The sequence below is a fragment of the Archocentrus centrarchus genome, chromosome 3, assembly GCF_007364275.1.
Source record: "Archocentrus centrarchus isolate MPI-CPG fArcCen1 chromosome 3, fArcCen1, whole genome shotgun sequence".
NCBI lineage: Eukaryota > Metazoa > Chordata > Actinopteri > Cichliformes > Cichlidae > Archocentrus > Archocentrus centrarchus.
This window is the reverse complement of record NC_044348.1, coordinates 8,852,854-8,922,043: the sequence shown is the minus strand read 5'-3', so window position 1 is coordinate 8,922,043 and position 69,190 is coordinate 8,852,854. Positions and strand designations below refer to the sequence as shown.

Below are 69,190 nucleotides of genomic sequence, written 5' to 3'. Positions count from 1 at the left end.
AAGAAACAGCTAGAGGAACATTTTGCATCCAGTTAGGTTAACTGACAACTGGTCAGTAACACAACTAAAACAGGCATCTTAGAGAGGCAGAGTGTCTCAGAAGTAAAGACCAATCTGCAAAAACCTGCATCTTTAAATTTCAGGCACAAATTGTGAAAACCTTGAATGTCTCTCCATGTGCAGTACGTAATATCATCAAACCGTTTGGAGAAATCTCTGCTCAAGTGACAAGGTCAGAAATCATTATTGGATGCCCGTGGGCCTTGGGCCTTCTAGTGGCACTGTATTAAACACACACATGACTCTGTCATGGAAATCACTACATGGAACACTTCCAGAAATCATTGTCTGCCATCCACAAATGCAGATTAAAGCTCTATCATTCAAAGAAGCCATATGTGAGCATGATCCAGAAACACAGCTGTCTTCTCTGGGTTAAAGCCCATTTAAAATGGACTGAGGCAAAGTGGAAAAATGTTCTGTGGTTAGACAAATCAAAATTTGAAATTATGACTTGGTGTCAGTTCTCTCTGAACCTATGGGGGTTCATTAGTGCCTAGAGCATTGGTAGCTTGTACATCAGGTACATTCAGGTTTTAGAGCCACATATGCTCTCAGGCCTTGCATATTTCAGCAACACAATACTAAACTGCATACTGCAGCTACTACAGCACGGCTTCATAGGAGAAGACTCCAGGTGCTGAACTGGCCTGCCTGCAGTCCTTTCACCAACTGAAAACATTTGGAGCATCGTGAAACAAAAAAAAATGACAAAGAAGACCCAGGACTGTTGAGCAGCTAGAATCCTATAGCAGACATTCCTCTCCCAAAAGTTCAGCAGCTGCACTCCTCAGTTCCCAGATGTTTACAGACTGCTGTTAAAAGAAGAGGGGATGCTACATGGTGCTAAATGTGGCCCTGTCCCAACTTTTTTGAGATGTGTTGCTGCCATCAAATTCAAAATGACCTAATATTTTTCATGAAACAGTAAAAATGTCTCATTTTAAACATTTGACATGTTTTCTGTGTTCTGTTGTGATTATAATTTGGATTTATGAGATTTGCAAATCACTGCATTCTGTTTTTATTTGCATTTTACGCAGCCTCCCAGCTGGTTTGGAACTGGGGTTGTAATACTTGAACATACCGGTAAATTAGGGCATTATTTCCCTGTCATGGGGAAATAGACAAACACCATTCCATTTGTCTGTTGCTCAAAACCACATATTTGAACCTAATAATGCAACTATTAGAAAAGAGAGGAACATGTTTTGCACATGCACCTGGTGTACTGGAAGGATAAGGTATGCATCTTTCAGCTGAACAATCCCAAATGAATCCACTGGCACACAGTCTCCTGGAGTCCTCTGCCTGTGACAGCTGGCCTATCAGGGCACAGCTGCCAACAAACAAAAATAATTTAACAAAAGATTAAACCAAATTCAACTGGAAAATAAGACCAGGGTTTGGGACTCACCCATTGCCCCTGTGAGGTTGAGCGTTACGTCGTATTATTGCAGGCTCCATACACTTGCATTCTGTATGATTTGCAACTTTTATTAGCACAGGTTCTGGTACAAATTTGAATGGAATTACACTGAGGACCTAAAACACACATAAACACACACACACATACAGGTTTCACTGTTTGACCGATGCAACCTAGTGGTGCTATTAAAGGATAATTGAAAAAGATGTCCATTTATCCTCTGAGATGTGGTCACTTACAGTTTTATTGACATATTCAGTAGTTGTGTTTCTGCAGGTGACACCCTCTTGATTGCAGCAGCCACTACACCTGTCAGTAGCAAAAGAAATTCCGATGTGAAAAGTGCATCATAACTCTTATTTTAAGTAAACTTTGGCATTAATTTATAAAATGTGATATAAGTTTCTAATTTGTATTTTGTATTAATCCCCTGTTACATTGGTACCCTTCTGTTAAAGAAAGAAAAAAACACAGCGCTCACTGAAATAACCTGAAACTGACAAAAGTAATAATAAATAAAAATTTAATGAAAATTAACTCATAAAAATCAGACTTTGCTTTTGAATTGTGGTTCAACAGAATTATTTTAAAAAAACAAACTAATGAAACTGGGCTGGACAAAAATGATGGTGCCCTAGAAAACACTGAAAATAGACTGTCCTGTAATTAGCATCACAGGTGTCTTCCAACTTGTAATTAGTCAGTCTGTTTATTTAAAGGGTGAAAAGTAGTCAGTGTGTTGTTTGGTATCATGGTGTGTGCCACACTGAACATGGACCACAGAAAGCTAAGGAGAGAGCTGTCTAAAGAGATGAGAGAGACAATTATTGACAAGCATGTTAAAGGTAAAGACTGTAAAAGACCATCTCCAAGCAGCTTGATGTTCCTGTGACTACAGCTGAACATCTTATTCAGAAGTTTAAGATCCATGAGACTGCAGCCAGCCTCCCTGGACGTGGCTGCAAGAGGAACATTTATGACAAATTGAAGTGACGGATAATACAAATGGTAACCAAAGAGTCCAGAACAACTTCCAAAGAGATCAGAGGTGAACGCCAAGGTCAAGGTACATCAGTGTCAGATTGCATCATCCATCCTGGTTTGAGTCAAAGTGGATTTCATGGAAGATGACCAAGGAGGACACCACTGTTGAAAGCAAATCATAAATGATCTAGACTGGCATATTGACAAGCCACAAAGCTTCTGTGAGAATGTCCTTTGAATAGAGAAAACTGAACAGACTGAAAATATGACCCAAAAAGAATATAAAGATATCTACGCAGCACCGCGAAAGAATAAATTTAAAATTTCTGCACTCCTAGACACTTAAATACACCAAAAAAAAATTATTTAAGTGCTAAAAAAAGGGATTTTGCACAATATGTCCCCTTTAAGTTAAGGGTACCATCATTTTTGTCCAGGCCAGTTTCATTAGTTTGTTTTTTAACATAATTCTATTGAACCATAATTCAAAAGCAATGTCTGAAATTGTTGTGCCCATCATTCTGGGAATTATTATAAGGCCATTTCCAAACAACTCCATCATTCAACAGTGAGAAAGACTATTCACAAGTGGAAAACATTCAAGATGCCTGTCAGTCTTCCCAGGTGTGGGTGTCCCAATAAATTCACCCCAAGGTCAGACCAGGCAGTGCTCAGAGAAGCTGCAACAATACCAGTGAGCTACATCTCAGACGCTACAGGCCTCAGTTAGCATGTTAATTGTTAAAGTTCATGACAGCACAATTAAAAAAAGACTGAACAAGTATGGCTTGTTTAGAAGGGTTTCTAAGAGAAAGCCTCTTCTCTCTAAAAAGAACATTACAGAACAGCTTAGGTTTGCAAAGTTGCATCTGAACAAACTGCGAGACTTCTGGAACAATGTCGTTTGGACAGATGAGACCAAAGTGGAGATGTTTGGCCATAATGCACAGAACCATGTTTGGAGACAACCAAACACAGCATATCAGCGCAAACACCTCATACCAGATGTCAAACACAGTGGTGGAGGGGTGATGATTTGGGCTACTTTTGCAGCCACAGCCACTGGGCACCTCGCAGCTGTCGAACATGAACTCCTTTTCTGTATACCAAGGTATTTTAGAGTCAAATGTGAGGACATCTGTCTGACAGCTAAAGCTTGGCCGAAACTGGAACATGCAACATGACAAAGATCCCAAGCAAAGAAAAAAATCAAGGTGTTGCAATGGCCCAATAAAACTCCAGACCTCAACCTGATAGAAATACTGTGCCAAGAGCTTAATTCAGCTGTGCATAAACAAAAGCCTGCAAACCTCAATGAACTGAAGCAGCACTGTAAGGAAGAGTGGGCTAAAATTCCTCCACAATGATGTGAGAGATGCAGAAAAGGTTATTGCTTCTAAAGGTGGTTTATCAAGCTATTGAATCATAATACATACATAATACTTAGTTTTTCACAGGACTGCATAGGATCCTATGAAAACTTTCTTTGAATTTTCTCAGTGTGTACAGTAATGGTGTTTTTGTTGTTGGTGTAAGTTCTGGATTTGGGCTAAAACAAACAAACCTGTGGACAGACACACAGGGTGGCTTGAAGAACATTGAGGGGTCAGTGCCCAGCTCCTTAGCCACGTCAACACACGTTTCCCTCGGCATGCACTGAGTACGCTGCCACTCTTCATCTATGGCTTTAATGGGAAAAAAATGCAATGTTTAAATGCACATAAAACACAAGGACTTGCACATTACATGCACTGTATCATTTATCCAACCCTTAAGAATCTCCAGGCTGTAAGATTCAGCAGCATAGCGTGTGGAACGGTGTGATCCCACAGAGAGAGGAGAAGTGAGGGTCTCTGTCTGGGTCTCTGGCTCCTGCAGTCGAAGTCGACACTTCCACAATTTCCAGTCAGGAAAGTCTGCGAGTCTCAGCAGCTCATCCAGGCTCGAGGAAGACCGCACCTTCCTTTCCCATTGTTTGATTCCTCGCTGCAATGACAGCCAGACATTATTTTATTAAGATTATTATTAAGTCTTTCATTTTCATAAAAATGATCCTAATTTTATTCAGGGTCATGTGATTTGAGATAGAGGTTTTGCATCTATCCATTATTAGGCAATTATGTAACTTAATTAGCTACACTGGTTCTATCAAGAGGAGCTCTCATTTGGAGATTTTAAGACTGATTGCCCATCTATCCTCAGAGGGCACGCTTTAAAGATAAAATATGGTTAGGTCCTTAATTTGTTGGATAAAGACACAATTTTTAATTTTTATAGTTTTGCCTCTTAGTGCCATCACAGCAGATTTTAAATCAAACGGCTCACACTATCTTACAAAAGTTTTGCATAACTGTTTACAGCCATTTTTATATGTAGTCACCAATTTCAGAGGTTAAAAGTTAATTGGACAAACTAAGATAATTTTAAATATGAGAATTGGTTTTAATAGTTGGATGAAAATCCTTTGCAGTCACTGACTGTCTTAAGTCTAGAAGCCATGAACACTAACGCCACATGCTGTGTTAAGCTCCTCTGCCTTTACTGCAGCCACCTTCAGCTGTTACTTGTTTGTGGGTCTCTCTGCCTTCAGTTGTGTCTCCAGTAACTGCAAAGCATGCTCTGTTGTGTCCAGATCAGGTGACAGAGTTGACCGTTGAAGAAAAACTTTGCAGTTTGCTTTGGGTCATTATTCATTTGCACTGTGAAGCTCTGTCCACTATGTTTGACAGATACTGTGATATGCTTCAGATCGTGAGCTGTTTCTTTCCTCCTCTATGCTTTTCTCTTCCCATCATTCTGGTAAAAGTTCATCTTGGTTTCCTCTGTCCAAAGATTTTTTCCAGATCTGTGCAGACTCTAGTAGATGTTTTTGGGCAAAGGCTAATCTGGACGTAATGTTCTTGAATGTAACCAGTGGTCTGCACATTGCTGTAAATCCTCTGTATATAGGTTCAGACGTCTCTTGATTGTAGACTTTTATAATATGACTACTTTGTCGTCAGTGTTCTTGACTTAACGCCTGTGCTATGAAGCAAGATTTTGTCTTATCCAGGTAACATCAAGGTTAACCTTATACTACAAAGGTGGATCACTTCTTACAGAAATATGACACCATGGTAACTTGTGCTGCAAAATTTGATTGGACATCAACAGGTGTAAAATCCCCACCTACTGACCAACCAATTCTCCAGAAAATAGCATCACCAGACCTGGAAGATCCCTTGGACCTCTGTGTAGTAGAGCCTATTTCAATAGTTTCTAATGCCTTTGCATTTTCCCAGTGATCAGTAAGAAATATCGATTCTTAGACGCAACTTTATTACTTGCTTTTTCCCTGCTGGCTCCAAACAATTTTACAAAAATATTAATTTTCTAGATCACCGAGGCTGCAGCTAAAAAAATGTAAACTTTAACTGTCTTTAAAAAATTCATCAAATACTTGATTATAATCCATCAGATTCTTTTTTTGTCTTGTGATATTGATAAGTCTTTTAACTTACACAGCCGGCTTCTGATAGGCGAACCTTAATAATATAGCAGCTCTTTTCCAGTCTTATTGACCAAGTCCCCACACATTCATTTAGCGCTTTTAATACTAAACTTTTGTACAGTCCTTTTCCTCACATACCACTGCTTTGTCTGCCGCAGTTGTGCTGCTTTCAGTCTTTATTGTGTGTTTAACCTCTTCATATTTTTCTCATTGTATATTTTTGTCTTCCTTTGTAAAATCAGTTGCTCTGTTGCCTGTGTACTCATCCTTGCCAGCACCATCATGTTGAACATGCAGCGGAAACCCTGGATTAACTTAGTGAGTTGATAACCAGCTTTATGGGACTATCCATCCTGACTGCCAATGTTAGGGTAAGTGAATCCAGACACAGCAACAGAAAGATACCCAGGGTACGTTGAACCTGCTTTGTAACACAAGGCTTTGGTTAGATGTCATCAAGTTGTTTTTCCTAATCAAGGAAAAAATTCTGTCCTCATGTATGTTCGTTGTATTCTGTGGTCTTTCAGGCTTTTTGGTTCTGCTGAGCGGCCCAGTGCATTCATTCTTTTTATGCTTGTACCAGATTGATGATTTGGCCACTCCTAAAGTTTTTGATAGGCTCTCTCTGATAGGCTTGGTTTGTTTTTTGAGTCTTATAGCCTCCAGCACTTGCACTCATGTCTCTTTGGCTCTCATGTTTAAAATTACAGTGAAAAACTACTTAAAAAAAATTAAACACTTCAGATATTGGGCCAGCTTAATTGTCATGAAAAAACAAAAGAACAGGCCTCACCTCCATGAAACTGCTTGTCAATCAATTATTCAATTATTTTTTGAAAATGGAGGATTATGTACAGCAAGATCACTGCTGAGCAGATACCAACAGTGAGGAGGACAGGCTGTGGGGCTTAATGTGTCTAGCTTGAACAGTATGCATCTATGGCGTGAAATTTAACATCCTCACATTGGTCTCAAGTTATGGCCAACCTTAAAGTTTTTGTGGAGCAGCCAAGGCTACGACAATACCTCGACTTTTTCTTCACAACAGCCAAGCTAACGATGGCTGCGGTTACTAAATAGTTAATGCAAAACTTCTGTAAAACTCCTTAAATTAAAGGTGAAAGTCTGCAATTTAATCCCATTAATTTTCTGATTTAAATCCCTCTGTGGTGGTGCTCAGAAGCCAAACTGCAAATGCTGTGTATTTGCCAAAAACTTATGGGGGTAACTAATTCTTTTTAGTAAACAGGGAGTGATGCCCTGGAAATCCTATGCTAATTATTAGCATGTTAGCAGTTTTACTGTTAGTCCTCACAGCACCACATTAATGGCTTCAGACTCACAGTCTTGGAATCTGTTATACATCCTTGTCTCAGAAGAGCTCTCATAAGGAAGCTTCATAGCTGTGCTTCCTGCATTAATTTTACATACCACAACAAGGTTGACATTTAGTAGCATTTAAACCCATGGGAGCTAAACCTTAGCCAGCTAGTTACAGTGTCATTTATTTATTTTAAGAGAAAATACATATGCTATTTTCATATAGACATGTGCTAACACAGTTTTTCTTTGGCACCTTTCCAGAAAGAGTTGAAGAGTTGTGACTCAAAGCTAAAATGTCATAAGTCATGGCACCAGCCAAGTGATGATATTAACAGAACAAAATGGAAACAAGACACATGTGAATAACATGTTACATAATGAAGGCAATCTTTTTCTCTCTCTCTTTCTTGCACAAAATCCAAAATGTTAAAACTGTTAAGTGTGAAAGAGTCACGATTTTCAGTGCTCTGTTTTTGTTTTAACACATTAAAATATAATAAAACCCAGAGGAGCTAAGGACGTGAACTATCTTGAGTTGAGTAATCATTTTAGACTTCCCAGTGTCATTTTTGAGGGGGTTAAGTCAAAGCGCGACACCAGATGGTAGGTCTACCAACAGGGGAGGAGGCACAGCAGGAAGGATGTTCATGGACTGCACAGCTTGGTTTATGTCCTCTGGATAGCTGTAAGGCTTAAACCCCTGTGATGTGATCAGAGTCTTACAAAATGGAGGGTGCGGCAGGTTTGTTTCCACTTAAATCAGAGAGACAGTAACAATAAATGGGGAGAAAAGGGAAATAGAAGAAAGATGGGAACTGCAAGGAGGGTAAAATCCAGTGTCAGTAACTGTGGCAGTATAGGTTTACAAGATAAGGATAAAAGAAGGAAAGAGGCAGCAAAAAAATGCACTGGCTCAGTTTAGTTAGCTGAAGTTGTACTTAGTGTCAAAGACAGAAAATCTGTCCTTTACAGATCAACTTACAGCTCTTCTCACAGACTACTTAAATGTCTTTTATAACTTAAATAGAAGCAACACTTAAGAATATGAAGCTTCATGCCACACTTACCCTATTTGCTCCCTCCCTGGGTGTGCTGTGGCCCACATGTATCCAGCTGAGCTCCACCACCAGGGTCACCAAGCACGAAATTCTCCACAGACTCTGTTTCATCTTCGTTGTCATACTTTGTCTCACCTTGGTCTTTCTGACCAAGCCGTATGAACCCGGTTCTTTTTACTGCTGGCACAGAGTACTTAGAGCTGGCCGCCTCTCTGACTCAGTTCCCAGACCAGCTAAGTCCCTCAGACCACACACAAGCACACACAGTCTTCTCAGAGCAGGTATGTCCAAAACAAACTCTTGGTCTTACAGCTGCAAACTAGTGTGTGTGTGTGTGTGTGTGTGTGTGTGTGTGTGTGAGCCAGACGTAACCTGTCACAGCAACGCAGACACCCTCAAGCCAAATGGAGGCAGGGGGGGGCTTTAAAACAAGCACGCCTTCCTGCTAAAGCTTTGAGGATAAGCTGAGATGTCCAGTTAAATAATGAGCCTACTAAAAGTTCAAAGCTGCAAACTGTCTCAGAAAAAAGAGAGCGAAGCTTCTCCTGAAGACGTCTTATCAACAAACTGTTTTGTTCCAAATGGATTGAAGGCCAATGAGATGTTTCAAGCCTGTAGCTGAATGGACAGAACAAAAGCCTCTGTGCTCAGACTTGTAGGTTCCTTGTAATTGCAATGTTACAGTATCTGTATTGTAAATTCCCTGCTGTCTGTCTTCCTTTCTTCCTACTGGGGTTTTTCTGTATGCCTGTCTTTCTTCCAGTGCTGCTGTTCCTGCAGCCTTAAAGTGCAGCTTTTTATTTTCCTTGTGTTCCTGTTTTCCCTTTTTAATGTCCATCTGTCAAGTGATCGAGTCCCCCTGCCAGTGTCCTTTCTTCTGAAGCTGCCAAACTGCACACAGCCAAAGAATAACATGTGTTTTAAATGTGATCCAGACCTCTGTAACATGTAAGGGGAAACAAGATGCTGGCACCACCCCTGTCTTACACACACCACACCACACCCACACACCCAACCCTTTTCTCTAAATGTAAATCTGCTAACACATGTACTGTGAGAACATGTGAACAGTAGTTATTATTTGTATGAAGACGTGTGTATGTTTATTAGGTTTTAACTGGAGTCATGTCAGATCTGTGCACACTACTGCATTTCTGTTGAATTATTCCCTAACGTGGGCTCTGCTCTTAAGACCAGAGTGTGCGCTAAGCCTCCCCGCAAATGATCATGACAATATTATACTAAAACTTTTGATTTGTAATGTTGAGAGAGAGGAGAAGGTGGAACAAATGAGAAATACAGAAGGTGCAAGCTGGACATTTATGTGGAGTTCTCTGTGTTTGTGGAAAATGAGCCTCAGACACTGGCTGAGAAGAGACGGGGAGAAGGGGAAAGAAGTATGAACACAAGGTTTTCAGTTATGCACATTTTAATCAGCGCAGAAACTTTTAGGGTGGTTAAATTTGGTGGTAAATTAACACAGATGATCCTTGTAGCATTTATTGACGACAGCTTAAACTTAAGCGAAATCTCTGTCTTTCATTGCAGCCACTGAACATAGCAAGAGGACGTTTGAGAAGTGCAGTTACACACAGCACCTGCTGTTTTAACCTACAATACTGTGCAAAAGTTTGGAAGCATTCCTCATTTCTTCATGTTTTGCCTGGAAAATGGGAAATAGGTGCAGCGATTTCTTTGAAACGTGCAAACATAAATGGAAATATAGCATATAAGGCAAAAACAGAGTTTGTACAATTCTAATGAGCTTAAAAGTCAATATTTGGTGCGACCAACTTTATTCTTCAACACAGTCTGAACTCTGAGGCAGCTTTCTTCTCATTTCTTTAAGTAGTCTTCAGGAATAGTTCTCCAGGCTTCTTGAAGGACATTCAAAGCTCTTCTTTGGATGTTGGCTGCCTTTTGTTTCATTCTCTGTCAGTATGCTCCCACACTACTTTGTACTTCATAATTCTGTTCATAATTCCTATTCATAATTACATCGATTTTGATAAGCTCTCCAACACCACTGGCTGAAATGCAGCGCCAAACCATGACAGAGCCTCCACTGCTTCTTCTTTTGTTCTCCACTTGTCCAGTTTCCTCAAATCTTTTAAGGACACACTGCACACCATGCTGAGATATGCCGAGTTTTTGTCTAATGGCTCTTTGGGAATCACCTCATTCATGCAAAAATACTATTTTATGCCTGTCAATCTGTGTTATCTTTGGCTTTTTTTTTTTTCTTCTATAAATTCAACCAAAGAAATGGCTAAGGTGTCTGTTATGTGTAGACACAACACTGGTTCATCCCCTGAGTTAGGTGCCTTTATTATGTGAAATGATTCATAGGTCATAGGTCTACTATAATTACAATTTTAACAAATTCCTTACAAACACACTGCACAGTTTCCAGCTCTGTTAAACCAACAGAAGAAACTGCCATAAAATTTAAATATAACAAGGGAATGCTGTGCCATAATGGAGCTATATCACAGAACAGGTTGAATTTAATCATACAGAAATCATATCTTAAATAATAAGAACAAGTTCTTAAAAAAAAAAACTTTTGCCATGTTTACATGATTATAACAAAAGGAAAACCACCCTAATTTTTTTTTTTCTCTAGTAACAAATGTTTTCCAGCAGGCAAAAAAGTGAAAGACATGGCAGTCAAAAAGAATCTCTGATTGTGGAGCTCCAGTTTGAGGCCCTCTCAAAGCCATTTCTGCAGTTCTGGTAATCTTTGATGGCGTCTTTGATCTCGTCCTTGGTGGTCATGACAAATGGACCTGAAGAGCAGACACAACATGAGCGTTAAATCACAGCTGTTGATTGAGGTTGGGTTGTGACGTCTTTTTCATGGAGAGAATAACAAAATGATGTACCTTGTTGTACCACTGGCTCGTTGATTGGTTCTCCAGCGATCAGCACAAAATGAGAAACCTCAGAGCCCTGAGGAAAAACAAATGAGAGGCGGTTAAATCATCTTTGTTTGAATGCAAACTACAGTTTTTCATGAAGAATTCAAAGTCAGTAACACCCAACTCAGGGAATATGGACTTCCTTATTGCATCCCAATATAAATGAGTCGCGTCATAAGATGTTTATTCTTTATTCGACTCCTGTAAGTGCTTTCTACCAATCACACTGCAACAAGGAAAATCTGGGGTTCAGCATCTTGCTCAAGGTCTCTCTGACATTCAGACCACACGAGACAGCAACTGAACCACCAACCTCCTGATCTGAGGATAACCCATGCTATTTTTTGAGCCATAGCTGCCTCACAAGAGGCCTTTTATATGAGACAATGTGAGAAGGAAACTTTCCTTTTTGGTCTAAAACCAAAGAGGCTTTTTGAATGGTGACCTTAGTCCACACTAGATACAAGAGAAGGCATGTGGCATATCTTAACCCTAATGACACTAAAACCTTGTATCTGAAAACACAAAAGCAGGAAAATCGTTGTTAAAATATGGCAGAAGTGACATCAGATGGACTTCTCCAGGCAAAAGAAACTCGCTCTAGCAGATCACGGGTCATAGATATGTTTCTCACCTTGTTTTCAAACCTGACACAGTCTCCATCCCCAAACACCACAGTGTGATGAGCCTCCACCTGCTGCTGCTCCTCATCTGGGCCTTGAAAAAAGGGAAGTCCAAGATTTAAGACATGATACTTGTGAGAAAGTCAAAAAAAAGGATGATTTCGGCTGTCTCCGCCTGATATTTGCATCTTTTACCACACTGCAATACAATAATAATAATTTAAAATGTGTTCATTTGCATTTATTTTCCAACTGTGACAGTTTCCCACCATTGTGGCATATTTACCATGTTTATTCTAATGACAAATTAGAGTAAACACACATTTAATTCTGGTAGAGTGGCACTACATCATAAATCTTATAAAGAGCAACACAAAATACAAGTCATTAAAGATAATTGATTAGGTTTGTAGTAAAGGAATTTTCTTATTGAGGGAAAAAAGAACATTGCAATGTTGGTCAGAGTAACTGTGAGAAACATGAAATGACTTTTGTTCCTTGATTGGTGTTTCCAGCTGCCACGCTGTTCATTTGTAATCATTTGTTCCACAAATCAGACCTTTGTGGTGTAACACAACAAGTGGGAGGACATTTCCCACCTGCGTGTTTCAGCCATTTCAACCTTCAGCCTCTGTGAGCAGTTTGTTTGCAACATTAACACTAAATGCTGAGAAACACGGACAATCCCACTTGTGTTATATTTGTTCATCAAAGCCAGCTGGTCCTGATTTGGCCAGACTGCATGCAGAGTTAGAGACGTCAAAATCAAATAACTTCTTTAATCTTAGGAGCCATTTTCATGCTTTCATGTCAGCAAACATCTGCTAGAAGTTACAGCCAGTCTGAGAGATCCTGCAGTGTAACAATGGAGTGTAACCGGATCACAATGCAGAATATTAAAAGGGAAATTCTGACTGAAAACAAGTTTCAACAAACCAACAAAACCCCTGAAAATTAGTTCACTGTCCAAGAGAGTTTGTTCTCATGCAAGGGGAATTCCCTGATCACGTTATGCCGCTCAGTAAGCATGAAATGATGTAGTTCACAGACCACGGTCAAACAGGAACACTGAAGCAGCATGGTGCAGTTATTACATGAACATAAGCTCACCGATATGAAGCCAAGCAGTGAGATGGTTGTATTTTATATGCAGGTGCAGAATTATATTTTCTGGGATGCCGGGCCATTTTCAGATTGCGATCGCACGCATTTTTGTAACGTTGATAAGGCAGCAGGACGAGCAAGGAGGGAAACCAGACAGAGTGCTACCCGATGCATTAGTGATTCCTCCACCAAGGCTAAAAGGATGTCTGCCTGCCAGCAAGCTTGCACATAAACTACCAGGTCAAATTTCATGAAATTCAGGTGGAGCATGGGGAAATGTACAACCAAACAAATTTTGGAGCAATTTTGGTAGATGATTATATGAAAAAAATGGGAGCTAATGTAGGTCTACCTTCTCAGAGTCCCCTTGTTTCTTTTCTCCTTACATTAATCTCATTTGTTGAACAATATGAAACATTTACGTAGGTATTAGGAAGGTAATGATGGGGAAAAAAGAACTACTTTGCTGCAAAGTGAAATTAAAAAAAAAAACATCAGATGAAACTTACCAACATGAATGGATCCTGATAGTGTATAGATGAATGTGGTCCAACCTGTCAAGCACAGATACGTCACTTCTATACGTTAACTATATAGTCACAATAAAAAATTTTTAAAAATTCTCTCCTCTTAATGTTTTTGGCCATTCGCAGACATCAGAAAAAATGTAATCACTGACATACAAAATTTTAATTCACTAAACCTTTTTTAAACATGTTTCTTCAAATTCAAAATTAACAATTTACAACAATCAATATACTAAAAAAAAAAAAAAACATTTCCCAGTTTCGACATTTGATATGTTTATTTATTTTTTTAAATGAATGAAACACAGACTTTAAATTATTTGCAGATGTATTTGTTATTTATGTTTTGGGGACAGGAGACTGAAGATTCAAACACGCAAATTCTCAAAGTAACTAAACATCTTTCTTATCCACCATGGATAGAAACCAGAAGCTTTACTAATCATGGATGCAACCTAATTTAATTTCTACATCGTCTTACTTTAAAAGTCAAACATTTTGTTATGAGTTTGTTTCTCTGTTGCTCTTTAACAAAAAAAGTAAGTCGAACCACTTTTTTATTTCCACGTTATGTTTTGAGAGTTACTCATTGTTGTGTCTCTTTCAATAACAGGCCAATATTCAGTACAGTCAGTGGTAAAGACAGTATTCTCGTGGCAACAATACTTCAGAACCAGTAGTTCAGTAACAGAGGCTGCGAGTCCCAACGCAACCACAAGATGTTTGTGTAAGCATGTTTAAAGACTTTAAAGATTAGGACTTTTGTTATTATCAATCCATGTTCCACATTTATACATTTTTCTTACCTTTTGGCACAGGCTGCACGTGCACGGCCCCTGCCTGCAATTTGAAGTCCAGGTACAAGGTTGGTGTCCTTGTGTAGATCTTGGACTAAACAAAAAAAAAAAAAAGAGCGAGTGAGTGAGAGACAAAGAGAGTTACAGAATTACAATTATTTTTTGTTCAAATATGTTAAATACAGGGTGTTATTCACCAGTATAGTTCCATGAATCTATTCATCATTACATATTTCTTATTGCCAAAGTGACTACTTGAGGAACTGTTAAACAGCAAAAGTTATTTAAAAGGTTGTGGTCAGCCCAAAACACCAACAGCTAGCTTGAATTTACCACCACTGACTGCAAGCGCCCGCCACAAGCTCGATTACCTTTGTAGCATTTACTGGAGCAACACTCGGACTGATAAATGTAACCTTCACATTGCAACACATTACTAAAAACACACCCATTTGCAGAAATTTTGTTAGATTTAAGTGCATTTAATTAGCTGCATGGACAACTGCTGAAGCTTCCTTTCTCTGTTGTTGTTAGCTTAACAGGCAGCTGCTTTCAGCAGGAAAGACCTACCTACTGCACACCTGCTCAGCATCAGACAGCAAGTAGACATTTTTAGCAAACTGACTGTTGAAGCATGTAAAAGCTTAAAAGTCACATATTTTCCCTCAGGAGTTGGTAGAGACCAAAAACATTGCTAAAAATGTGGAAATACATACATGTTAACCAGAAACACAACTTAAAACGAATAATTATGTTTGTCTGTTGTTTCAAGACATATTTAGCTCCGACCAATAAATGTCCCGAGTCCCGAAATGGCTATACATATATATACATATATATATATATATATATATATATATATATATATATATATATATATATATATATATATATATATATATGTATATATAGTATATATATATATATATATATATATATATATATATATATATATATATATATATATATATATATATATATATATAATATAGTGTTTTTGCAAATACAACAAATAATGAGAAACAGAAGAACAGCTCGCTGTATCTCCTGACCTGCAGTAACCTTGTTCATCGTACACACATGCATATATATTTGTACTTGTGTGTTTACAAAGGCCACTGACCTTCATCCATACTCGATTATACTCGACTTTAATAAAGTAAGTTCAAACCAGGAGTTGCATCATCTTCCTTCACTGTCAGCCTCGCATTTGGAATAAGTTTGTCATCAGTGCCCACTTCCTTAAACATTCTCCACATTAACTTCCAGTGATGTTCACAAAAGTAATAAAACACGTACAAAGACAGACCGCAACACTAACAAGTCATCCCTCACAGCCCCAGACAATCTGCTTCTTGTTTGTGGTTTTCTCTTTTCAGACACTCCCTACACTCATTCTGGTCAAACAGCGCAGTTAACAGGCACCTCACAGGCATCCCTAAATGCGCACATACATTTATGATGATGAACTTACGTCAAATATGAGGCTGAAAGTGAAGGAAAATGATGCAGCCCGTGGTTTGAATTATGTGTACATCTGTCTTGTTTGTAGGTTTTTCCTTTTGCCTCAAGCATCCAGCAAATCTGCAATTATCATAAGATCAGCAGCTAGCAGGAAACTAAACATCATGCTCAGTTTTCAAGTGCTAGTCTGATGGACAAATGTTTTAGTGATATCAGATCCCTGTAGATGAATTATAAAGACAAACACACATACACACACCTTTGCTCCTAACGCTTCCCCAGATATCACAGTGACTGCAACTCCTCCCTGGCTGGGTTTGGGGATATCCGAGCCTTTAAGCTCCTGGTACGCAGGTTCCACCATTTTTTCTCGCCTCGACAGGTTAACCCACAGCTGTAACCCCACCACCGGCTCCTCTGACATGGGCATCTCAGCATGGACCACCCCCCGTCCTGCAGTCATCCACTGGTAGACAGGGAGACATAATTCACATGTACAAAAGACACGATCACAAATGGCATGAAAACATTTGTATGATAAGAGCAATCAAATAAGTTACCATTTGTTTTTGTCTGAATTTGTGCTTGGATTTGATGTGGGCTAGACACTATTAGCATTGCAGTGGTCTGATGTAAGGACTGACACCTGTGGATGGTGGTGATCAGCAACTAGTCATGTCGGTCACGTCAATCTCAGGAGAAGTAATTTTGAAAAACCACTAGTGGATGTTGAAATTTTGTACAGGCATAAATCTTCCTGAGTTGATGTGTTGTAACTTTGGTGATCCCCTCATTTTTTTTTGACCTGGTGTCACTAGTATGCCAGGGCCACTGAATTATTTCAACATTTACAATGTAGACTGGCACAAAATTTGTGCATACACATTCAGTTGATAATAGATTCCAACAAAGGTGACAGAAATCTCTTGATTTATATTGCATCACCATTTTGACATGGTGAACTCTTGATAAACTAAATTTGCGAATCACAAATGGATCATATATGAATCAAATATGGATAGATTTGTCTGCTATGGTAGTGCAGGAGCACAGTAAAACAGCCATTAGTGATTCAAAACACTTGATATATGACATAAAGGAACCAGCACTGGCTTCTGCTTTAGCTGGAAATTTCCACTCTCAGGCTTTGCTTAAATACATCTGCTCACTGATCGTTAGTCTGTGAGCGTTCATCATGCAGGTTTTTATTTATCACTTACTTGATGTCAACTGAAACATAAAACATGCAGAATAATAATGAAAAATTAGTACAGGACCCTCAGAATGCAGACAGAATAAAGTCTGAAATAATTTTAAAATATCTAATATCATTAAATAGATGTGGGATATCTGTAATTTAGAACAAAGCTGCTGTTTGGATGTAAAATCCAAATAAAGAAGTACATTGTATATGAAAATAAGTCATCATCTAAACATTTGATACAACGTGAAATATCATTAAGACTGCACCAACCGAGAACATTGTTGAACATTTTCTCTGCTGATCGCTGCCTTCACTGCTTCCTCTAATGAAACACTGCTTTTATCTGGCCTCATCTTAGTTTTTCCTTAAGGACAGGCAGGCGTCTGTACGAGTGTCTGCAGCTGCCGCAAGAGACAACTGAGGGTGCACGTGGTGGGTTCGAGCAAATTCAGCTGAACTGACTGAACCTCTTCTGCAGACTGAAGCTGAGTCAGCCAGCTATGTTAGTGTGAATGTAACTTTACTACTTTAAAACACAGGAAACATCCCACAGGGCATGGTATCCAATTAGTGTGAGTGCACAACATTGTAATGCATATGTAATGAGTTTTGTGGGGATTAATTTGCCAGTAAGTCTTGTTCTACTGCTGAAGCTTCACTGCATACATGGCAAATATGAGGCTATCGGTAACAGCTGTTTAGCACATTCACTGGTTACACTGAGAACAGCTGGGCTTAGTTCAAAATTCACATGTCAACGCTGGGTGGGAGCCTCAGGGGCTGGAAAATGAAGCAAAAAAACAGCTACCTGAATGACCACTTGAGGCTGTCTCGAAAAGCGAGTCAACCCCATAGACCACCATGTTAAAATCCCCAACTTTACAGCAGAAATAACCATGTTTAGTTCCTTGTAAAGAAAATGGTTTTGCTCTCTTTATGACATGTTTCTGGTTAAATTGTATTAAGGCTTAAAAATATGCATTATTAGCACCGCAGCCACATGGACTCACGCAGGCAGCTGTAGCCGCTAGTTGTCTGCTAGGCTTTAGCTATGCTAATTCAAGTCATTGATCTATACCTCTCAGCAATGCTTGTGGCATTGGTGGAGCCGTTTAAGTTGAATCTGACAAAACTACATGGCTTGCTGTGTGGCACAGCCCATCCTGACAGTGGTGTCTCCTAGCTGGTGTCTCCTATATGGATGCATTTTGCTAACCAATCTCAGTGGATAACATAGCGATTTACCCTATCACCTAAATATCACATATGTCACATAAAATAGTGGCAGGGGAAGTTCCAAAACTGAAGCTACAAAAACACGGCTCACAAATTAGAAGGTGACATCATGGTGGCTACGTTCATCTTTAATATGCAGTGTATGCTTTGTTCAACAAGGCCTGTGGTTTTAGCCCATGGGGAATACTTGTACCAACCCTGATCTCATTGTTTAAACAATTTGTAACAATATATGCATGAGAGAATAGGTAAGAGGATTATAGGTCCCCTTTTATAATGCCATACCTGCAGATCTCCAGGTTTCAGTCGTCCAGAATGGCCACAAAAGTCTTCATGGGCTATGGTCCCCTCTAAAAGATATGTTACCTGAAAGACACATACAAACAGCATAATCAGCCATATTCTAATCAATATTTAGGAAGGATTGCCCTTTATTACATTACCTTCAGTAAACACTGTTTGGGCAACTCTTGTATAAAGTACATGGAAGACTTTGCATTAACTCTAAGTGCTTCCTCAACAATGAAAGTCATGTGTGCACTCATTTCTAAGCTGCAACTTTCAAAATTATGATTTTTTTTTTTTTCCAGAAGAGAAGGCCAGAAAGAGAAGTGCTGAGAGTGAGGTCAAGTTCAAAGGTGAACATCTGCGTAAGAGAGGAAAGCTCGGGCTCCCACAGTGAACGGCATGCGATCTGTCTCCACAGCTGCGTGATTTCAAAAGTCGTGTGAGTACACGCAAACACACCTGCTGAAACGCATGCTGGGAGTGAAGCCTAGTCCTGTCCACCCACACCAGGAGCTTTAAAGTTACATCTGCCAAATCAAATACAGTTGGGGGGAAATCTGGCAACCTAAGGACAGTGTCTGGGTTTTTAAAGACAAGTCCATCCTGCCACAGTTCATCCATTCATCACTGTGGTAGCAGCTTTACTGCACAGATGTTTTGTGTAAAATTTTGATAATCATTCTAGATAGAGTTGCAGCTTATTCATTACTCATTTATTTGATCCATAAACTGTTTAATGAATAAAGTGCAAAAGCTGAAGTAAAAAAGTCATCCTTTTGTTAATTACTCACATTTAGAAGCCGCAACCTGCAAAGGTATTTTTTAGTGTATCAAAAACTCATTCAAAACTAACCAACAGATATTTGTATTAATTTCAAATGCTCATAACATATAATATAACCCCCCCCCCCCCCCCGCCCCCCCCCCCCCCCCCCAAAAGAAAAAAAGAAATTAAGGATGTTTCCACTAACAGTTGGGCATTTCCTCTCTTTCAAAATAGGGGATTTTTTTTTCTTTGCACATTTCATTGCAAAGCATTCTGGGTTAAAGCTTAATTTTAGGCAAACTTCACAGTGCCAGGAAACACAAATTTTCAACCTCTGGCTTTAATATGGTTAAAAGGTCAACCTGAATTGACGTTTGTGGAAAGCCAAATGGTACCCTTCTCTTCTGGGCACTGTCCTGTTGTCGCCATCTAGTGATGAAAAAAGGGATTTCACCTTTCACTGCTGCACGAGTTAAATTCTGTGACAATGTTTCGTTGAAAGGCTAAAAATTGCAGTATATTTACTTTGTACATTCCTACACTGTTTTGCAACATTATAGAGTTTGGTTTTTAATGTAACTTTGAAATGATTAAATGCTGTCATTTTTGTTACTGATTAAAGCCTCAATCTGAGGTGAGAAAAACATTTAATGACTAATCTACAGAGTATTTTATTTATTGTTTTGCCCATTATTAATTAATTGTTGTGATCATTAATTGTTGTGTTGAGAAGCTGGAACTGGTAAATTGTTGGTTTCTTTGTTCACATTGAGCGAACCGTTAAGTGAATTAGAACTTTAAAATCTGTGCAGCATAGGTCATCCTTCCATAGGGAAATCCATGCCTCAGTGACTGAATAGCTTGTGACAGCTAATCACACAGTCTCACCGTCTCGAATCCCCTGTGAGGATGGTCTGGAAATCCTGCTGGCTTGCTCACTCTAAACTCATCCAGCATCAAGAAAGGATCCAGGTTCCTGAGCTGGAAAACAAATATACAACATACATTTAAAAGTTGCTTTTTGAGTGGATTTTTAGCAAACAGCAGGACAGTTACCTCCTTTCTACCAATGCTCCTGCGAACTCGAGCCCCGACCCCCTCTGCCTGCTCCACGCTCAGGACCGTCTTTTGCACTTTCCGCACATTCATCATTCTGGGGAAGATTTCAGTAGTCACTACAGAGCATAAAATATACCTCAGCACTCAGCAAAAATTAATGATAATAAACAAATCTCTCTTTTTTGCTTTGGCATGGCTGTTTTTTGTTTTTTTTTAATCTGTTGATGTAGCTACTTGTGATAAGTTTTGAAAACTCTGATCCACCCTGGGTCATAAATAATGATCATTTTGAATACAGTTATTCAGCTTTTAACTTCCCATTTTCATCTGTTCACCTGTTCTTATTCAATGCCATTTCCCAGCATGCAAATGAGGGAAACCCTCGAAAACAGCACTGTCAGAAGTTTCAGTTCACCTGTTGTTTGTTTGTTTGTATTTTCCCTATGCATTTTTAGAGTAATTATGAATATTTATAGTAGTAATACTATAATATAATTACTCTAAATATTTATAATGTCTCAAAATAACTTATAGGATAGAGTTCTATTTTAGTTGCTTTTGCAATTTAATCTAAATGCAAAAGTCTGAACTGGCCTGAGGAAGAACAAAGCTGTTAGGTGAGTATTCCTAAATAAAATACTGTAAAATATCATAATATGACAAAATAACCGACGTGGAAACGCAATAGTGGGCGTTCCCCGGTTTAAAGAACAGCCTGCAGCTGCTTTGATGCCACTGCGAAACGTTCACGCGGTCCGACAGCAGTGATCAGCTGATCATTAGCTGCTGCGGGCGGCTCGGTCCCTTAACTCGCTGTATTCGTCTCCTTCTTCAAACCTTCTCAGGTTTACACTCTTTGTTCGCTCCCTTCCCTGCTCTGCAGGTCTTGTGTTCTGAATTTGACGTTGAAGCCGGTCTGCAGGCGGCCTGGCGATCACGTGACGAGTAGTCCCTCCTTGTTTTTGTTTTGGTTTTCAAGTTAACGCTTTAGCCGCACAGTAGCGCTTCATATGTTTGGAAATAAAGGCGCACCGTATTGATTTACCTGCTATGAACGCTTTCAGCGATGTATAAATACAACTCGCGATGCAATAAAAATGTCACAATAAAGAAAAGACAACATTTTCCAGTCTGTAAAGAAACACATAAAAAAAAATACTACCGTTCTACTCGCCACCTTTGCCCAAACCAGCTTGTTACACTGTAGTTACACCCACCTGACTGACAGCAGTACCTGATTATTCCGTTGTTCTGCAGCAACTCCACCTGCTCAGGTGCTATTATACTGAGACGGAGACGGAAGTATGTGTGTTTGTGCTTTGGAGGGGTGACTAAGCATTTTTTCCTCCACTGTGTGACACGAACGCCTCGTAATTCATTTATGCTGCGTCACTATGTCTACCAGTGCCGTGCAGCACTGACTCGTCTGGAGTCGGATGTTCACATATATGAACCCAAAATAGAAGCTTATATTAAATAATAAGCTTTAATCAACTCCATACTGTACTTGCCATCATTCAACAATGATGGCAAGAAAAACAAAATATTTAATGTAAGGTCAAACTATTTCTTTTTTTTTTTTGGGGGGGGGGGGGGGGGGGGGGGGGGGTGTCTCTCTTTTTTTCTTTTAAATGTATCATCTTACCTTTATGTGAAGATGAAGTCCATGCCCCTATCCTTCTCCCTATGGGGGCAGCACTGCCCCCTATCGGTGAGGAACGATACTTTCTGCCTCACCGTGTGTATTTTCACCGTGTATTTATGACCGGTCACCAGAGGTGACCATTTTAGGTATCTGTACATTACTTTAGTATTTATTTTTCTGAGTAGTTTTTACTTTTACTCCCTACATTTTTACACAAGTATCTGTACTTTCTACTTCTTACATTTTCAAAACAGACTCGTTACTTTTTAACACGTCAGGGTGAATTTTGCACTTCCGGTCAGTGCGCCGTCAAACATCAAACGATCTGAGCTTAAACGGAGGAATAAAAACACATAACAAACAATCATACTGGCGTATCCTCCATCACCGGGGCTGATCTTATCGGGTACAAAGGGATTAAATACGCAAACCCATATAATTTCTGTATCACTTATAGCGCTATAATCAGGGGTTACAGCGGGCCGGACCGAGTCCGTAAGTTGTGCTCGCGGTACATAAACAGCTTAGCTAGCGCTACTGAAGAAGAGCGAGCATAAAGGGAGTGGCAGGTAAATGCAACGTTTCTAAATGCTCAACAAATATCAGCAAACACACAAAGTGTGTGCAGTTTGTCACACAGTGTGTCTGCTAGCTAAAAGAAGAGCTGCTGTATTTCAGGGAGAGCAAAGAGAGAGAAGTTCACTCAGAGATGTAAGATAGAGGACAGCAGAGGAAGAAGAGAGGTTAGATTTAAAGGTAAGGAGTGCAAAACAAACTGAAGTATGCTGACTTTGTGTAATTCAAAGATTCTATGAAAATACTGCAGTTTAGTGTGTAATAAACAGGTCAGCTTGCTCTACTGTATTTACAGTAAAGCTCTGTGTTGGTGCACAGAGGCTGTGTTCATGGTCAGAGTTACAGGTTACATCAGTGCAGCAGAGATGAGTCTGAATCAAAGCTGCTGATGCTGAGATTCATTAACTGAAACCAACATTTCTACAGCCTGTATGCTGTCAGTGTAGGGGATGGAGATCAGCTCAGATAGCTGTGAAATACTGGGTTACATCTTTGTGAATTCAGTTCATCCACACAGAGCAGTAAACCTCAGAGCAGCAGCAGGTCAGCTGATCACAGCCTGCACACCAACATCATTTACTGCAGCTCACAACAGAAAGCAGTGATTCTTCTCCCCATGCAGAGCCACTACAGCTGATCTTAGGGTTCCTCCACCTTCTGAATCCCACTGTAACCCCTGAGTATCCTCATGTTTGTGTTTTGGTGGAGGCACAGTCACCCTCTACTATGGAGGACACAGAGAACAGAGCTGTGTTTAAATTCCCTTTCACAGTTTGTGTCCTACATAACAGATTCAAGCTGAGTGCATTCATTAGAATTAAAATTTAGATTGGAATAATGTTTGTATTCTCATGTATTATTTTATATTATTACAATATATTAGGTGTGGGACTCGATTAAAAAAAATAATCGAATTAATTAGGAGCTTTGTAATTAATTAATCGAAATTAATTGCACTTTAATCACATTTCAGTATTTAACATGATAAATATTAATTTAAGTTTGGCTGATGAGTGAATCAATATACATAAGCTTAAACTTCAAAATTTTGTTTATTTTCCCACCAGTCTACTACACAGACCAACGAAGGGTGGAAGTGCTCCTGTGATAAGCAAACTCCTGAAATTAAAGTTAAGCATCATAACTGGATAGTTTAATTCAACATTAATGTCTCACTTAATATAGTTGGAAATTAATCATTAGCTCAGCTGTATTCCTTGATGTTGAAATGTGTTATGCTTGTTTTAACAGCTTATTTTGAATAAAATAATTAAAATTAAACCACAAAAAGGAGAAAAAGTTCATTCTCCGTTTAATCAGCTGCTTTTACATAGCTGTGCTTTGCACTCACGGTTGCTAGGCAACATGAGCTACGCTGAGGTGAGGGCAGGTGACGCTGATATGAAGGCTAGCCGCTCACTTCCGGCCTTTGCAGCCTTCGTGGGCTGCGAAGGGGTCGGGGCCGGGTCCTTCGAAGGATGCGGCCCCTGAATTTGGACATTGTACGTCGATATAATCTGTATGCCTGGAACGCGTGCACTGAGAAACGTTCCACGGTGCAAAGTGTGATTAAAATGCGTTAAAAATGTTTAATTCGTGATTTTACCCATAATTAATTAATCGAAATTAACGCGTTAAAGTCCCACCCCTAAATAATATATAATGAGGTTCAGTAAAAATAGCAGGTAGAAACGTCCTCCAAAGAACTACTTTTACTTTCTTACTTTGAGTAAATTTCAGAGCCTGTACTATTTTACTTTTACTTAAGTAAAGAAGTTGAACCAGTACTTCGACTTTTACCAAAGTATTTTTTAACACAAGTACTTGCACTTCTACTTAAGTATAGAATGTCAGTACTTTTGCCACCGCTGCCGGTCACAAAGCATAAACATGTCACAAACATTCATCCAGTATATTAGACAGACTGTGGAACATCAGAATGTGTGCACATGCGTAATCAAACATGTATATTGGCTATATAAAGAGAGACAGCAATGGGCATGCGCCAACCACCTGCTTCATTTGTTGTATGTGACACAGCACTGCACTGCCTCATCCCGCATTTTTTCCATGTGTTTGAACTGGCAATGCATACAGTAAATTCCGTGAGATTGACCGTTAAAGTGTTGAAATAATTCAGAAAACAGTTTTATAGAACAGTCAAGTAGTCAAATGTATTTTCTCTTATTATTGTTAGTATTTTACTTGTCATGATGACAGGAGAGGCACTGCCTCACCCGACTGCACGTCACTGATGTTTACGTATTTGTCTATGGAGGACATACAGTACCGGGCGGTGTTTTCAAACTTGTGCATGCTCACCTGCAAGTCCCCCAAAAATCCCAACTGCAGCGCACGTAAGAGAAGCTGATCAAGTATTTTTGACACTTTTTCCATGTGGCAAGTAGAGCTGCCCAGGGACTACCCACTCTACCACTGCTGCTCTTTAAATGTTTATAAATGTAAATATAAATAAATATGTTTATTCATTTTTTTTATACCAGCTGGTTAAAGAATCTATATGGTATTTAGCTTCTAGACTTCTTATTGGTAACACTGAGCATGTTTGAGCTGCTTTGTGTTTTTCCAGTATTGCTGGTTAATTTACAGACTGGCACCTTGTTGCCTGCAGCTTTTTCTTTTCTTTCCTTTTCTTTTTTTGAGATCCAGTTTCTAATGCTTTGACAGGGTGTGGGTTTGGAGATTTAACTCTGAAACAGACACATAAGCTCTAACAAATACTATATCTACATGATACTCTACACAATTGTCCTAACTCCTTGCCCAAGAAAGTTGAAGCTTTTTTTTTTTTTGAGGAGAGCAGGCGGCAAATGCAAATTGGGAAGCAATAGTTATCAAAATGCCTTCAGGATTGTTGTACAGGCTGCACAATGCTACTGAAAAATAGACACATGTAAAAATACAAAAAACAAAAAGTACTACACCCCTGATATCAATAAAGGAAATTTGAAATAAAATGCAGAACTCAAACAAAAAAAATTGTAGAAAAATACTAAATGACCCATAAAAAACTGCAGCCCATTGAATGGGGCATCACAATGCTGCAGATACTCTGTGGGCATGTATATCTGTTCATTATACTCACTTACTCAGCTCACTGCTACTGCTTTTCTGTGGTTACTCAACAGCTTAATACAGCTCACAGATAATAATAACGATAATTATTATTACAATAATATTCAGTTATGGTCGGAAGTTTGCATCCACTCATCATAGGCATGAATGTCATGGTAATTTGGGGTTTTAACGATTTCTTTGAACTGTTCTTTTACCAGGGTGCAATGATTGTACAGCATACATCTGTAACAACTAAAAACAGGAATTGGGTGCACGCATTTGAATTTATTTTGGATTTTCTCTAATCCAAACAGGTTCAAAAGTATACACAGAGGCTCAAATATATGCATACTCCCCCATTAGTATTTGGTTAAATGTCCCTTAAGAAGTTGCTCTGCGACCACACACTTTTGGTAGCCATCAACAAGCGTCAACAGGCACAATTCTGGCTGGATAGTTGACCATTCTTAGCAGAGTTGGTAGATTTTGTCAAGGTGAGTGGTGTGGCAGGCAGTTAGGATCAAAATGCAGGACTTGGTGGACAGACACAAACCTAAAGTGGCTTTATTACCGAGTTCTCAGGCTGCATGCAAAAATCCTCCAAGGAGCAGAACTTGGGCAAAACCAAAAACCAAGAATCTTTATGCTAAACAAGGAACAGACAAACACACCACCACGATGGGATGACGGCGGCAAAGATCCGAACCACTGGAAGGCCATTCTAGCAGCTATGTGTTAGCCTTCTTTATCTGTTCCAAAAACAGTCCTGATGTGTGTTTGGGATCATTGTCCTGCTGGATCACCAAACTGTGTTCAAGTTTCAACTGTAGCTGTTGATTTGAGGTGAAGCTGAAGAATTTGGAGGTAGGCCTCCTCCATACTTATTCCATCCACTGTACCAGTACCAGCCCCAGAGCATGATGCTATCACCACCATGCTTGACAGCTGGTTCAGTGTTCTCAGGTTTGAAACTCTTACCTTTACTCCTTCAAACATAACTCTTGTCACTGTGGCCAAACAGCTCAATCTTTGTCTCGTCTGACCATAAAATTTTTCTCCAGAAAGCATTTAGCTTGTCTGTGTGGGCAGCTGCAAATTCCAGCTGAGAAAATCCAAAATAAATTCAAACTTGGGTTCCCAAGTCATGTACAATCATTCCACCCTGGAAAAAGAACAGCTTAAAGAAATCATTATAAGCCTTCTGTCCCTTCTAGGGGAACGTCAGGTCTTGTTTGGTCACAGAATGATGTGATGATATGATATTGTTGCCATTTTTATGCATCTTTCCAGTAAAAAAATATTACTAAAACATCATTTTAACAAACATCTTCTCATAGTCTTGCTTTGTCATTGGACTCCATTTTGTTGACTTAATAGTCACCTAAACCTCAGTCATTGGTTCGTAGCACCCATGACTAATGGATCGAAGGGCACTCAGCGGACTGCATACCTCGCCCACCCCTTCTTTGTGTTCTCTCTTGAAAGTCAATAATGAAGAAATACAGAAAACATAAACACCCACCCAGCCCAAATTTCATTGACCACTCTGTGGTAGAGGGGGAGGGGCCAAGTTGCACATCTTAGGTACCTTCAACTCACCTAGGGCACCAAAATGGTGAGAGCTGGCTCTGTTATTAAGCATCATTATGTGATTGAAGTATTTAACCAACCTGATGAAATGGAGCATTTATCCTTTATAAAAGAACAAAGCTTTGTAAATGAACTACAGCTGTTTTCGTCGATAATTGACTGTCACGGTCCTGGGCTGGTGGTCCAGTGTTTTGTGTAGTTCTGTTTTGCTGTATCTTTTTGGCTTGTGTGTGTTCTTAGTGTTTCTCACTGTTTAGGTTCTCTGTTGGTTTAGGTTTTGTATTCAGTTCTAGGGTTTGCGTTATTGCTTTCATTCGGTTTTCCTGGGTCCTTGTCTTCCTGTGTCTGTGTTCCTGTCAGACTGTCAGTTCCTCTGAAACATTTACTGTAGCATCACAATGATCTGTATGAAGCTTTAGACACAGAACACACTTTGGATGGAAAAATGTCTGGATCAGAAGATGTGAATGAGTGAAGATGAGGCTGAAACAATTCTAAGACTTGAAAACTGAACTAAATTGATTTAAAGGGACTTAAATCAACAGTTTGAAAGTTATGATGTCTGTAATTCATTGAAAATCACCTTAATCGGTGATCATAGGCTGTATAACCGATTCGCAATCCGTGCCAGAGTCCACCTGAATTCTCCATTAAAAAAAAATAAATAAATAAAAAACAAGTAGGGCGCCTGGCTGGCGGCCACATGAATATTCCGCGTTGCGGTGCGGGCGGCGAGGGCTGGAGTCCCGGTCCGTCGCCAATATGCCCGCATGTCTTCCCCTGGATCTTTTCCTGTCTCTCTACACTGCCCATAAAAGCCGCTGTGGCCAAAAATGAAAAAAAAAAATGAACTGCATAAAGTGCAGCAAAATGAGTTTTTAATTAAATAAAAACTGACCGGAGGTCAGCTTCGGCCCCGGGTCTGCTGCTGTCTCAGTCACGAACACACAGGTCGGTCAGTAAACTCAGAGCTGTTTCTCCACATTTTTATCTTCACTTTCTGTCTCCTGCATTTTGTCCGTCAGGCCGCAGCTGAATAATTAACTTTTATGAATTAAATGTGAAACTAGGATTCAGCTTCATCTGATGGAGATTCAAGTTGTGTAAATGATGAGAGCAGATATTATAAAAGAAATGATAATATCTTATAACAAACTTTTATTCAGTCTATAATGATGACAGAGTGGATCAGGCTGATTAAAGTGACTCGTCATGTTCCACACTAACACGTGCGATCCTCCATCCGTACGATTAAAATGGAGGCTCCGCTCTTTATTTTCCCGTTGCCATGGTGAATACTGATACACGCGCTAAATCAGGGTGATCATACTTGTTGATTGAACTAACTCTGATCAGCTGTTCTGGAAGGAAACTCAACAACAGAAAACAGCAGGGTTTTTTAAATAAATAAATTGCTCCAAACAGAAACAAAAATGAGGATTTCTGAGGACTGTTTTGTGTCTGTGCTTATAATTTGGTTTCTAAGGGAATAAGGATTCTGATATGTACTGTGGGCTCAGTGGGGGCCCACCAACTCCTGGAGTCCCTGAGGACCTTGATCTAGCCATAAAGAAAGATTATAGACGAGGAGCTGCTGGAAACAGGCAGGAGTGGAATGGAATGTTCAGAAGTGATGTCACAATGTAGCTCCTCTGCAGTGTTCTATAGAACCCGAGACATCAAACACATCTTGTCTTTAGGTCTCGGGACATCAAAGCCAAAATGTTTTTGATATCTCGGGTTTAGACTGAAATGATTCACTTCATCGTTGAACTTCGGCGTGTGAACACCTGCTTTTCAGCGCTCCAAAAACAAAGATTTTAAAAGAACAAATCCGTTTCTGATTATCATTTGTAAGTACTCACACAGATCCTTTTAAGGTTATTTAGGTTTATGCAATGAAACTTCTCAATAATACACTTTTAAGCCACATATTTTTTGCTTTTGTAACTTTAATCTGCAGAGTATTGTGTTACTACAATACTTACTATATTTCCCTCTCTGCAATATAGTTCATTTTAATCAGTTATCAAATTATAGATGTCAGTATTTTAATGTTGTAACTGGTGGAGCTGAAGTTGAGCTAAGAATAGAGGAAATTTGTTGAATCGAATCAAATTATAAATACTCATCTGCCTTGTTGGTATTATTAAATATTTCTCGTCCGATAATTAATGCAGCTTATATATTTAATAAAGGTGGCTTGGTTTCAGTTAGTTCATAAATACAACACTTTTAAAGGTATTTGACTTCTTTATTTAATGTTAAATACTTCACTTAAAGTTTTTGTTAAATACTCTAAAACTAACTGATTTAGCTGGAAAGTACATCTTGTTCCCACATAATACTTGTCCTTAGTTCAGTTCTGTATAATGTATAATATAAAAAGTCAGTCCCATTCTGAGAGGATCATCAGTACCTCCTATGAATGTGTGCTACAGGATCCCAGACAGACTTTGTCATTCTTCTGTTCAGACTAACTAACATAAACCCTCTCTCTGTCACTAAGATGGACATTAACGAAAAACTCGAGTGTATCATGGAGGGGATGGATTGTGAAGCATCCATTCTTACGGATGCTGTACCTGACCAGTTGAGGGAAACACCAAATCCTCCACCTCCAGCTTCTGTCCCTGCTGGCACACCCGCCGCACCCCAGCCAGCAGCACCAACCACCCTAACCCCAATGACTGCTCCCCCCACCTTGATGCCAGCTTACCTGTACAGTCAGCCAGGGACAGGTAGCCAGGGACAGATGCAGAACCTGCGTCCTGCTGGAGTACTGTAAGTAAAACACACAAACACACAAGTCAACACAGCTGCTGAACAGCTGATGTGCAGGTATCTGTCATTTAGCTGTAGATGCCTGCATGAATTATTGTACTCAGCCTCTTAACTCACTTAACTCACAGCTGCACACAGTGGTAACATGCACTCTTACTCTGTGTTTTCCTCCTGTAGAAAGAGGAAGCGTCATGAGCAGCAGGATGAGGATCGGCCGTACATCAAGAAGCCGCCAAATGCCTTCATGCTCTTTTTGAAGGAGCAGAGGGCAAAGGTGAAGGCGGAATTAAATATAAATAGGAATGAGGCTGTGAATGCAGCCGTAGGAGAGAGGGTAAGTGTGAAACTCTGTGTAGATTTATGCATCTGTTAATGTTTTATGCTCATGTTTGTGCATGTGTACCAGCTGTCCTGTAGTTATGTGTAGTAGCAGTGTATATGCTGACAGTGTGTTCCTCTGCCCACAGTGGAAGTCGCTCTCAGAGGATCAACAGGCCAAATATTATAAGCAGGCTGAGGAGGAAAGAATGCTCCATGCACAACAGCATCCAGAGTGGTCTCCTAAAGACAACTACGTATGTCCAAAGTGAAAACACACAAGTCATACATGTCCACATTACTGCACTGAAACTGATAAAACACTCACTGCATGGCTCGTATCAGCTCATAAAAAGTCTGATGTGTTTGTTTTTTAGGGCAAAAAGAAGAGAGTTCAGCGTTCCACCTGCAGCACAGGTAAGAGGACATTTCTGGGACTCACAGTGATTTTTTTTCATGTTAAATGTGATGAAAACCAGACAAAAAATGAATCTTACTGGATCAGACCAAAGATTGTAAATTCTGTACATTTCAACAAATGAAAATTTATTTGGGAAAAATTTTTAAGCTTTACTGAGACATGTTTAGCACTTGGAGTGATACTGAACCTGTTTTTAAAAGTCTCTGAAGACTCACTGCATTTTTGTTTGTGTTGCAGCATCTGCATCCAAACCTGTAAAGGAAGCTCAAGAGGCCAAGTGGACAAGTTTCAATGTCCCTGTGTGTGGCACGTTCCAGTTGCCTCAAGTAAATCAGGTCCTCCCTGCTTCTGATGCAAACTCCCATGCATCCACATCATTGGCTTCCTACGCTGGACCAAGTCAACCCCAGACAGAAGCAATCTTCTCTGACGACACTGGAGAGGATCTACTATCAATACCTGAACACCGTGATCCCCTCCTTCCTGCGCCACAGCCGCTGGAGCCCGTCTGTCATTACTCAGACCCCCACACTGGGCCTCAAGGGGATCAGATCAGCCCTGATTCCCCTCCATCCACTGATGTGGTAAGAAACGCAGAGTTAGTGACAAATGTCATTAGAGTTTTATTGATACAGGTACTTAAACCTGTTGAATGCTTCATGCCAAATGAAGGAGAAAAGGCCCTTTCTTTCTCTTTTACCCGTGTATAACTGTGGTGTGAAGCTTTGCTGATCAGTAAATGAATCATTGCCAAAGTGAAGCTGTCAAAAACAATGAAAACTATGAATGAATGCAGATTTATGCAGATGTGCTCCTCACACTGATCACTGCACTCTGTGGTGCTCATCATGTGGTCTTTGAAATGCTGTACTGTGTCAGTATTATGGATTTTAAACCTTCTCTATCCCTCCACAGAACCTGTTGTATCAGAGGCCTGTAAACGGCGTCCCCACAGCAGCGGCAGCAGCAGCCACTGTACCTCTTGCTGCTCCTTCAAACACAGTAAGCTCCTGTTCGCACACTGTGGTCTCCCACATATTACTGACCTCTGTGAGCCTCAGCAGAAACATTCAGGCATATTACGATTATTCACGTGCATATTTTTTTCATCTCACAGATGTAGCATGTTCAGTTTCAGTGTTTTTGTCTAAAAAAAAGAGGGTAAATTCTGCCACTTGGTGGATAGATGACACTATTGCAGCTTGTGTGACCACCTGTTCTGTGGTTTTTGTGTTTCCAGAGTAGCAACGTGCTCAGGATTCCTGATCGCATGATGCAGAACCTGCGTCCTGCTGGAGTACTGTAAGTAAAACACACAAACACACAAGTCAACACAGCTGCTGAACAGCTGATGTGCAGGTATCTGTCATTTAGCTGTAGATGCCTGCATGAATTATTGTACTCAGCCTCTTAACTCACTTAACTCACAGCTGCACACAGTGGTAACATGCACTCTTACTCTGTGTTTTCCTCCTGTAGAAAGAGGAAGCGTGATGAGCAGCAGGATGAGGATCGGCCGTACATCAAGAAGCCGCCAAATGCCTTCATGCTCTTTTTGAAGGAGCAGAGGGCAAAGGTGAAGGCAGAATTAAATATAAATAGGAATGAGGCTGTGAATGCAGCCGTAGGAGAGAGGGTAAGTGTGAAACTCTGTGTAGATTTATGCATCTGTTAATGTTTTATGCTCATGTTTGTGCATGTGTACCAGCTGTCCTGTAGTTATGTGTAGTAGCAGTGTATATGCTGACAGTGTGTTCCTCTGCCCACAGTGGAAGTCGCTCTCAGAGGATCAACAGGCCAAATATTATAAGCAGGCTGAGGAGGAAAGAATGCTCCATGCACAACAGCATCCAGAGTGGTCTCCTAAAGACAACTACGTATGTCCAAAGTGAAAACACACAAGTCATACATGTCCACATTACTGCACTGAAACTGATAAAACACTCACTGCATGGCTCGTATCAGCTCATAAAAAGTCTGATGTGTTTGTTTTTTAGGGCAAAAAGAAGAGAGTTCAGCGTTCCACCTGCAGCACAGGTAAGAGGACATTTCTGGGACTCACAGTGATTTTTTTTCATGTTAAATGTGATGAAAACCAGACAAAAAATGAATCTTACTGGATCAGACCAAAGATTGTAAATTCTGTACATTTCAACAAATGAAAATTTATTTGGGAAAAATTTTTAAGCTTTACTGAGACATGTTTAGCACTTGGAGTGATACTGAACCTGTTTTTAAAAGTCTCTGAAGACTCACTGCATTTTTGTTTGTGTTGCAGCATCTGCATCCAAACCTGTAAAGGAAGCTCAAGAGGCCAAGTGGACAAGTTTCAATGTCCCTGTGTGTGGCACGTTCCAGTTGCCTCAAGTAAATCAGGTCCTCCCTGCTTCTGATGCAAACTCCCATGCATCCACATCATTGGCTTCCTACGCTGGACCAAGTCAACCCCAGACAGAAGCAATCTTCTCTGACGACACTGGAGAGGATCTACTATCAATACCTGAACACCGTGATCCCCTCCTTCCTGCGCCACAGCCGCTGGAGCCCGTCTGTCATTACTCAGACCCCCACACTGGTCCTCAAGGGGATCAGATCAGCCCTGATTCCCCTCCATCCACTGATGTGGTAAGAAACACAGAGTTAGTGACAAATGTCATTAGAGTTTTATTGATACAGGTACTTAAACCTGTTGAATGCTTCATGCCAAATGAAAGAGAAAAGGCCCCTTCTTTCTCTTTTACCCGTGTATAACTGTGGTGTGAAGCTTTGCTGATCAGTAAATGAATCATTGCCAAAGTGAAGCTGTCAAAAACAATGAAAACTATGAATGAATGCAGATTTATGCAGATGTGCTCCTCACATTGATCACTGCACTCTGTGGTGCTCATCATGTGATCTTTGAAATGCTGTACTGTGTCAGTATTATGGATTTTAAACCTTCTCTATCCCTCCACAGAACCTGTTGTATCAGAGGCCTGTAAACGGCGTCCCCACAGCAGCAGCAGCAGCAGCCACTGTACCTCTTGCTGCTCCTTCAAACACAGTAAGCTCCTGTTCGCACACTGTGGTCTCCCACATATTACTGACCTCTGTGAGCCTCAGCAGAAACATTCAGGCATATTACGATTATTCACGTGCATATTTTTTTCATCTCACAGATGTAGCATGTTCAGTTTCAGTGTTTTTGTCTAAAAAAAAGAGGGTAAATTCTGCCACTTGGTGGATAGATGACACTATTGCAGCTTGTGTGACCACCTGTTCTGTGGTTTTTGTGTTTCCAGAGTAGCAACGTGCTCAGGATTCCTGATCGCATGATGCAGAACCTGCGTCCTGCTGGAGTACTGTAAGTAAAACACACAAACACACAAGTCAACACAGCTGCTGAACAGCTGATGTGCAGGTATCTGTCATTTAGCTGTAGATGCCTGCATGAATTATTGTACTCAGCCTCTTAACTCACTTAACTCACAGCTGCACACAGTGGTAACATGCACTCTTACTCTGTGTTTTCCTCCTGTAGAAAGAGGAAGCGTGATGAGCAGCAGGATGAGGATCGGCCGTACATCAAGAAGCCGCCAAATGCCTTCATGCTCTTTTTGAAGGAGCAGAGGGCAAAGGTGAAGGCGGAATTAAATATAAATAGGAATGAGGCTGTGAATGCAGCCGTAGGAGAGAGGGTAAGTGTGAAACTCTGTGTAGATTTATGCATCTGTTAATGTTTTATGCTCATGTTTGTGCATGTGTACCAGCTGTCCTGTAGTTATGTGTAGTAGCAGTGTATATGCTGACAGTGTGTTCCTCTGCCCACAGTGGAAGTCGCTCTCAGAGGATCAACAGGCCAAATATTATAAGCAGGCTGAGGAGGAAAGAATGCTCCATGCACAACAGCATCCAGAGTGGTCTCCTAAAGACAACTACGTATGTCCAAAGTGAAAACACACAAGTCATACATGTCCACATTACTGCACTGAAACTGATAAAACACTCACTGCATGGCTCGTATCAGCTCATAAAAAGTCTGATGTGTTTGTTTTTTAGGGCAAAAAGAAGAGAGTTCAGCGTTCCACCTGCAGCACAGGTAAGAGGACATTTCTGGGACTCACAGTGATTTTTTTTCATGTTAAATGTGATGAAAACCAGACAAAAAATGAATCTTACTGGATCAGACCAAAGATTGTAAATTCTGTACATTTCAACAAATGAAAACTTATTTGGGAAAAATTTTTAAGCTTTACTGAGACCTGTTTAGCACTTGGAGTGATACTGAACCTGTTTTTAAAAGTCTCTGAAGACTCACTGCATTTTTGTTTGTGTTGCAGCATCTGCATCCAAACCTGTAAAGGAAGCTGAAGAGGCCAAGTGGACAAGTTTCAATGTCCCTGTGTGTGGCACGTTCCAGTTGCCTCAAGTAAATCAGGTCCTCCCTGCTTCTGATGCAAACTCCCATGCATCCACATCATTGGCTTCCTACGCTGGACCAAGTCAACCCCAGACAGAAGCAATCTTCTCTGACGACACTGGAGAGGATCTACTATCAATACCTGAACACCGTGATCCCCTCCTTCCTGCGCCACAGCCGCTGGAGCCCGTCTGTCATTACTCAGACCCCCACACTGGTCCTCAAGGGGATCAGATCAGCCCTGATTCCCCTCCATCCACTGATGTGGTAAGAAACACAGAGTTAGTGACAAATGTCATTAGAGTTTTATTGATACAGGTACTTAAACCTGTTGAATGCTTCATGCCAAATGAAGGAGAAAAGGCCCTTTCTTTCTCTTTTACCCGTGTATAACTGTGGTGTGAAGCTTTGCTGATCAGTAAATGAATCATTGCCAAAGTGAAGCTGTAAAAAACAATGAAAACTATGAATGAATGCAGATTTATGCAGATGTGCTCCTCACATTGATCACTGCACTCTGTGGTGCTCATCATGTGATCTTTGAAATGCTGTACTGTGTCAGTATTATGGATTTTAAACCTTCTCTATCCCTCCACAGAACCTGTTGTATCAGAGGCCTGTAAACGGCGTCCCCACAGCAGCGGCAGCAGCAGCCACTGTACCTCTTGCTGCTCCTTCAAACACAGTAAGCTCCTGTTCGCACACTGTGGTCTCCCACATATTACTGACCTCTGTGAGCCTCAGCAGAAACATTCAGGCATATTACGATTATTCACGTGCATATTTTTTTCATCTCACAGATGTAGCATGTTCAGTTTCAGTGTTTTTGTCTAAAAAAAAGAGGGTAAATTCTGCCACTTGGTGGATAGATGACACTATTGCAGCTTGTGTGACCACCTGTTCTGTGGTTTTTGTGTTTCCAGAGTAGCAACGTGCTCAGGATTCCTGATCGCATGATGCAGAACCTGCGTCCTGCTGGAGTACTGTAAGTAAAACACACAAACACACAAGTCAACACAGCTGCTGAACAGCTGATGTGCAGGTATCTGTCATTTAGCTGTAGATGCCTGCATGAATTATTGTACTCAGCCTCTTAACTCACTTAACTCACAGCTGCACACAGTGGTAACATGCACTCTTACTCTGTGTTTTCCTCCTGTAGAAAGAGGAAGCGTCATGAGCAGCAGGATGAGGCTCAGCTGTACATCAAGAAGCCGCCAAATGCCTTCATGCTCTTTTTGAAGGAGCAGAGGGCAAAGGTGAAGGCAGAATTAAATATAAATAGGAATGCGGCTGTGAATGCAGCCGTAGGAGAGAGGGTAAGTGTGAAACTCTGTGTAGATTTATGCATCTGTTAATGTTTTATGCTCATGTTTGTGCATGTGTACCAGCTGTCCTGTAGTTATGTGTAGTAGCAGTGTATATGCTGACAGTGTGTTCCTCTGCCCACAGTGGAAGTCGCTCTCAGAGGATCAACAGGCCAAATATTATAAGCAGGCTGAGGAGGAAAGAATGCTCCATGCACAACAGCATCCAGAGTGGTCTCCTAAAGACAACTACGTATGTCCAAAGTGAAAACACACAAGTCATACATGTCCACATTACTGCACTGAAACTGATAAAACACTCACTGCATGGCTTGTATCAGCTCATAAAAAGTCTGATGTGTTTGTTTTTTAGGGCAAAAAGAAGAGAGTTCAGCGTTCCACCTGCAGCACATGTAAGAGGAGATTTTGACTGTTGGGTTTTAACTTTTTCATTTCCAGCCCCAACCGGTCGCGGCAGATGACCGCCCCTCCCTGAGCCTGGTTCTGCTGGAGGTTTCTTCCTGTTAAAAGGGAGTTTTTCCTTCCCACTGTCGCCACGTGCTTGCTCATAGGGGGTCGTTTTGACTGTTGGGTTTTAACTTTTTCACTTTCAAACTCTTTAACTTTGTTTTAACTGAGTCTTTTAGCACTACAGTATATGAAGTAGTGCAGTTGTACTGTATTGTTATTTTTGTTTTCTTCATATGGATAAATAAATACAAACTAAACAAAAGAGGTAGCTTTCTGTCAGTTTGTACAGTAGGATGAGATGGTATAGGAAGAACTAACTTGTGTTTTTGCTTGTCTGGCCTCATCGCTTCATGAATGTGATAAACTCATTTTATGTTTAGTTTTTTATCACAGTATTTTACTGATCCTATGATGTCTCCCCACAAAAATTGCTTTCAATTTGCATTTTTTAAACACTGCAGACCTTCAAACATTCATCATATGCCACATATCTTCTGTCAGTCTCCACTAGGTGTCAGGGAAAAGCTAGATAAAAACACACACATGCTTATCAGATTTAACCATAGTTATCAAAATTAGCTGTTCTATAATCAAAACATGCATGACTGTATTAAATGACTGATTACAAAGCTCAGCATGTCCCGTTGACTCTACAGTAGGACTCACATAGATTACACAAATGGTACATGACATCTCAGACTCATGTCCCCCAAATGAACTGCTGGGCCTGAGGAGGATGGTATTGTAGACATGAGCAATTTTAGCTCTCTACGTTTAAAAGTAATGTAGTTACTTTGCTATCAGTACTAGAGGTCATATTTTTAACAAAAGTGTGAGTTTTCTTCTGCCAGCCGAGACAGATGACTGCCTCTACCTGAGCCTGGTTCTGCTGGAGGTTTCTTCCTGTTAAAAGTTTTTCCTTCCCACTGTCTCCAAGTGCTTGCTCATAGGGGGTTGTTTTGACTGTTGGATTTTCTCTATTATTATCATAGGGTCTTTCCCTTACAATGTGAAGTGCATTGAGGTGACTGTTGCAATTTGGCGCTATATAAATAAAATTCAATTCAATTCAACACGGTAACCATGGATGAACAGTTGAGAGGCTAAGTCATGAAAGCTGTGGGCAGTTTTAACATTTACTATAACTTTACCTGCATTTTTGTGTATGTTGTAGCGTTAGCAGCAAAATTAGCCAGTTTGGCTAAACTAGCTTAACTACTTTTTCTGTGAGAAAACATTCTGGTAATTGTGGACATTTGCCTGAAATTATTTGTTAAAGTAGTCACATTTAGACATTAAAAACTGAAAAAGATTATGTTTCATGTTTTGCTAATACATAAGAGGCTAATATTAACCAAAGCCTTTCTATATCTAAAGTGATTAGCTCTGGCAGGGCCGGCTCAAGCCTGAAAGAGGCCCTATCCATTGCTGTTTCATGGTTTGTTTTTCAACAGGCTGTTACACAAGCCTGTTGAAAAACAATGTATTTCAGTATGATAAACATTGTAAAATTGTGTCATGGCAGTGACGCTGAGGAGGTTGGGACAAGAATCAGTAATGCCACATCTGATGTAGAGAACACAGGCCTTTTAGGAAATATGTCATTTTGGATGTCTGACCTGCTTTTGGACATGTTGGACATGCTGGTTTTTTTGTTTTTGTTTTTTTGTTTGTTTTGTTAACTTTTATTAGAACAAATCCTTGACATGGTCGAAAAAAGGCGACTGGACTTCTTTTTGTTTCTTGAAGACGTTTCACCTCTCATCCGAAAGGCTTCTTCAGTTCTCAACTAAATGGTGGAGAGACCCAGGTATTTAAACCCCTGTGGGCATAGTCCCCTGGAGGTGGTTATGACCCTCTATTGATCATGTGCTTGAACACATGTGCCCAGGTGTGAAGGGGGCGTGGGTCATATTTAATCAGTGGTTTCAGTTGAAACCAACTTAGGACTCCGCTCCATTGTTTCCTGTGGCCTATTGAGGTCACTGGAACAAAGGTGTGAATGGGGGTTGAGACGTCTGGGAAGGGAGCTCAGGACAGCACTGTAAGCGGGGGAAAGTTGGTGACGTAATCCACCTCCTCTGTTCAATGATGGTTGTTCACAGTGGACATAGATGGCTTCTTTCACTCCTCTTTCAAACCATCTGTTTTCCCTGTCCAAAATGTGGACATTGGCATCCTCAAAAGAGTGCCCTTTTTCCTTCAGATGCAGATGTACTGCTGAATCTTGTCCTGTCGAAGTGGCTCTTCTATGTTGTGCCATTCGTTTGTGAAGAGGCTGTTTGGTTTCACCAATGTAGAGGTCCGAGCACTCTTCACTGCACTGAACAGCATACACTACATCGCTGATCTTGTGTTATACAAGTGTCCTTCTGCAGTTTCAGAGTTGCTGTTATGTCCTCCATTAAGTTGACAGTTTTTGACCTCTGAATCCATTGTTCCAGGGTAGGTGGATGTGGTCTAAGCCAGTTTGCAATAATAACCTTATGAGCAATTAACACAAGGGCTCATAACATATATATTGCATCACTGTCTCCAGCAGCAAAGTTTATATCATCCAGAACTAAGCGGTAGACTTCCATGGTTGTATTTAAATTTAAAATTTTCCCTATTTCCTCTTTCACCCCTCCCAGTAGACTTTTACCATAGGGCATTCCCAAACTATGTGGGAAAAGTCTCCTATTTGTCCACACTTCCACCTGCAGAGGGCACTAGCATTATTATCATAACTGGCTATCACAATCGGGGTTTTAAAAAATCTCATTCTCAGTATCCAGCTAAACTCTCTCCAGTCTGGACTATTAAGACATTTATGCCATTTACTCCAAGAATCTTCCCAGCCAGCATCATTGATTAAAACATTAAGTTCCAATTCCCATTTATTCTTTACATGGAGAGTTCTCTCATCTTGATCAGTGCATAATTTCTGGTACAGAACCGAAATAATCTTTTTAAAATCTTTTTTCTCCTCTACTACATCAGTCCAAATTGTTCAAAATCGTCCTTTTTACTTTGTCTAGTTCCTCTTGATCTTGGAGATAATGCCTTATTTGGAAGAATCTGAAGAGGTCACTATTAACAATATTGTATTCAGTTTGAAGCTGGGAAAATGATTTTAATGTTGTCTCTGCAAATAATTGATTATTGTAATCAGTCCTTTGTCTCCCCATTTACCAAATCCCTCATCAAATTTAATAGGTGCAAAATCAACTAAGCCAGTTATTCTAGATGCTCGAGATAAAGAAAGTGGCAACCCGAATTTCTTCCTAACCTTTTCCCACACCCCTAGAGTAAACATTATCCTTTCATTTTGTATCTTTAGTTTTCACCATTGTTTTCTGTTTAAAAAGGGTAAATCTGCTATGGATATATTTGCTACAGAGCATTGCTCCACCTGTAACCATTTTGTATCTGTATCCAGCCTAATCCATGAAACCAGAGCCCTAAGCTGCGCCGCCCAATAATAACTTTTAAAATGTGGGAGGACTAGGCCGCCTAAGACTTTAGAAGAACAAAGAATTTTAAGTCTCATTCTCAGACGTTTGTTTTGCCAGATGAATCTAGATATGAGCCTGTCCAGCAGTTTAAAGGTGGTGTTAGGGACTACGACCGGGAGGGAGCCAAAGAGAAAAAGTAACCGTGGCAACACATTTATCCTGATCGTTCCCCCCCTGCCCACTAGAGACAGAGGGAGAATTTGCCATCTTTCCAAATCTTTTTTAATCTGAGATAAAAGCTTTCCATAATTGGCATTATATAGCTGGGGCGAGTTATCAGTCAATGTGACTCCCAAGTACCTAAAACCATCTTTTGGATGCATATGGCGAAGAGGACAGGTGAGACTGGGTTCCCCTGTCGCACATCCCTTTTTCAGAGCAGTAGCCATTTACACGAATCCTCGAAATTGGATTTTGGTTAAGAGTCGCAATCCAACTAATGAAAGTGGTATTAAATCCCATCTTGTCCATTTTATAGCATAGGTATTCCCAGTCCACCCTATCAAACACTTTCTCAGCGTCTAATGCTAAAAGCTTTGAGGGGTGACTGTCTTTTTAGCGAATGATTGAATATTTAATACTCTCCTTATATTATTTGATCCCAGTCGTCCAGCTATAAATCCAGTTTAATTTGGCTTTATTAGGTTTTTAAACACACTTGCATCCTATTTGCCAGAATTGAGCCTAAGATTTTTACATCATTCCCAAGAAGACCTATATGTCGATAGAAGGTGCACTTTTTAGGGTCTTTTCCCTCTTTATGTATTACTGCTATTATAGCTTCTGACCATCTTTTCAGGAATCATTTTCTTTTAGCACATAGTTAAATTCTGTACATAATAGGAGTAAGTTCTTTTATAAATACGGACATGCTGTTTTCATCCAAAAGATGTATATTTTTGCATAACTTTGAAAATCACCTAAATACTGACTAGTAAATAAGCCATTTGTAATATATAAATAATTATTATACAGCATACAGAATTACTCGGCATCAGAGAAATTATATTGAATACAAATGTCAGCAATTGGGCCGTAAAGTCCAGTAAATATGTAATTATATCATTGTACCACAAAATTACATGGTGGCACTCCAAGACCATGAATGAGGTATAAAAGGGAGATCTACTAGTCTATCCATGCAATCTTACCACAGCATGAAAATAACAGAACACTGTCACCACAGGAACAGTGAGTAAACCAATCAGGTTAAACCACTACAGCTTACAAATGCATGGTTATGTCTCAAAACTCATGCATGAATAAAGCCAAGGTGTGCCCAGCTAGAATGTCTCATCCACTGAACCTTGCAAATATTCAACAACCTTGACATATAAGTGTCACTATTTTTCAGTGTAACAGGCAGGATAAAGACCCAAACACTGTAAGAAAAAAATGGGGAAAAAAATGCGTGAAATCAAAAATACGCAGCTTTATTTCTGGATGCACATCAGGTACAAGGAAGCTAGGGAATTTCAACTGGAGCTAATAATTCAACAACTAAAGGAAAACTCAGAACCAGGTAACACACTATTTAAGTGAGACAATGAGACAAAGAACAAGAAGAGGACACAAACAATATATACGCACACAAGGAAATTGGAGAGCTAGGACACAACAGGGAGCACAACTGAACAAGACAAGGGAAGCAAAACCATACACTAAGCACACGATACAAACAACACAGGGAAGCAGGCAGTGAGGGACTACAACACCTACACTAGAGGAACAAGATCATAACAGGTATAATTACATCACTGTTTTACAACACTGGCATATTAAAAAAGGCTTCCTAATAAATTTAGGTGAGCTTGGGGGCCCCCTGGTGGTCAAGTCGATCAGTCTGTGGCACTGCTCAGGTGTTATGAGAGCCCAGGTTGCTGGGAATTCATTAGGGAATTCATTAAGTTAAGGCAGTTAAGTCAACATTAAGAAGTATAAAGGAGAAATTATAACTTAGCCACAGTCAATGTTGGGGTCCTTACTCAAGAAAAGTAATGTTTTACACATTACTTGTTACTTTTCTTAAAAGTAATGTACTTAATTACTGACTGGAGAAAGCAATCCATCGCACTGCTCATTACATTACTCCATAAAATGACCTGAAATGCATTGTTGCATAATTACTATATAAACCTTCGGCTATAGTCCACACACCAACATAAATCTGCATCCTAATCCGTATTTGTGTATGAGCACAAAATATCAAAAAGCTAAGGTGACACAGACCCAGGTTCCTCTGCTCTTCACAAAATATCAAAGAAAGAGAAGGAAAGCCACCAAAATCTGTCATGTGTGAGCAGTGTGGTGAGCAGGGTGGACCCAAAAGCAGAACTCTAAAACAAGACTGAACGTAGATGATGGTTTATTTGAAGAAAATCCAAAATAAGCACAAAACCAGGAGCACTGGCACAAAAACTGAACAGAGTAACCAGAACACAACCACATCTCCATGAGGGAGGATGCAACAGAGAACTGAGGGGAAATGCAGACAATGTATACACAGGGAATGACGAGGGATAACAGGAAGCAGGTGGACAAAATCACACTAATGAACACAGGTCTGTCAAACTAAAACAGGAAGTAAACAAACCAGACAGAAATAAAGACTAAACACACACGAGGAATAGAACAGACAAAAGACCAGGAACTAAGAAACCGTGAAACACCGAGACAAGAATAGGATACAAAACCCAGACTAAACTCAACACCGTAACAAACTGAAGATCTACACAAAAGAAAACTAATAAACATAATCAGAGCTATAACAAAACCAAAAGAACACAAAACACTGGGCCACCGGCCCAGGACCATGACAAAATTAAAAAACAAACAAAAAAATAAAAGCACAAATACAAAAGCATCATGTTAACAAAGTGTTATTAAATTTATGTCTGAATATCCATGAATGATCATTTGCCTCCCAAACATCGAGTTTATTCAAACCAAATTAGTTTTAGTTCCCAAAATCATCACTTTAAAATGTATCCAGTTATTTTCTTCCATCATTGCATTTGACCAGAATAACCAGGAACAGATGACTGACAGGTGCTTTTGACTTTCTTAGGCTAAATGGTTATTTTAAAGCCATAATAGGCCTCGCATCTGTTGAACGTATTCTTCAGTTTTTGATTTCGGTCCACTCAGTTCAAAAGCCTGTCCACCATTCTGCTGCTGACGGCATCTGATGTCCTTGGCAATTCGCATGCTGGCAGCCTGTCCGCCAGCGAGGTTAACTGCATGAGGTCCAACCTGTGCGAGGAGGTGGGGAAAAAGGAGCTGACAAGCAGTCTGTAACATAAATGCACATATTATTGCTGGGACTTAGTTCTTCACAGTAAAAACCACTTAAATACAGTATTTAAAACTTACTTGAAGAGCAGTGTACTGGCCCATCAGGTATAGCGGGCATCCTTCTGTCCATTGTAAGCTTTCTGTTATGCATGGCCATCCATCTATCACCTAAATCCAGGACACTAGACATGTGTCATTAATCTATTATTATAGCCTGAGGCTGATTATATAATAAAACCATCCAAGTAATTTTCACTTATTTTATTCTCACTTCTGTACAAAAACACAGTTTTCCATGTAACTTGCCTGAATTGGGAATTCCTTCATCACTTCAGAAAGCAGCGGGTCCTGTTTCACATCAAGTTTGCAGCCGGTGGCGATCCAAATCATATCTCCAGTCCAGTGCTCCCCAGTGCTGAGGGAAAGGCTCCAGGCCTGGTTCCTGAAGCACCAGCTGGCTTCGCTCACCTAGACAGTTAGATATTGTGAGATTCAGGCCCAGATTCTTCATCCCATAATGCAGTACAGCTCTTATCTGGCATGCAATCCATACACTGTCAAGCCAGTGAGGTAACTGCTTTGTGCAACTGAGACGTGGGTGACATGTACATTTACATTTTTTTGCTCCTTTTATGTTTTATTCAGAATTCCTAAGAGCATAGCAGACAGATCTCTATTTCCAACCATTCCCCCACCTTCACCTCCACCTCCACCCCACTCAAACCTCAAATGCAGTATTTTTGCTGATGTGGCTCTCCAGAACAGTTTTTTCTTTGTGATTGCAAGAACTGCTCCACAGGAACAAGATTATGTGTTGTCAGCTTGAGTAGCTGTCATTCAATAAGAATTGCTGAAAGTGATGCAAAAATGCTACCGGGTGTTACCTGGTAAGATTACTATTGTGAGTTTTACAGCACAGACAATACCAGGCTGTGGGACATTAAGATGTTGAGAGGTTAAACTGAAAAAGAAAAAGTGGCTTTTGATACATCGTTTGGCCCCTTGTTATCTCACCAAACCTCTGTCTCTTCACCTGAACGCAGGTACGTTAGGATGCTGGAGGTGTGGCAGAACTTAGAAGTCATTTCATCTCATGTTACTCCTTGCCTTCTACACTGCACATGTACCTGACAGTATGTCTTCACATCCACCTCTCCGTTTACTATGAATGGTTGCAGGTGAGTGTAGGCCTCTGGGGTGACTGCCCCTCCTTTCCTCGCCCTTTGAATCATAGCCAGCCGTTTGTGGAGACTTCTTTCATTATAGAACTGCCGTAGGTACGCTTGGCCATCCATCTTGATGCCGTGCTCCACATGGGAGTATCGACCCACCAGGCTCTCCACGTCACCCACATCAAACTGTTTCAGCTGTGGAAGAAAACAACACAGGCTGAAATGGGTGCTCGAGTCAGACAGTATTATTATTTTTTTTTGTTTTTTTTTTTTGTTCATATGATGTTTCACACGGTCACCTGGAGGTGCTTTCTCATGACCCATGTCACGTGGCTGGCACCTTGCTGAAGTGCAATTGAGACGACATGTGCGCTGGTCAGACCTCCACCAACAACCATCACCCTCTGCCCTGACTCACACACTGCAAACAATCATGGACACACACACACACAAGCACACAGTATTTGTACAGAGAGGAACGGGTGTTATGATGGGCACCAAATGGCCAATGAAGTCTGCAGTAGCAAGAATGTTTATCTGAGAGCACAGCTTACAATATTCTGGGAAGTGTGCAAAAGCACTAGGAAATTTTTACTTTTAGGCATCAGGGCATTGAGTGACGAAATCTCACATACCTCGAGGGAGAAAAGTCTCTTTCTCGGTCCAACAGTTTGTTTCTCTAAGTTTTTGCTCTGAATTTGGCAGATGATGCATGAGATGAACCGTATGTAGCAAACGCTCCTCTGGGTAGCTTTCACCGATGCTTTTCACCCACGAAGGGATGTTTGCCATCTGGGCACGGGTCGGACCTGTTGCCATAACAACCTGGTAGGCTCTTAGGATGATGCCATCTTCAAGCTGGACTTGAAAATATTTAACTCTCCTTTGTGCCCCGTTTCCCCTCCTCATAGTCACTTTGAAGGTGTCGCCCTGAGTTTCCTCCTCCTCCTCATCTTTTAAATTTTCTTCTTTCATCTCCTTCTCATCCTCCATCACGGGCGTGATGTGCTCCACTGTTCCCTTTAGCAGGACTTTATCCAACTTGTATCTCTCCACCTGTGTGTCAACTGAAACAGCTGAGGAAACAGCAGTACTGAAATTTTGGTGGTAATGCTGCTTAAAAAAAAACAACACGCCACAAAGACAAGAAGCAACAACGTGACAGTTGATCTTTCTCAGTCCTGTTTGTTGGACCTGCCATTTATAGCAAATATTACCCAAACTGGAGGGGGAAAGAAAGCCATGAGGACCTTTTTCAAGCTGAGGATTTTGTGTTAAAATTGCAAAATAATCTCAGCTGTGTTTGTTGTAGTGAGTTTGGGGATAAAAATAAAAATCTGTAGGCCAGAGACATAACTTTTGGCTGGATCACTGGTTGTAGTTAGCACAGTCAGTTTATTGGCGTTGGTCTTTTATTAGGATTTGTCAAAGCGAGATGTAAGCAAATGTAGTGTTACACACTGGTGGCATTGTGTGTTGAATTTGAAAAGCTCCAGCTGTGGTTATACTCAGCTAAAACTAAACTAAAACTAGGTGAGAAAAAACCCCCAAAACATTTTAGTTAAGTAAAATAACTTGGTAAAAATCACAGCCTGCCTGATGAGGCTTTTATGGACCTGTTTATTGAGACTTTGGAAATCTGCAAGACTGTGAGTCAACTGCTTTAAAAAAATTCTGTATTTTTATTACAACACCTGTACCGATTTTCTTAAATCTCTCTGACACACGCTACATACAAAAATGCTTAAAAAGACTGAAAATAAACATCTTCAAACAATAAAAACTAAACTGTCTAATGAAAACTTCTCATTTTATGATTCAAAGTGTTCTTTCTCAAATGTTAAAGACCTCGTGTCAGCGTGTTAGTCCAGACTTACTGTAGCTCCAAACAAGCACAAAATTCAGAACACAACATTTAAGTTCCAGTTTGCTTGCTTTAGGACACTTCTTTTATTCAGGAACACCATCGATGTGATGTTAGAAGAGCAGTAATCAAAGCTGAAATATTCTCATTAGAAACTGTACCTGTTAATACAGCAAACACTCAAACAAGTCAAGCATACACGCTTATTAAAAATCCATTCACTGCCTGTAGTTCATTAGCACACACGGCCACTCTGACCTGCTCCTTAAAGAAATCCACAGTAAGTTTGGCGCCTGGCAGACTGAAGGATAAACTCTTCTTTAGCCCTGAGTTGATGTTTAGACGTTTCTTCTCTTTCTTGCCAAGCCTCATGTCATTGAAGAATGCATTTTCATCCAGGATATAAACCTGCTCTGGAAGGCTGTGAAGCTCTGCCGAGCGCTCGTACTTTAAAGCAAACTCCTGCAGCGCTTTCTGTCGAGACAGATATTTGCACATTAACACTGTTTCTGCTCATGCTAAATCCACCTGCCTCATTTCCATTGCAGGGAAATTTGTGTTTTTAACCTTATTCAGAGGGTCTGTGTGCACCAGCGAGTGTGAGCGCAGATGAGTGATGTTCAGAGCTGTGAACTGGCTCTCCCACAGAGCAGTCCACTCTCCGTAGGTGTCCACCACTCTGAGACTCAGCAGGGGGGAAACAGCCCTCTCTGATGTGGCTGACTTTGCCTGTTGCTCCTCCATCGTCCGGCCAGTAGAGGCTGCTCACAAACAATGTACTGTAAAGACTGAAGTATGATTTATTACAATACTGCACTAATCTAAAAATGCAAGTATTTGCATTTAAAATTGTATTGTTGTTTTAGCATCTTAATTTGTAAACAAAGTGATCAGTTCCAGTAGTAAGTACTTTTTTCAAAAGCTAATTAAAAACTCGCCTGAAAAAAGTCAGAATTATTTCTTTCCTTATTAAGAGAAAATCTGTGTTGATGCTATCATTTTAATAATTCTCTATGAGACATTTTACAGTTTAATGATTTGTATTTTAGCCAACAAAGTGTCACGAAACTGCTTGTTTTGTCTGACCAACAGGTCCAAATTAAATTCTTGGTTTGCCAAAATAAAGTACAAGTCATCATCAGTCTGGCACTTCTACATAACAATGACTCATCAGTTCACAATCAGTTCATTTTGCCTCAACAACTTGATTAATTAAATGTTTTTCCACTTAACGCTGAGCCTGAACAATGCTGTATGACTGTATTGTAAAATCTTCACAGTTGTGAGATAAGTAAGGCACACTGTACCACCTGCTGCCCTCTTCTTCTTCTTCTTCTTCTTGTTTGTGCTGAGTTTGCTGCTGGATGTTTCTGTGCCTGGCTGAGACTCTGGTGGATCAGAGCGGGAGGTGGAGAGCAGCGAGTCGTGTCTAACGTCTGAGCTTGGGTCCCAGTCATTGCTGGATAACAAGCTAGCCAGGGTTAGGGCATGAGGCCCGCTTCCTATTATCAAAACATCGTGTATCACCATCTGTAACACACATGCAGTAATGTTGTCAAACATAAGACAACAGGACAATTCTGTACTGCATGTCATCTTAGAAGCTTACATAGAAACTCAACTGTTGTGTTAAATTTCAAACAACACAGTTTGACCAAACTTAAATTATCCTACTGTCTTGCCAGGAGTTAAGCAAGTAAAATGCTACTTATTTTGGCTGGAACAGTGTCAAAAACACGCACATGGTCATGCACATTTTCTTAGTGTATATTTAGAACATCACAGCACCTGATTGGATTTGAATTATCAGCTTATCGCAGCTCCTGAGATGGTGAAAGCGTGCCTCTTCTGACGTACACTGGATGGGGGGGTCCACTGTGTGCCGCTGTCACCAGTTTTGCGACAGTGGAGTGGTGCTTCTCATGTAACTCAATCCACCTGAACATCTACAGATTTAGCTGGATGTCAGTGGCTCCACAGGGCACGCTGGAAATAACTCCAGAATGTGTGTCTGCTTGTTTGTGTGTGTGTGTGTGCTTGTGTAAATTTAGTAACAACTCATCCCAGTAGCAAAACATCAAAGTCACTGCATAGCAGATATGTTTGCAGTCATTCAGTCATGTTAAAAAGAAATTTCCACAGGACTCTACGTGCAATAAATATTTTCAGAATTGCTTTATCAGTCTCTCCCATTCTTGAGGAGGGATTTTTGCTCTTGTTGAAATGCTGTCCAGCCACAGCATTTCAACTGGGTTGATGTCTGAACTTTCCCTGAACTATTACAACACCTTGCTTATTTTCTTTTACCATAACTTCACATTTGACTCTAGAATACTTTGATACACAGAGGGCTCATGATCAACTCAGTGACTACAAGGTGTCCATCTCCTGTGGCTGCCAAACATCGCCAAAATCAAATCATCACCCCTCCACCACCATGTTTGACAGTTAGTATGAGGTGTTGCTGATGTGTTGTGTTTGGTTTTCACCAAATTGCACGGTGAATTTACTGGGACATCCACTACTGTAAAGGTTGTGTCACTGTGTTACTACACTCCTAAATGCTCCTGTGAAAACTTTCTTTATAACTTTTTATGCACTAAAAACATTTTTGCCTCATTTATTTTACCATATAAAGGTCTCATTGAGAATAAAATTGACTGTCAGATGGACTGAAACATAATGTCCCACATGTATTCTATTGGATTTAGGTCAGGTGAGTGTGGGGTCAGTCAGTAGTATCAATTCCTTCATCCTTCAGGAACTGTCTGCATACTCTCACCACATGAGCCATTGTCATGTACCTGGAGGAACTGAGGACACGCTATATAAGCACAGGATATGACAATGTGGGGAAGGTTTTCATCCCGATACCTAATGGCAGTCAGGTCATGCTGAACAATGTTACAGGCAGCATAACGTTCTTCACAGCTTCTCCAGATCCTTTCATGCTTGTCATATGTGCTCAGGATGAACCTGCTCTCATCTGTGAAAAGCGCAGGACACCAGTGAACCTGCCAGTTCTGGTGTTCTGTGGCAAATGCCAGTCAGGTTCCACTGTGCCGGGCAGTGAGCACAGAGCCCACTAGAGGATGATGGGCCCTCAGGCCAACCTCATGAAGTCAGTTTCTGATTTTTTGGTCAGAGACATTCACACCAATGGCCTGCCAGAGGTCATTTTGTAGGGCTCTGGTAGTGCTTATCCTGCTCCTCCTTGTAAAAAGGAGATGGGTTAAGGACCTTCAATGGCCCTGTCCAGCTCTCCTAGAGTAACTGCCTCTTGGAATCTCCTCCATGCTCTCGAGACTGTGCTGAGAGATAGAGAAAGCCTTCTGGCAGTTGATGTGCCATTGTGGAGGAGCTGTGCAACCTCTGTGGGGTCCAGTTATTGCCTAATGCTATCAGTACTGACACTGACCCAAGCCAAATGCAAAACTAGTGAAAAAAGTCAGAAAAATTGAGCAGCTGAAACTAATTACTGACCAAATCAATATCCCAGAACTTAAACTGACTTCATGCTATACTCTGATTACAAAGTGGTTCTTTAATTTTTTTGAGCAGTGTACATCAACCTTAATAAATCAGCTCATCTTTTTAATTAAGTCTGTTTGTGTCCTGCATTTGAGTCCTAACTCTACGACCCACACAGTGAACTATGACAAATTTGTGTATGAATATAAATTTTTGCAAATGTTTAAATAGTATTTGGTTGTGACTCTTAGCTGCTGTCTATTACAGGTTATTTGTTGACACTAACTATATATAAAGCTGAAAACAGCTTTTTAAACACTCCAAACTGAAAAACATTTTTTTTTGTTCCCTTCTTATCATAAACGGTGTTGAGGTAAGGCCAGAAAAATGTTTAAGCAGAACCTTTGGTTGACCTTCTGAATACAAATTATCACATACACAAACAGACTTAATAACAAAAGGTAAGCTGATTTTTACATTGTTAGACATTTTTATAATTAATGCATGAATCCTTGATTTGTGGCCAAAAATTAGTCTCATGCTGTTAGAGTGACTTTGACCTTTGACTTCCAAAATTAATATTTGTGCCAAGCTTTAAGAATTTCTCTGCAGGCTTTAAAAGTTATCACCTTCAGTTGAATCACCATGGTTGTTGGTGGCATAAAAAAAAAAAAAAAAAAACACCATGAAAATGTCACAAAACTCAAACAGGTCTGTTTCCCTGAACTCGTGATAGGTTGACTTTTTTTTGGACCAATAATATATTGAGCAGGTAAAAACTGGTCTAGATGAAATATGTACAACAGTAAAATCCTCCCAATTAGAAGAGATATTTATTTAATATAGATATTTAATAGAGATATTTATTTTTTAACCTGTGAGTGAATTTTTTTTTTTTTATTATTCTTTTACTACTACCTATACCTTTGGTTTTGAATGGAGGAATTTTACTTATACTGGACTACTTTCACATTCTGGTATTGCTGCTTTTTCTACAACAGGTAAAAACACTGTAACTAACTGAGCAGTTTGTGAAAATCCAGCTGGATACGTAGTTACACTGCACATTTTCATTACAACTGTCACAGAGGAAGAAATGCTCTTCTAGCAGTTGACACGTGATCTGTGAAATACTGTAAATCTGCCTGCTGTAATTTCCTCTTGAAGCTGTTGTTATTCTAATTTTATCCTTGTCATTGCTATTGTTAAGGAACCTAACCAAGTGGAAGAAGAGCATGAGTAATACTATATAGTAATACTACATGATAATAGTGTAGTCATCAGTTCAGTACAGGGAAGTGTGTGGCTGTTCAAACAATTTTATTGCCAATAAGAAGATTTTTACATTGAAGTCTCACCTTCTTCTTTCATGCAATTTGCAAGTTCTGCTTTCTAACAAAACCATACATTGTGTCCCCTTTTGATTAAAAATGTCCTAATCTTCTTTCACTTCCTCTGTTGACAGAAGTTCCCTCAGTTGCACTTCCTCTTTTGTAATCTGAAAAGTTGAAGCACAAATGCTCTGAAAGCCTTAAAAACTGCCACTTTCACCAGAGCCTGCTTCATTCTTTGGTGTTACAGTATCTAGAGCGGGCACTGCTATCACCATGGACATGATGGTAGGTGACAAAATCTAACTGTCCCCCTAGCAATGAGCACTGCATATAGTGAGATACGCTTAAAAGATGACAATGACATGATTGCTCACTGTGTTAAAGTTCAAGTTAAAGTTTGCGTTCTGTTCATGAATTTTAGGATTCTCTGGTTAATGGTGGTGTGCTGATTGCACACCAGATCCATGAGGGAAAGCATCAGTATGAAGTGGAAAATGTAGTGAATTACAAAAAACAGGCTGGAGGAAATCCTTTCATCAGGTAGAACTTTAACAGACTTTTTGCTTTCAGCTATTTTCTGCCATCTAACAGTGAAACAACTAATACTGTTTTAATGTTAAACTGACTCACACAGACCTCCAACTTCATCTTATGGATTTTCTTTTTTAGCTTTCATTTTTTTTTTATTATTCTATTTTTATTGTTGTTTTTTATTATCATTTTGTGTACTCACATTTAGATTCTGTGTAGTATTAAGAATGGTCTGTTTGGTTATTAATAAATTTAATTTCATGTCTGGTGGGGTGAAAGCTAAATAAATAAAAATAAAGCATTTCGTCTCAATAATTTTTATTTTCCTGACACATTTCTTTTTGGTTTTTTTTGTTAGAAAATGTTACTCTTTGTTACATGAAGATGGTTAGATTCTATACTTGTTTTATTTACTTATTTATTGTTTCTTTTTTATCAGGAAAGGAGACAAACTGCTGCAGGTAAATGGCATTGACCTGAAAGATCTCACGCCTAAGGATCTGGCAACAGCGTTAGCTGAGGGTAATCCAATGCTGGTGAGTTCAGGGCTTCTTCAGTTTATAGATTTTATTTTAAAGTCAGTTTTAGGAGAATAAATATGAAATAAAATAAACAGCTAATGGCGTTTGTCTTGTCTTTCATATATGAAATGAGACATTATTGTTTAATACATTAATCAATATTAAATTGTTTAATATAATTCAAATGCGTGTGTTTATGTTCTTTATGATCTATAATCTTGCTACTTTTTAGGTTGTTTATGTGTGTTAGTATAAGGCTGTATATCTTAGATTTTTCATTCTGTCAGTTTTTGAGTATTTTTTTTCTCTTTTTTCAGTGTTCACTTTTATTTTGGTCTCTCTCCTCCTCTTTAGACAGTCCACAAACCAGCCAAGGAACAGAATTGCACCCCTTCCCTGACACCCCCGACTGAGGACTCTTTGCAGCCTGTCTCTAAAGAGTCCACAATACTGAAATTTGGCTGGGAGATGACAAGGGAGGATGACTCGGAGAAGAATGAGGTGAAGCAGCAGGGAGAAAAAAAGGAGACGGAGGATAAAGAAGAGGATATCTGCCCAGAGAAAACCGAGGAGAACAAGATGTTCATTGTTGAGATGACAAAAACTAGTATCTCTTTGGTGAGAGGCAGGGGCTGTGATGAGATGGGATGCACCCTTAGTGACATTATCATGGTGTCAGAATCCAGCACGGTGACGCTTGGTGAGTGGCATGGGTTTTACTCTCCTGCCTTTCCTTATCTTCTTCTATCATGATTAACTGCTGGTGATGTAATGCAAGTATCTGAATTGAGTTTTTCTTTTGTTTTGTTTACATTTGTGGTTATCTAATGGGGAAGCAAAATTGTGAAGCCAAAAAATGTGTCCTGCTAGCTGTCATGACCATGACTAAGCATTTTTATCAGCAGAGCCTCATAGATGTGTGTTGTACAACTCTCTACAACTGGTAGGATTAATTCATATTAAGGGGAAAAAAAAACTTTGAGGAAACAAGCACCTATGAGAGTCGAGGTCAATGTGAAGAATACGAAAGCACTACAATATATAATCACAGTTCCAATCACTCTCCATCACCTTTGTTTGGGACATGGCTTATGAACAGCATGACTTTCTTCCCTTTCTTACTTTCAGTTCCAAGAGGAAGCACCAGTTTCCGCCAGGAAAAGTTTTTAAACGTTTTAGTCGAACATGTGGCCACTCACCACTACCTCAGAGGCGTCCGTTCTCAGAGTGTCATCTACACTTCACCAAATCCAGGTTTGTCTTTCCGAGCAGCACACATCAGCGTGGCACTCATGGATTACAGATGAGTTTTTTCCACAGAGCTTTTAGATGCTGTCATCCACTCATTATCACATTTCATTCAATGTTAGGTAGTGCAGGAAAAAGTTCTGTTCTGATGGAGAAACCACTGTCATTGCTTAGATGTTTTGTTTTTCTTTTGTGTTCAGAGAAAATTACTATTTACTACTACAAGTCAAATGGTATAAGATGGGGTTCCACCGGGGTGCCAGTGGTCCTAAACCTCACTGATTCCAACTGCTTCCTCAGGTGCTGCAAGCAAGCGGACACAATGCTCCTAAAACTGGAGGTAATAAGAGTATGCTCTTGCTTTTGGCTGATTTGTGGGACTGGTTGACAGTGAGATAAAAATACAGCCACTCTTTAAAAAAAAAAAAAAGTAAAAAGCTAAATAAAATCTGCTCATCTGAAATGTGAATTCTCAGGGGTTGAAAGCACTGCATGTCAGTACTGTATCTGTCCCCTGTTCTATCTAGATACTCCTTGGTATGCAGTAGTTAAATGAGAAAAGAAGGCACAAGGATGCAACTTACTGTCTGGAGTCAGAGGCGACCACCTCCACAATAAACTGCTTGTGGGGGTCTGGTTGCTGGAACTGAACTGAACAAATGTTTGAGTTCTTGATGGTGTATAAAGATGGTAATAAGCACTTAACACAAAATGCAGCCAGTACTTACGGGAACAGGAATATACACTAATCACTTTATTAGGTACACCTTGCTAGTACATGGTTGTACCTTTTGCCTTCAGAACTGCCTTAATTCTTCACACAGATTCAACAAGGTGCTGGAAACATTCCTCAGAGATTTTGGTCCATATTGACATGATAGCATCACACAGTTGCTGTAGATTTGTTGTCTGTACATCCACGGTGGGAATCTCCCATTCCTCCACATCCCAAAGGTGCTCTATTGGCTTGAGATCTGATGACTGTGGAGACCATTTGAATACAGTGAACGCATTGTCACTGTCAAGATCAGCACCAAGACTCAGGTAGGCTGTGGTGTTTAAATGATGCACCACTGGTACTCTAAGGGGACTAAAGTGTGCCAAGAAAATATCACCCACACCACCAACACCAAGCCTGAAATGCTGATTCAAGGCAGGATGGATCCATGCTTTCAGGTTAATGCCAAATTTTGACCCTATACTATCCAAATGTCACAGAGGAAATTAAGACTCATCAGACCAGACAATGTTTTTCCAGTCTTCTGTCATCCAAATGGTGAGTCTGTACAAATTGTAGCCTCAGTTTCCTGTTCCCAACTGACAAGAGTGCCACCTGGTGTGGTCTTCTGCTGATTTAGTTTAGTTAAGTTTATCTCCTTAAGCGTTTGATGCTTCAAACGTGCTCTTCTGCATACTTCTGTTACTGTTGCCTTCCTATCACCTCAAAGCAGCCTGGCCAATCTCCTCTGACCTATGGCATCAACAAGGCATTTTCACCAAAGGAACTGACGCTCACTAAAAAGTTCCTGTTTTTCAGCCCATTCACTGTAACCCTTAGAGATGATTGTGTGGGAAAATCCCAGTAGATCAGCAGTTTCTGAAATACTCAGACCAGCCTCTCTGGCACAACCATGCCATGTTTAAAGTCACTTCAATCTCCTTTCTTCCAAATTCTGATGCTCATTTTAATCTCCAGCAGGTCATCTTGACCATGTTTACATACCTAAATTCACTGAGTTGCTGTCATCTGATTGGCTGGTTAGGTAGTTGTGTCAAACAATGAGTCAACATTGGTTTTGAATCTTGGTTCTTAAGACTCCTATTGTTGTTTTGGGAATATAAAACAAATGTGATGCTGAATAAGTGTGAACTTATTTCCTTAAATCTTACTGGGGTAAATTGTGTTTAATTTCATTGTGACTTGAACAAGATGTTTACCAGGAATGGGGTATTTTCAAGCAAAGTAATCCATGCTTTCATCCATTTAGACATGTGAAAAGGAGAGGCTGAAGCAGATCTCCAAGAGCGATGAGAGTACCCTCTCCTTTGTGTTCTACATGAGGGGTGACGCGGTCAAACGACGGAAGTTTGAGTCAGCTTTACATCGCGGCTGGTACATCAATGTTTTCGACACAGACTCAGTGGGTATGGCAACCTTCGATGGTCATGCAGAACCTCAGTCCTTTGTCTTCATCATTCAAAAGTGATGCAGAGTCATTTTCAATACTCAGACAAGTCAGTTAAACCTTTAACATTTTCTTGTAAATATTATGTTTGACTTAAATGTTACATTAAAAAAAAAAAAACATGACGGGTACTCTTGTGTTTGAGCTTCCTGGTTTAACAACACAAACCAATGGCAGTGTGTCAGATTCTGCTCTTGCAGAGATGCATAGTTATCCATTCACATTAAGGCCATGCCTCCACACAGCTGCCATTCCACATGTCCCTACCTCAGAGATCACATGGGAAATTATCTAAGACCGCAGCTGTAGTGTTATTGCTTGAGTTGGTAAACTGCCTCAGTGAACTTGCCTCCAGTGATGGGCGAGTCATCCACCTCTGCTTCCTGTATGGGAGCATTTCAGTAGAATGGAGGAGATCATTGAAGTATTCTTTCCACCATCCAACTACGTCCTCATTCTTGTCCAGAAGTCTTGTTTCCATGAACTCCCTGAACTTCTCCCACACCCAAGTTTTTATTCATCTACTGCCAGAGCCACACTCTGCTTGGCTCTAACATGGCAGGCACCAGCCACCTTGTAGCCACAGCCCTGTGAAGCGGCTTCAACAATGGAGGTGCGCAACATGGTCCATTCAGACTCAGTGTCCTTGTCCTCCCTCTGAATGGTATCAGAGTTCTGCTGGAGGTGGGAATTGAAGATCTCACAGACTGGAGCCTCTACCAGATGCTCCCCGCTCACCCTCACGCCAGGCCTGCCCAGCTTCCTACCCCGCCACCTGATCCAGCTCACCACCAGGTGGTGATCGGTTGACAGCTCAGCTCCCCTCCACCCGAGTGTCCAGAACAAAACTCTGCAGAACTGATGATACAATTATGAAATTGATCATCAACCTGATACATACTGTGTCTACTGACATGTGAATGCAGCTGGGGTAACTGGGATTGTTTTAAGTGGTCTTTTAAGCTGATGTTATTGATTGTTTGTTTTTGAATAAATATTGTGTAAATGTTTGAAACAAAAGTAACAAATTAAAACATTATCAAATTTTAAGTAAAAAACATGATAATGTGGAAATTGCTTTTTATTTAACACTTTTATTATGTACATTGTTATAAGACATTGTGGGGAAAAAAATACACATAACATGAACTATATAATGGCCCGATGTATTAACACAAGTGTATTTAAATGTTAATATTTAGAAAGTCATTTTAATAACACATCTCATATCTACTGAAAATCACACTTTTAGGCTTTGATCGTATAATCACCTCATACAAATGTGCTTCTGTTAGCTTACTCATTACTCACTGCTCCGAAAAGAAATGCATTTTTTTGTACACATGCAAAGTACAGTTTGTAAACTCTATCATAATTTTTTTTAATGCAATAATTCACAACATTTGACATTTTAGCAAATTGTTCTGGTTCTTTATCAAAATATAATAAAACTAGCCTAAAACAACAGCTGTGGAATGATTTCTGTATTTGAAGTGTGCATTTTTCTGCAAGTTGGAGGCATCACACATAAATGTGACTTAAGCGGTTTTATTTTTAAAAGCATATTTTAATCCAGTGTTTGCAGTTTATTAGCTGCTGTATTTAGCATTTGAGCCAAAGGCTTAGTTCATTCAAGTATTCACAAAGTAAACCTCTGTCATACTTAAATACACATAATTGCACTTTATAGGGTCTTACAAGGTAATGCGTTAAATGTATTACTTGTTGTACCACAAAATACTGCATAATGTTAGTGTATCATAATAGCATATTTTAATAACATTGACATGAAAGTATATTACATAAATGGTAATTAAGGATCCTGTTTATTAACAGGAGTATGCTCTATACATGAGCTGTGAGGGTCAAACTCCTTTGCAAACTAAACTAAGTGATCTTCCCTCTGCTCTGCTGTGACGGGGGTGGACTCAGAATCCAGTTTGTTCACTGTCATTGTCATCGTAGGCTTTGTTAGTTTGTCCATCAGTGGATGAATCATAGGGGTTGTCCACACCAGGCTTTTTCCTATAAGCACAGGAAACAACATGTCTCATAATTGTGCACGTAATTCATTTCATTTGTATTTTTTTCATTTTATTGATTTAGCCTGGAAGTCTAATTGAGATCAATATATCATTTGTGAGAAGGGGCAGACTAATGATCTGATTATGAAAATATACAGCTGCATAAACACACCCGTGATCACACATTTTCATCCCTCTAGACATCAAGTGCACACAAATGACACTCGCACAAACATATATATTGGTCTACTCACTTCCTGCGCTCTTTGACACCAGCGACAACAAGGTAGACGCCAGCTAGCACCACAATGCCCATAACCACACCAAATACCACCAGCCACACCACCACGGGTTGCTCTGTGGGTGAGGCCAGTGTCGGCAGGATACCCGCGAACTCCAGCGTAATATCATCTAACTGGAAGGCTTCATTGATCCGGCCTCGAGATAACCTGGAATGGATTTTAACTGGCTTTACTATTGCTTACACCTCATAGTTAACCTTAGGCAACATTACCTCCAAGCTGGTTATATCAGATATAACTGGGGGTAATTAAATTGTAACCCTTATTGTAGAAATTATTTGAAGGCTACATTTTAGCAATGACGGCTGTAACAGAGCCACAAGTGTCACAAAATATTTTGCCCCAATTCATTTTACAGATGCTAAAAGAAAAAAGGTTTGAACTGCTGGACTCCAGTACTAATCCTGTGAGGACCATGAATGTGTGAATAAAGCAGCAATTTGATGGTAATTCATGTTGTAGTGCTTAAGTTCAACATTGCGATCCAAAGACCTTCTGTGACAAAAAGGTTTCTAAATAAATGCATTAGCTTGGCTATTACAGCTGCTTTAAGATGCTGAGCTCAGTGCTTTGGAGCACCAAATGCTCTTGAGCCTCACCTGATGGCTGCCTTCAGATCACTCTTTGGGATGAATTCGGTGGGTGTGATTGGGTTTTTGGCCACAATGTAGAAGGAAACTCTGGGAGTCTCCTTATAGGTGATGACATCATTTGCTCTGCATGTGCAAACAGAGAAGAATCAAACTAATGTGCTAGGAAAATATTTAGAAAAAAAAAAAGAATAAATTCTCGTTGCATTTATGTCCCAGGGTGACACTAGATACTGACGTAAAAAGAAGAGTCTCGTTCTTCTGGCTGTAGTACTGCCTCAACGCAAATGCAATGTTGGCTCTGAACAGGTACAGCTCATTGGCATTCCAAGGGTACTGAAAGACAAATTAATTCCAGAACATTTGCCATGATATCAAAAAGGCAGCACTTCATAAATACAAAATTCGTATACATTTTCAGGTGCAAAAACACTCCTATTAAAGATTTTTAGTACTCACAGCATTATCGCCCATGGCAGCCTTTAAACTTATTCTCACTTTAATGGAATATTCTGGATCTGTAAAGAAAACAAAACAAACAATGTATTCAGTTAAAGACATTTTACACATGTGCACCTGTGTGTTAAATGTGCTCCAGCTACTCCACCATTATTTTAGCTAGCATAAAAACTGGAAACAAGAGAGAACAGATAGCTGTAGGGATCAAGGCCCAAATGCAGCTAGACACACAAACAGTTCATTTACTTCACTTTAAGAACCAGTGAAAGCCTAAAGGCTAACGGGACCAGGAAAGATGTAGGAAGGCCGGTGACAAATTAAGGACAAGGACATCTGGTAATAGGACAGTAATAGAAAAAATGACTGCGGCATGAATTGCAACACTTCTTTGCGTAAATTGTAAAAATTCCACATAGTGGTCTTTTGGGGCTAGGTGATGCTGGACTTATGGTGACAACTAGACTCAAGTAAATTACTGTCAGTTCTAAAGTTTGTGTACACATCACTCAGCGACCTTTAGAGGTCCTAATGCAGAGCAACAGTAGCGTCACAGAGTGGTATCAGTCTCCTCATATGATTCTCAGTAAAGTAGAGACAAAAAGCACATTACCAGACATGTAATACTCCAAAAAGATTTTTTTTTAGAATAGAATAGAATGTCTTTATTGTCATTTTATAGGATGTACAATGAGATTGGAGGGCCACTCCTGTTCAGTGCCATGCAATAGAAAGTCAAACTTTCTAAAATAAAAAATAAAACACAATATATTAAAAAATATGCAGAAAAATAAAATGTATAAAAATATATACAGAAAATAAAATATATTAAAAATACAGAAAATAAGAGAATGTATAAAAATATATAGTTGTAAAAAAAAAAAAAGTATATCCTCCTGAGACCTGAGCTCCTGTTTGAGATGCATTTTTAATTTCTCCTCAATATTTGTGATCAGATGGACCGGAACTGTATATAAACTAAGCTTTCTCTTTGGACAGGAAGTTGTATTTCATTACATGGTTGTTACATACTGTTGTGAAAAAAAGATGGGATTATTTTATAGCATAACACAACAAAAACAACATAACTTAACAAAGTATAAAACACTGTAGAGGAACCAGGGTCTCAGGAGGATATACATATAATAATGAAGATGGTGAATATTGCACTTGGTGAATGAGTATTGCACTAGTGAATGAATATTTTTAGTGCTAATAATTTACAGTGTCTTTTGTACTCACATGGATCTTCACTCCAGCCTACCATCCTGTTGTGCTTCTTGTTAGCTGCCTGCAACCATTCATAAAGCTTTTGGAAATAGTCCAGCAGAGGTTGGGCATCCATCCTTGTGTCACCGGATATTGCTTGCAAAGCCCTAGTCCAAGACTTGGACCTTCCGAGTTCTAACATATTCCTAGAAAAGAATAATGATGATGACGATAAATTACTGTAGCACTTAAATATGCGTGCCACAAAGTGTAATAAAATGTGCTAGAGCAAAATGGAAATCATGCACTATTTATGTTTTAGTTTCAAACGCCTAGATGGACTACCCAGAAAAAATAAACAGAAACAAAGCAACTGCTCTATTGCTGTGATGAGAAACTCTGCTCGAGCACTGCTAAATGAAGAACAGGAAGTATGTACCTTAGCTTGGTTCCTGCTTCAGTAGAATTAGTGATGTCACACGTAGACAGATCACCTGTATGACCAGCTGCATTGCAGAGCGCTTTTTGGAACTGAAACTGGTAGATGGTTCTTGTGAAATACCTGAATTGAAAATAGTAACAAATGGACAAACATGCACACAGGTTCAGTTTAAAGTGAACTGAGAAACGCAGCAATGGACATAACTGATTAGATATAGGAATTAAACCAATCCAGAATCAATACGTTTATTTACATGCAAAGCTGCTTCACAGTGGGATTGTTACCTGATGAAAGAATAATCTCCAGATACATGGAAGAGAGCAGGTGGGTCACAGTAAGTCTCGTCTCTTGGCACTGGCTCCATCACCCCTACCAGTTCTCTCCTATTAGGACAACACAGAATCAGTGCAGATGCAAACTGACAGACCTGCAGTGAAGCAGCCGCTGAACTGCACGACATGAAAACCTTTTGTTTTCTTTGTTCTTCTTGTTTACTTTTATTCCACAAACATGTGGGTGTGGGTAATGGATGATAGGTACTGATTTATAAATAACTGGACATGAATAACTTGAGCTCATTATATGAAATTAAACAACGGTATATTTCTGACTAACTAGGCAGCTCATTCTCTTTCTCTTGCTATACTTTTTTAAAAGACAGAACACATTTTGGGGTCAACTTGAAAGAAAGGCAGACATGAAAAAGTGAGGTCAGAGGTCAAATTTGACATATTTGGATGTAAACTATAATGTGATATTTAGAATCCCCATATATCAGTATCATTCCCTAAATGTTACCAACACAAACAAAGGCAGTATAATTTAAAATTTTAAAGATAAAATATGTTTTTATGAAAGTTTGTCCTTATTTGACCTCAAAGAAGAGGTCCATAACTTGACAATACTCACCACACTTGTAATAATCATGGTCTCTAAGTCTTTTTTGTCAATTTTCAACCAATAAATCATTAAGCTGACCTTGAGGGCCTTAGTGGATACAAGCTAAATTTTAATGAATTGTTAACACAACCCTGCTCTACACTCTTACAAAGTTTTATCACAATTAATTTAAAACTTTTCAAGCTATTTGTTGGTTTACGGACAGAATGACACGCACGCAAACACTATCAAAAATATAACCTCCTTGGTGGAGGTAATAAACACTAGTGGCTACTGGTTAAACTCTCAATCATACATGCCTATACCATAACATCCACAATGTTGGGCAGATGATGTGGCATGTTTCAGATCATGAGCTGTTTCTCTCCTCCTCCATACTTTTCTCTTTCCATCATTCGGCTACAAGTTGATCTTGGTTTCATCTGTACACAGACTGTAATCTCACCTTCTTATTCTTGAGTGTAACAAGTGGTTTGCACCTTGTTGTAAGCTCTCTGTATTTCCATTCATGAAGGCTTTTTTTGATTGTAGACTTTGACAATAGCACACACAGTGTGTTTGACTTAGAGAGCGACATTTCTTAACCAAGGAAATAATTTTGTTATCATCCACTTTAGTTGTCTTCTGTGATCTTTTAGGCTTTTTGGTGTTATTGAGCTGGCCTGTGAATTCATTCCTTTTAAGAATGTTGATTTGGCCACTCCTAAAGTTTCTGCTTTCCCTCTGATAGGTTTATTGCCTAATTACGACCTCCTTCATTTGCGTATCACTTTATACCACAAATCACATCTTGTTTGATTTAAAATTCTCTGGTGGTGCACAGAGGGGGAAAAAAAAGTCCTAGCCCAAAAATCTACAAACCTAACTGGATTTGATCACAGTGAATTAAACTTTGTGTGTATACTATTTACTGCGTAACTCCATTATTTACAGATGCTTCATCTGGGCCTTTATTTGATACTTCTGCTTACTTCATCTCCCACCAGCGTTGCATCCATTCATCCTTGGTGATGTTCCCTGCAAACACTTGCCACCTCCATTCCTCCAGCATGTAGGTGAATGGCAGTGTGGCCACAATAGTGAGCGCCTGTTTCAGCAGAAAGTTGATCTCTGTGTCTGTAAAGCAATAAACACAAACACAGTTTATGGTTTAGAGTGAAAAGGTAAGGACATTTTTACAAATGCTGTTTATGGCTTCTTTATTAGACACTATAAATCAATGATCATAATATCTACTGGCCAGCAGCTGATTATTTACCAAGCGGCAAACAGCGTGACTGAAAGACAGTGCTAGTGCCAAAAACCTTTCCTCAGGTCTCAACATGTGACACACCAGCACTTGGGTCTGTCTGAGTTTGGATGTTGGGCATATATTGTACGATGGAGCTCCTGTAGAGGCTGTAGAGGCCAGAAAACTAAACCACTGCTAATAAAATGAAGTTAACGAGCTGCATACAAGGACTGCAGAGTTAGGTTGTTGCTCTTTGTATGTTGCTCGCTCCAAGCAACCACTTTCACATATCTGATGTTATTATAAATCTACTGATTAAAGCAGCTTTAATGTTTTGGAGATCCAGTACTGTCTACATCAGCTGTACCATCATCATAAATGAAGTCAGCGGGCAGGAGTTCCAGGCTTTGAAGGTGTTTGGGTGTTGCAGCGGAGAGGGACATGATTTCTCCAACACCCTCATGGAAACCCTCATTGGCTCCATCCCTCAGAAGGTAGGAGAGATTGCGGTAAGCCATCTGGTACTGGTTGTGACCCATTTCGTGGTGTGCTGTGAGGAAGTTGTCCATGTTGACCTGGGTGCACATCTTGATCCTGAAAACATTACAGGAGAAATGTTGATATCAGCAATTAGATTATGTGATAGAGACATTTCATAATACTCTACAATATCAGCGAGCAATAAAACAGCCCATGCAATAACATGTTTTGATGAGTTCAATATATCAACCAGTGGACTCCAAGTTCTAAAAAAACAGAATAAATAACTAAAAAGACAGCATCAGTCAGTCATTTTAAACCAAGCTGACACGTGAGTAACCACTGAATAGCTTTTTTCCACTGGAGAAACCTTGTTGCTCTGGACAGGGTTGGGGTAACTATATGGATTAATATTTTACAGCCACTTTATCAGCACAAAAGAATGATAAGAGATTAAACAATATCAATGTTCCAGGTAGTTTATATTTATGGCTATCATAATTCCCTGTCAACTTGCTTCTAAAGCACAAAAATCTGAAGAAAAGAAATCTGAAGAAAAGAAAACTGAGTACAAAAGTCTTGAGCCACTCCTCATTTCTTTATATTTTGCTAGGAAAGTGGGAAGTAAATATAGTATTTAAAATTAGTTCTATGCTATTAGTTTTTTGTAATATTGTGCTATAGTTATAGCTCTAATATCTCTGTATATTTGCAATTTGTATACTTGTATATTGTCTTATAGTTTTTATACTTATTTGTTTCTTTCTGTAAGCACGAAGTACCGCAGCAATTTCCTAATGCTGTGAACCTGTTCACCCATATGGCAATAAAAACCTTCTGATTCTGATTCTGATTCTGATTCTGATGTCTGTTATGTGTAGACACAACACTGGTTCATCTGGTCATGTATGAGGACTGGACTGAAAATAGGTGAAAAAGCAGCCAATGACCAAAGACAAACTTTGAAAGACTTTCAGAAAGCTGGAGAATTATTGTTCAAGTCCAAAAAAAAAAGAGTCTGACTTCTTGGCAGCAAAATATAAAGAAATGAGTGGTGACTCATGGCTTTTGCACAGTAGTATAGATGAGTGTTGATTTATTCTACCTATAGTCCTTTCCGTTTCCCATGTCCCAGGCTGTGGGGTGACAGACCACCTGGCGTCCATCAGTAGGATATACAAACATGGAGTCTTCCCAGAAGTTGTCAAACATCTTGTACAGGCCCACAGACATGAAGAACTTCTCAGCTTCTTTGAAAAGCTGAAGCTCCTTCCAACCCTGAAATTCAAGTTGATATTTGGCAGGCAATTCCAGTTAAATATACGTGTGTGTGTGTGTGTGTGTGTGTGTGTGTGTGTGTGTGTGTGTGTGTGTGTGTGTGTGTGTGTGTGTGTGTGTGTGTGTGTGTGTGTGTGTGTGTGTGTGTGTGTGTGTTTACCTTCTCCACCATAGCCTGGCTGACATCAATATCTGGCTTGTCAGGGTAGGGCACTGTTAGAGAATACAGGTTGGTCCAGAATCTTCCCCACATGTCACCTGAACAATCAACAAATGAGGAAATAATTTAGGGAAATAATTTAGATTCATTTAAATGCAGATCAGTTATTTCTGTTGCCATTATTTTTCTGTAGCACAAAGTGGTAGTGATGACACATGAACAACAGAGGGAGACACACTTTCAGTGCTGAACTTTCTTCATCAACACTTCTGCAGATGTAGGTACAGAGTTACACAGTATGTTGTAAAATTAGCTCTATTCTTTTTCTCCCCATTAAAAATGACTAAAACGGATTCTTATTCTTCATTATTTGTGTTGTTTCCTTTTCAAGATTTCTCTTTATAAGTTATTTTGAGGATATAATCATGGAGGACAGCAAGTAAAGAACATCATCATCATTTTGTCTTGAATCTTTTATGATAATAAAGCTCCCAATGTGGTTGGCTCTCTAAAATTTTACTTTACAACTATACTGAATTTATGCCAGATACACTAAGTCTGGCAAATTAAGACATACAAAAAAATGAAATTGTGACATTAGTAGGGTTGATATTTTTAATTTTATGCAACTGGTTTTATTATTAGTTCTGAAAACCCAACATACCCAGCAGGTGGGCCGGGATGAAGCCATCTGAATCAATATGCCCTGGATAGTTCTCTATAAGCTTGGCTCTCACATAGGCATGCAGCTCCTTGTATAAAGGAAGGATCTGTGGAAAAAAAAAAAAAAAAAAACTCTTATTAATATAAATTATTGATGTTAATTACATCACACAATCATCAACAAACTGCACATTCTCGCTTTCTTTAATGTGGAGGCACTGAAGCGTGAAGCATGCATCACAGAGACAAGGACGTACCTGTTTGTATATTAAACGGACATCTTCCATTAGCTGATCTCGGGTGTAGTGGTACATAACATCTTCCTCAAGAGTCTCATAGTTATATCTCCAGTAAGCTCCGTAGTCTTCAAAACCTGCACATAGAAGTGTTTGTGTCAGAGATCAAGAAAAAAACAAGTTGAAATGTGTTTCTGAGCTTAATGTAAGCCATTACATTACTCGTATTACATGAGTGTTGAACATGAAATTAGGCCTCAGTGGTGGCTAGCTATCACACGTTCTTAGGCGGAGTCGTCATGTGCGATCACTGAACACTATCAGCTCTTATCTGACTTTATCTACCGGTTTATGTCTCTAGAGTTCCCTGACAAAGTTACAGTCTGCATCAGGACACACCACACTGAAGCTTCTCTGTCATTCTCATGTTAAAAATGTATTATCTGTTATCTAAGTTCATCACCATTGAGTTTGGCAGCTTCATTCTTCAGATCAACGTAGTCTTCATAGAGAGGTCTCATCTTCTTTCCTGTCTCTATCCTCCAGCCCTCCCACACATGGAGCCGTTCAGAGTAGTCTCGACTGTTGGCCATTATGTCGTCCAGGCCTGTAAACGGGTAAAGACACGGTGACGGGGCAGACTCAAACTGAAGTCAGATAACAGATAAATGCTTCTATTAAAAATAAATAAATATAATAAGCTAAAGTGGGTATGATTGCTGGTTGGGTTTGATGTTGAGTGTATCCATTCTGACGCTGGGCAAAAGCAGAAGTACAGCCTGGATGAGTCGGCAGTCCATTACAGGGCTAACAGAGTGAGACAGACACCCCCCCCAACACACACACACACACACACAGCAAGGCACTGGGGGACATGCAAACACACAGAAAGGCCCCCAGCTGACCAAAACGTTCAAACCCAGAGCCTCCTGACTGTGAGGCAACAGCGATGAATAAGTCTGATGCTACTTTATCACGTATGACATTTCAAACCTAAACATGGTACTTTCTATTCTAGCGCATGTATAGTTAGTATTTAATTTGCATTTCAAGATCTATAAGTAGGAGATGGAGATCATCCCATTCATGGAAATCATCATAATGTGCACTGTTTCATTTCAGTCATCTGTACATAAAGTTATTGAACCCCATTGTGCCTGATTAGTATTGTTGACACTTTAAATACACTTTGCTACCAATGATCATAAATTTTATATATGATTTTTGAATCACTTCACTGTAGCAGGTCCTTATTAGAAGAGCTTACCTGGCTCCAAAGTCTGGCAGTTGAGCGGGTCGTCAATCATACACACTTTGGCTGTGCTGTAGATTGTGCTCATTTCATTCATGACTTTATTCAGCTACAGGAAGATTTGCAAGAAAACACAGGTAACATCATTTGCACCACTACTGTTGGGACATAGTCTAGAAGATGAGACAAATGCAAAGGGAGCATATTCTGCCCCAAAGTTTAATTTAACATTTAAATAGTCTTACACGTGCAGCTTTATCCGCGGACAAAGCACCAGAGCCTTTGTCTTGTAGAGAAATGAGCTGTAATTTGATTTCCAGGTCCTGGATCTGGTCGATGGGGTATTTCTGGGACTCTTCAGACATACTGTTGTAAAACTTGGCCCAGATTTCTCCCTGTTCCGCCTGTGGAGAACAACATCAAGTTGTGTAACTCAGTAACTCAATAAGCACATTTTTAAGTAACCGGTCAACTTTTGGAGTCAGTGTTTTCCGAGTGCTCACCAGTTTGTCTGAGTTCTCCTGTGTGATGTTGGTGTTGTAGGCCCATGATGCCAGCGAGTTCTGGTACATAAGTTCACTGGCCTCCTTGTCAAACTTCTCCAGGAACTGCCTCGCCTGAGTCTCCACGTCTGACTGAGCAGAAACAGCGCAGGACAGAGCCAGCAGTGTTACAAGAATACCAGGAGACATCTTGCCTGCTTTCAGCTCCACACAGACAAACTCTCACTGAGAGGGAAGGGCTCTGTTACACAGTTTCATTAACCTTTTGTGTAGCCTTGGCCTTTGGACAGTAGAGCCATAACACTGCTGAGTTTTCATTTATCGACACAATGTTTCAGAGAGACAGTGAACATCAGTGGGCAGTCTTCACAAAAGGGGAAGTCTGTGCTACACTTTGATATATTATCAGGATCTTTGACAGATGTACAGTCACTTACATGTGCACAGAGTGAGCTCTTTTGATAGGGACACTTCCTCAAATGCATTTCAAAATACTTTGACTGGAACTGAAAGGGCTGGTTTATGAACAAGAAATCAATTTTAATCGGGTGCATCTTGATTCTGTATAACACTGTTTTACTTCATTCTTTATTATTACCTTACTATATTAGACCTAACACCCTACAAGCTAATCAAAACAATAAATAATGAGTAAATATTTTAGTCTTGACTCCTCCTTTTCTTGGTTTTTTATTTGTGTCTTTTTGACAAGTGATGAATAATTTATTCATTTTGAATCATTTTGTGTCATTTATTTTATATTTTTTAATTGGCTTTATATGCCTCTTTAAATGAGGACTCCAAATAGCAATCATTAAATAAATACATACATACACACACAGGTCCTTTTCTGGTGTCATTTCAAATATAAAGATGATCGTTTGTAAAGGAAAACAGAACACAATAGCTTTAGATGAGTCTGCCACTTTATCTATTGGTGACGAATTTCCAAGAACATGATAAAATGCAAGTCATGCATTGTTAGGTCCTAAATGCTGATAAGTAATCAGCCATGAGGATAAAGTTTACTGCCATATTTATGTTTATTACTAACACCAAAGATTATTTAATACTCTCTGGCCATCTCTGCTACAAACCAATCAATAATTTACTAAAACCTCAGTAAAATAACAGGATAAAAGTGAGTCAGAATTGTTACATCGAAGGCTGCAATTTGAAGAAATTACTTTGGAGCATCTCAGGTTGAGGCAGCATGGTCTGAGGAAAGATTATTTTTTTTCGTGCCTTTAAAGCGCTACTATCTCAATTGACGTTTCTACGTTTCTAGCAACAAATTGAAGGTAATGCACCTGTTTTGTATACCTGGAAAAACTGGTGCAACAGTGCCTTCCTGTGGAATCAGATGGTATTACAGTGCTTAGTCTTTTTTGTAACTGTTTCTTGCGAATTTGTAACACTATCAT

The 69,190-nt window shown here is 39.8% G+C and overlaps 7 protein-coding genes across 13 annotated transcripts in view; 3 read left to right on the top strand and 4 right to left on the bottom strand.

The window, feature by feature from the left end:
• vegfd (vascular endothelial growth factor D) overlaps nt 1-8,605 on the bottom strand; it is a 9,943-nt gene extending 1,338 nt beyond the window's left edge. For both annotated transcript variants that reach the window (XM_030726292.1, XM_030726291.1), the window contains exons 1-6: nt 8,354-8,605; nt 4,243-4,459; nt 4,038-4,158; nt 1,729-1,798; nt 1,478-1,605; nt 1,284-1,399 (exon numbers count right to left, since the gene is read on the bottom strand). In XM_030726292.1, coding sequence (XP_030582152.1) covers nt 1,284-1,399; nt 1,478-1,605; nt 1,729-1,798; nt 4,038-4,158; nt 4,243-4,459; nt 8,354-8,467 — 766 coding nt within the window. In that variant the 5' untranslated portion in view covers nt 8,468-8,605. The remainder of the gene's footprint in view (nt 1-1,283; nt 1,400-1,477; nt 1,606-1,728; nt 1,799-4,037; nt 4,159-4,242; nt 4,460-8,353) is intronic.
• Nucleotides 8,606-10,611: 2,006 nt separating this feature from the next.
• Nucleotides 10,612-22,016, bottom strand: pir (pirin). 6 transcript variants are annotated; one of them, XM_030725160.1, is made up of 10 exons: nt 21,568-21,585; nt 20,331-20,449; nt 20,163-20,255; nt 18,506-18,586; nt 16,040-16,246; nt 14,326-14,410; nt 13,502-13,546; nt 11,900-11,982; nt 11,230-11,296; nt 10,612-11,133 (listed from the first exon to the last, which is right to left on the bottom strand). In XM_030725160.1, exons 2-10 carry the CDS (start codon nt 20,424-20,426, stop codon nt 11,015-11,017), a joined length of 876 nt encoding a protein of 291 aa, XP_030581020.1. In that variant the 5' UTR covers nt 20,427-20,449; nt 21,568-21,585; the 3' UTR covers nt 10,612-11,014. The 6 variants fall into 6 exon arrangements, with proteins under 6 accessions (XP_030581020.1, XP_030581011.1, XP_030580986.1 ...); XM_030725151.1 differs by lacking the exon at nt 21,568-21,585 and adding an exon at nt 21,979-22,016 and having other exon boundaries at nt 10,613-11,133; nt 20,331-20,427; XM_030725126.1 differs by having other exon boundaries at nt 10,613-11,133; nt 20,331-20,427; nt 21,568-21,650.
• Nucleotides 22,017-28,913: 6,897 nt separating this feature from the next.
• LOC115778191 (transcription factor 7-like 1) lies at nt 28,914-31,685 on the top strand. The gene is made up of 7 exons (XM_030726249.1): nt 28,914-29,075; nt 29,732-30,006; nt 30,184-30,340; nt 30,474-30,581; nt 30,702-30,741; nt 30,983-31,343; nt 31,661-31,685. Exons 2-7 carry the CDS (start codon nt 29,732-29,734, stop codon nt 31,683-31,685), a joined length of 966 nt encoding a protein of 321 aa, XP_030582109.1. The 5' UTR covers nt 28,914-29,075.
• LOC115778036 (transcription factor 7-like 1-B) lies at nt 31,552-37,115 on the top strand. Its single transcript, XM_030726064.1, has 17 exons — nt 31,552-31,747; nt 31,986-32,047; nt 32,225-32,381; nt 32,515-32,622; nt 32,743-32,782; nt 33,024-33,370; nt 33,702-33,788; nt 34,027-34,088; nt 34,266-34,422; nt 34,556-34,663; nt 34,784-34,823; nt 35,065-35,411; nt 35,743-35,829; nt 36,068-36,129; nt 36,307-36,463; nt 36,597-36,704; nt 36,825-37,115. Exons 2-17 carry the CDS (start codon nt 32,016-32,018, stop codon nt 36,879-36,881), a joined length of 1,956 nt encoding a protein of 651 aa, XP_030581924.1. The 5' UTR covers nt 31,552-31,747; nt 31,986-32,015; the 3' UTR covers nt 36,882-37,115.
• Nucleotides 37,116-43,463: 6,348 nt separating this feature from the next.
• On the bottom strand, nt 43,464-47,493 carry LOC115778190 (uncharacterized). Its single transcript, XM_030726248.1, has 9 exons — nt 47,317-47,493; nt 47,002-47,223; nt 45,865-45,935; nt 45,521-45,768; nt 45,185-45,306; nt 44,841-45,080; nt 44,020-44,181; nt 43,792-43,881; nt 43,464-43,671 (listed from the first exon to the last, which is right to left on the bottom strand). The coding sequence occupies exons 1-9, from the start codon at nt 47,491-47,493 to the stop codon at nt 43,501-43,503; spliced, it is 1,503 nt and encodes a 500-aa protein (XP_030582108.1). The 3' UTR covers nt 43,464-43,500.
• Nucleotides 47,494-51,776: 4,283 nt separating this feature from the next.
• On the top strand, nt 51,777-57,464 carry LOC115778046 (uncharacterized). Its single transcript, XM_030726071.1, has 7 exons — nt 51,777-51,839; nt 51,976-52,094; nt 52,525-52,621; nt 52,961-53,306; nt 53,735-53,860; nt 54,055-54,194; nt 55,843-57,464. Exons 1-7 carry the CDS (start codon nt 51,828-51,830, stop codon nt 56,059-56,061), a joined length of 1,059 nt encoding a protein of 352 aa, XP_030581931.1. The 5' UTR covers nt 51,777-51,827; the 3' UTR covers nt 56,062-57,464.
• Nucleotides 57,465-57,804: 340 nt separating this feature from the next.
• Nucleotides 57,805-67,968, bottom strand: ace2 (angiotensin I converting enzyme 2). The gene is made up of 18 exons (XM_030726279.1): nt 67,767-67,968; nt 67,509-67,667; nt 67,279-67,372; nt 66,475-66,618; nt 66,033-66,148; nt 65,777-65,882; nt 65,113-65,210; nt 64,780-64,952; nt 63,562-63,788; nt 62,935-63,079; nt 61,348-61,446; nt 61,061-61,183; nt 60,655-60,827; nt 59,416-59,474; nt 59,195-59,292; nt 58,966-59,082; nt 58,319-58,513; nt 57,805-58,065 (listed from the first exon to the last, which is right to left on the bottom strand). Exons 1-18 carry the CDS (start codon nt 67,953-67,955, stop codon nt 57,969-57,971), a joined length of 2,412 nt encoding a protein of 803 aa, XP_030582139.1. The 5' UTR covers nt 67,956-67,968; the 3' UTR covers nt 57,805-57,968.
• Between the last annotated feature and the right edge of the window lie 1,222 nt (nt 67,969-69,190).

What these genes read in the sequence shown, in the direction of transcription:
- LOC115778190 (XM_030726248.1), bottom strand. Translation starts at nt 47,493, where the DNA reads ATGGAGGAGCAACAGGCAAAGTCAGCCACATCAGAGAGGGCTGTTTCC. An exon ending in ATGTGAAGACATACTGTCAG is followed by an intron (nt 44,182 to 44,840) that starts GTACATGTGCAG and finishes CTAACTGTCTAG; the next exon opens with GTGAGCGAAGCCAGCTGGTG. An exon ending in GCCAGTACACTGCTCTTCAA is followed by an intron (nt 43,672 to 43,791) that starts GTAAGTTTTAAA and finishes CTCCTCGCACAG; the next exon opens with GTTGGACCTCATGCAGTTAA.
- LOC115778046 (XM_030726071.1), top strand. An exon ending in GGAGGAAATCCTTTCATCAG is followed by an intron (nt 52,095 to 52,524) that starts GTAGAACTTTAA and finishes CTTTTTTATCAG; the next exon opens with GAAAGGAGACAAACTGCTGC. An exon ending in ATCCAGCACGGTGACGCTTG is followed by an intron (nt 53,307 to 53,734) that starts GTGAGTGGCATG and finishes TCTTACTTTCAG; the next exon opens with TTCCAAGAGGAAGCACCAGT.
- LOC115778036 (XM_030726064.1), top strand. Translation starts at nt 32,016, where the DNA reads ATGATGCAGAACCTGCGTCCTGCTGGAGTACT. An exon ending in ATGCAGCCGTAGGAGAGAGG is followed by an intron (nt 36,464 to 36,596) that starts GTAAGTGTGAAA and finishes CTCTGCCCACAG; the next exon opens with TGGAAGTCGCTCTCAGAGGA. An exon ending in GGTCTCCTAAAGACAACTAC is followed by an intron (nt 36,705 to 36,824) that starts GTATGTCCAAAG and finishes TTTGTTTTTTAG; the next exon opens with GGCAAAAAGAAGAGAGTTCA.
- pir (XM_030725151.1), bottom strand. Translation starts at nt 20,426, where the DNA reads ATGATGAATGTGCGGAAAGTGCAAAAGACGGTCCTGAGCGTGGAGCAG. An exon ending in GGAGCATTGGTAGAAAGGAG is followed by an intron (nt 20,256 to 20,330) that starts GTAACTGTCCTG and finishes TTTGTTTTCCAG; the next exon opens with CTCAGGAACCTGGATCCTTT. An exon ending in GGGAAGCGTTAGGAGCAAAG is followed by an intron (nt 14,411 to 16,039) that starts GTGTGTGTATGT and finishes TTTTTTGTTTAG; the next exon opens with TCCAAGATCTACACAAGGAC.
- LOC115778191 (XM_030726249.1), top strand. Translation starts at nt 29,732, where the DNA reads ATGGACATTAACGAAAAACTCGAGTGTATCATGGAGGGGATGGATTGT. An exon ending in CTGCGTCCTGCTGGAGTACT is followed by an intron (nt 30,007 to 30,183) that starts GTAAGTAAAACA and finishes TTCCTCCTGTAG; the next exon opens with AAAGAGGAAGCGTCATGAGC. An exon ending in ATGCAGCCGTAGGAGAGAGG is followed by an intron (nt 30,341 to 30,473) that starts GTAAGTGTGAAA and finishes CTCTGCCCACAG; the next exon opens with TGGAAGTCGCTCTCAGAGGA.
- ace2 (XM_030726279.1), bottom strand. Translation starts at nt 67,955, where the DNA reads ATGTCTCCTGGTATTCTTGTAACACTGCTGGCTCTGTCCTGCGCTGTT. An exon ending in GCCAGGCTATGGTGGAGAAG is followed by an intron (nt 64,953 to 65,112) that starts GTAAACACACAC and finishes CTTGAATTTCAG; the next exon opens with GGTTGGAAGGAGCTTCAGCT. An exon ending in AACGAGACTCTTCTTTTTAC is followed by an intron (nt 59,083 to 59,194) that starts GTCAGTATCTAG and finishes TTGCACATGCAG; the next exon opens with AGCAAATGATGTCATCACCT.